General features: G+C 60.8%; 4 protein-coding genes across 26 annotated transcripts in view; 1 reads left to right on the top strand and 3 right to left on the bottom strand.

Annotated features, from left to right (window-relative positions):
- Positions 1-3610: 3610 nt before the first annotated feature.
- Positions 3611-8249, top strand: CHRNE (cholinergic receptor nicotinic epsilon subunit). Of its 9 annotated transcripts, none has more exons than XM_059150175.1 (12): positions 3635-4171; positions 4375-4517; positions 4603-4647; positions 4757-4866; positions 5001-5156; positions 5261-5361; positions 5690-5890; positions 5965-6079; positions 7293-7407; positions 7499-7685; positions 7796-7888; positions 7966-8249. In XM_059150175.1, exons 1-12 carry the CDS (start codon positions 4126-4128, stop codon positions 8232-8234), a joined length of 1581 nt encoding a protein of 526 aa, XP_059006158.1. In that variant the 5' UTR covers positions 3635-4125; the 3' UTR covers positions 8235-8249. The 9 variants fall into 9 exon arrangements, 7 of the variants coding, with proteins under 7 accessions (XP_059006152.1, XP_059006154.1, XP_059006153.1 ...); XM_059150176.1 differs by having other exon boundaries at positions 3657-4171; positions 7782-7888; positions 7987-8249; XM_059150169.1 differs by having other exon boundaries at positions 3629-4171; positions 4603-5156.
- On the bottom strand, positions 4634-7295 carry C15H17orf107 (chromosome 15 C17orf107 homolog). Of its 4 annotated transcripts, XM_059150180.1 has the most exons (4): positions 7108-7295; positions 6814-7014; positions 6420-6698; positions 6206-6327 (listed from the first exon to the last, which is right to left on the bottom strand). In XM_059150180.1, exons 1-4 carry the CDS (start codon positions 7195-7197, stop codon positions 6229-6231), a joined length of 669 nt encoding a protein of 222 aa, XP_059006163.1. In that variant the 5' UTR covers positions 7198-7295; the 3' UTR covers positions 6206-6228. The 4 variants fall into 4 exon arrangements, with proteins under 4 accessions (XP_059006161.1, XP_059006160.1, XP_059006163.1 ...); XM_059150178.1 differs by having other exon boundaries at positions 4634-6698; XM_059150179.1 differs by having other exon boundaries at positions 6814-7295.
- Positions 8250-8633: 384 nt separating the features above from the next.
- On the bottom strand, positions 8634-50265 carry MINK1 (misshapen like kinase 1). Of its 10 annotated transcripts, none has more exons than XM_059150155.1 (34): positions 49966-50265; positions 23263-23328; positions 21717-21773; positions 21505-21630; positions 19947-20057; positions 19599-19689; positions 19073-19203; positions 18778-18832; positions 18561-18639; positions 18174-18349; positions 17910-17979; positions 17489-17702; positions 16107-16220; positions 15577-15663; positions 15192-15380; positions 14884-15057; positions 14226-14486; positions 13738-13823; positions 13468-13578; positions 13225-13334; positions 13005-13093; positions 12777-12800; positions 12496-12656; positions 12120-12222; positions 11900-12037; positions 11694-11802; positions 11200-11367; positions 10958-11101; positions 10646-10780; positions 10431-10531; positions 10199-10348; positions 9956-10115; positions 9727-9866; positions 8634-9461 (listed from the first exon to the last, which is right to left on the bottom strand). In XM_059150155.1, the coding sequence occupies exons 1-34, from the start codon at positions 50020-50022 to the stop codon at positions 9378-9380; spliced, it is 4071 nt and encodes a 1356-aa protein (XP_059006138.1). In that variant the 5' UTR covers positions 50023-50265; the 3' UTR covers positions 8634-9377. The 10 variants fall into 10 exon arrangements, with proteins under 10 accessions (XP_059006138.1, XP_059006140.1, XP_059006139.1 ...); XM_059150157.1 differs by having other exon boundaries at positions 14226-14426; XM_059150156.1 differs by lacking the exon at positions 12777-12800.
- A 5141-nt stretch (positions 50266-55406) lies between these two features.
- PLD2 (phospholipase D2) overlaps positions 55407-55860 on the bottom strand; it is an 11948-nt gene continuing 11494 nt past the window's right edge. For all 3 annotated transcript variants that reach the window (XM_059150168.1, XM_059150167.1, XM_059150166.1), the window contains exon 25: positions 55407-55860. This exon is cut by the window's right edge and continues 360 nt beyond it. The gene's annotated coding sequence lies outside the window, so the exon portion shown is untranslated.

The raw sequence follows: 55860 nt of genomic DNA, 5'->3' as shown, positions 1-55860 counted from the left end.
TTGAGGGTCTGCTGGTTATTTTGATGATGGGTTTTCTAGTTGTTACAACGGGATTTATCTGATTAAGGCTTCTTTTCCATATTAATGTACTATTTTATCTTCGGACTCTCATATACTGAACAGAAGAAACAGCTTGACCCTTTTCCTCAGCACGGGTCCATCCAAGTCAGGAGCCGTGGCTTTCATCTGCGGGTTTGGCAAAAATTTTTCAAGCTCGATGCTCTTCTGTCCTGGGGAGGACGTGAGGACAAGCGTTCTTGTCCTTGGTCCTGCGTGAACGGAGTCCATGCTTTTCTTGGAGAACAGTTTGACAAAAGGCAGCAACTTTGGGTTTTGTTTTCAAACACATGAACTTTTTTTTTTTTTTTAAAGATTTTATTTATTTATTTGACAGAGATCATAAGTAGGTAGAGAGGCAGGCAGAGAGAGAGAGGAGGAAGCAGGCTCCTGCTGAGCAGAGAGCCCTATGCGGGGCTCCATCCCAGGACCCTGAGATCATGACCTGAGCGGAGGCAGCTGGCTCACTGACTGAGCCACGCGCCGCCTGGCGCCCTGTCCAACTGTTCTCTACGCACACCTGTACGGAGACGCACTAACGGTGAGGGAAAGCACCTGTCTCGGGCAGCGACCACACTCAGGTTTCAGGTCGGCTTGACCTGGCCTTGAGCTCACTCACTCACTCTCTCATTTCAGACCTTCCTTCCCACTCCTCAGGTCCTTGCTTTAGGCCTTTTTAGTGTTCCGTGTCCCACCATGTCCCTGACGCCCTCCTACTCTGCTCTCAAGGGCACCCACCCGTGCACCTCCCCCAGTGAGGTCCCTGCTCCATCCTGCAGGGCCGGGAAGTGCTCTATTCTGGGAGTGAGGGGCTTGCACCCACGCGAGAGCAAGTGGGATTGTGAATTCCCGTTTTCTCCGCTCGCTGTGACCGGACCTGCTGTGCCCCTGGGTTCTGGGGGTGGTGGGAGAGCTGCTGGGCGGCCAGAGGGCGCTGCTGGCCAGGGGCCTGGGGAGGGGTCCGCGGGAGAGCCTGTGCCCTCCCTGCATCTAAGGACAGCATGCGTTGCTTGCTTATGGTCAGAAGGATCTTTCCAGGTGCTGGGTTATGGGGCATTTTTGTTTTATGCTAGTTTACTGTTCTTCATGCTACTGTTGTTAAGCCAGAGGGGGACTGACTGGGGAGGTGCCTCATTCAAAGAAGTGCCAGCCAACCAGCCTGCGGGGGACAGCCAGGGCAGCCGGCCAGGGCTGGGGAGGCCAGAGGCCCTCTGTTGTCTGTGTCCCGGTGTGTCATGTCTCTCCCCGTGCAAGTGTGCGGTCCTGTGCCCCCACTCCCAGCAGAGCGCACCCCCTTCCTGAACCGTGGCTGGACATCGTCAGGGATGGACTTCCTCGGGCCGGGCTTGGGTCAGCGTCCCCCCACCCCCGGACCCGTCAACCCTGGCCAGAGGCTGGGAGTCTCTGAATGCCTGGTCAGTCTTCTGGGGTCCCCTGGCTGGAAAAGAAGGGACAGTGCTGGGCAGATGTTCCTTCATGTGCACGACTTACCTGTTCAGTGTTTGTCAAGTGCCTCTGATGTGTGCGGTTCTGGGCTTTGTGCCCCGAACACAGTAAACCAGCAAGCTCTCAGCGACCAGAGAATGTGGGTGCTAGCGAGGGGGATGGTGTAGGAAACGGGGCTGTCTAGACACGGCTCTGGCTGACCCCTCTCTCCCTGTTGACAGAAGGAAGGGGGCTCTTCCTGCTGCGTGCGGGGAAGTCTCATCAGACCGGCCTGGGGTGTCTTGACTGTGAGGGGACCCATGGCTGAGAATCCGGGCCCAGCTGTGGCAGGAGTGGGGGGCGGCCACTGCTCTGAGTTGGCGAAGGGAGTAGCTGCCTATTAGGCTGAGATCTCTGGGTCCAGGCTGGAGGTCAAGGCATCCCCAGGAAGACTGTTTTGTGGGGTGCTCACAAGAGAAACACAAAGCCAGGACACCTGGGTGGCTCAGTCGGTGAGGTGTCTGCCTTCGGCACAGATCGTGGTCTCAGGGTCCTGGGATTGAGCCCCGCATCAGGCTCCCTGCTCAGCGGGGAGCCTGCTTCTCCCTCTCACTCCCCCTCCGTGCTCTCTTTCAAATAAAATCTTAAAAAAATCCAAACACCACAAAAACACAAAGCCCAGATTCAAGTCAGGTGCCTGACCCCACACTGTGCAGGAAGCTTGCTGCCTCTGGCCGTCATCGTCCTGAGCAAACCAGCTCCGCTCTGTGCCCACCCCAGGACAGTCTCAGGCCAACCCCATGCTCCCTCGTGTTCCCTGCTGCACCTGTGGCCCCAGGGCGTCAGGCGCGGGTGGGGTGGGTCAGTGGGATCAAGACCAAACTTCACCCCTGAAGAGAGCGGCTGCCGCCACCAGAAAGCTGAGCCCTTGCCCCAGAGGGTCTTACACAGGAGAGAGAAAAGTCAGGCTGGTCAGGAGCCCAAGCAGCACGGAGCAGAGCTGGGGTGGGAAAGGCGGGAGGGGTGCGTGGGTCCCCAGAGCTGCTTTGGCCTCCGACCTGGGTCCCGTCTGTCCAGCCCTCACGGAAGCCCCCCGCACACCTGGCCTGCAGAGCCGCTTCTGGTAACACACGGAGGCCAAGTGACCCGGCGTCTCAGCGACCCTCTGACGGCACTGCTGTCCCCAAAGGCTGCTCCCTCCCGCTTTATCAGCTCTAGAACCTGAGCAGCCCGGCCAGCTCAGGGACCTTGGAGGGCGCATTCACGTCCGGTAAATCTCTGCATCTGTCACAGCCCTTGCGCAGCCATTGTTGCAAGGCCTTGCCCAGGCCCTGACGCGGGGCCCACAAAACAGGCACCAGCCCCGACCGGAGCCAGGAGACCTGCCAGCATGCACGGAGGTAAGCGGGGCCTAACTGGTCCACTCTGCGGGGCCGGAGGGGAGTGTGTGGAAGGACCGGCTTCAAGGACGCGTGGGAAATGGACAAGCCGCACGGACCCTCTGGCCTTTGGGATCTTGCTTGTGGCCCAGGTGCGAGGATGAGGGACCTCACAGGCCAAGAAAGAACACTCCAAAAGGACAGGTGTTTGGTGCAGTGTAACGGGAACACAGGTGCGCACGGTCGGTGAAACAAATCGCTCTGTCTCCCGCTTCCCCGCCCGCCTGCTTGGGCAGCTGCGGACCTGACCGGGGCCCTGTTTGGCACCTTTGGGACGGCGATGCTGGGCTTCCCGGATTCGTGTGAGGATGCGGCCGGCGCCGGACAGAAGGTGCAGAGCTCAGCACCTCCCACGGCATCAGGGAGTCCGGAGAGCTTCTTAAGCACACAAGATTCCTGGCATCCCCCTAACTCAGGGCTCTTTGGGGATGGAGCTTAGGAATTAGGATTTTAAGCAAGCACCTCAGATGATCAATTAGAGTCCTCTAAGGAGAAGAAATTAGAATTAGAGTCATCTAAGGAGATGAAAACGTCAGTTCAAGGGCGTTGGGGCAGGAAGCCGGCGTTCTCACGCGCGGCCACAAGGCGGCAGCAGGGAGGCCAGAAGCGGGTGTGGGCGCGAGGGGCGGGGAGTGGGCGCACCTAGGATACAGGCTGCAGGAGTGCCGCAGGGTCCCCCTGGTGCCGCAGGGTCCCCCTGCCAGTTAGCCCGCTCCTGCCGAGTGCTCCCCTGAGGGCGCCTGTCTTATTACCAGGTCTTTGTGGGGACTTTGCCAGCCCTGCTGTGACCCTGGCTGGGTGGGGGGTGGGGTGAAAACGTGTGCCACGGGAGTGAGATGCAGCACGGGAGGTCACCTGCACTGGGCAGCTTCTCCAGGTACACCGGCGCTTGTTCAGAGCAGGGCTACCCATCTCCCACTGCCAAGCTTGTGGTTCTAGGTGCTCTGCAAGAACCTGCACCTGCCCCCCCCCCTTGCTCCCCAGCTTAAAAGGGTCCGGTCTGCCGCCAAACAGCAGGCAAAGGATGCTGGGACCAGGCAGCTGCTGGTGGGAGCGGCCAAGAGGTCTCTGGACGGGGGAAGAGGATTAGGTGACAGTCCCCTAACCCAGCCCGGAACTAACACCCCCGCCCGCCATCCCTCCCACACCCCAGCCTGCCCCCTGAAGCCTGTCGGAGCTCAGAATAACCCAAGGACCAGCCGGGATGGCAGGGGCTCTGCTGGGCGCGCTGCTCCTCCTGCGGCTCCTGGGTACGGCTGGGGCTTGGTCCCACGCATGGGGGTAGGGACGCCCAGGGACGGGCCAAGATGAGACACTGAGAAGCGGGCTCGGTGGCAGGCCAAGCACACAGCCTCAGGGGCACACTCGCAGTAGAGCCCCGTGCACACCCTGGGGCAGCAGAGAGCCCCCCAGCCCCTGACGGCAGCGAGCCCACGGCTGGACCCCTCCCCAGGTGCCAGTGAGGGGGAGAACGAGGAGCTGCGTCTTTACCACCATCTCTTCGACAACTATGACCCCGAGTGCCGGCCTGTGAAGGAGCCTGAAGAGACAGTCCCCATCACCCTCAAGGTCACCCTGACCAACCTCATCTCCCTTGTAAGACACCCCACCCCGGAGCCTGGAATTCCACTCCTGGCTCTGGACTCCCACTTCAACCGTCCTGACCCGCTCGTTTCTGCAGAACGAGAAAGAGGAGACCCTGACCACCAGCGTCTGGATCGGAATCGTGAGTCAGCTCTGGGGGGCAGCAGGAGGTCTCGACCCCCTCCCCCAAACTCCTGGCCGGCACAAGGTGGGAAATGCAGGGGACTTGTGCGACCGTCCTCACTCCTTAGGACTGGCAGGATTACCGACTCAACTACAGCAAGGACGATTTTGGGGGCGTGGAGACCCTGCGGGTGCCTTCAGAACTCGTCTGGCTCCCAGAGATTGTGCTGGAAAACAAGTGAGCATCGTTGGGTTGGGTTTGGTGGAAGGCGGTGGGGCCTGGAGCCTGGGGCTGCACCTGGCGGGGGCTGGGCTTGCTGGGAGGGCAGGGGGTGGCAGCCCGGCCGACGCCGGCTCTCTCGGGGTCCCTAGCATTGACGGCCAGTTCGGCGTGGCCTACGACGCCAACGTGCTGATCTACGAGGGCGGCTACGTGAGCTGGCTGCCCCCTGCCATCTACCGCAGCACCTGCGCCGTGGAGGTTACCTACTTCCCTTTCGACTGGCAGAACTGCTCGCTCGTCTTCCGGTGGGGCGAGCCGCTCAGAGGCGGAGGCGGGGGGGGGGGGTGTGTGATGACGGGACGGGGCGGGGGCGGGGAGCGGCACGGACACGCTGGCCCTGGCTCCGCAGCTCGCAGACCTACAATGCGGAAGAGGTGGACTTCGTCTTCGCGGTGGACGACGAGGGCGAAACCATCAGCAAGATCGACATCGACACTGAGGCCTACACAGGTGAGGCCTCCTCCTGCTCCGAAAACCCGCCCCTAGACCGTCTGCGTAGGGGACTCGCTGAGGGGCTGAGGGCGGTGGCCCCAGGCCATGGAGGCCGGGCAGCTGACCTTAACCTTGCCCCTCCACCGAAAGCACTGTCCACGGTGGCGCGGGACCGCCCCTTCCCGCCGGAACCACCTTCGCGCCGATGGCCCAGACCCCCCCCCCCCCCCCCGAAGCCCCACCAGTCGGGGCGGGCCGGCCACACCTCCCCACCGCCCGCAGCCCCAGGTGTCACGGCCAGGTGTGCAGCCCGCGCCGGCTGACCGCGCCCCCGCCCCCTCCGCAGAGAATGGCGAGTGGGCCATCGACTTCTGCCCCGGGCTGATCCGCCGCCTGGACGGCGCCTCCCCAGGCGGCCCGGGGGTGGTCGATGTCATCTACACGCTCATCATCCGCCGGAAGCCGCTCTTCTACGTCATCAACATCATCGTGCCTTGCGTGCTCATCTCGGGCCTGGTGCTGCTCGCCTACTTCCTGCCGGCGCAGGGTAAGGGGCGGCGGGGGCCCGACCCCGGGTGCACGGCTAGCGGCGGGGCCTGCCTCACCGGGCGCTCCCTCCAGCCGGCGGCCAGAAGTGCACGGTGTCCATCAACGTCCTGCTGGCCCAGACAGTCTTCCTGTTCCTGATCGCGCAGAAGATCCCAGAAACGTCGCTGAGCGTCCCGATGCTGGGCAGGTGGCGGCGCGGCGCGGGACCCACGTGTGCGGGTGGGGCCGCGGGAGGGGTGGGGCCGCGGAGCCGCGGGGCAGGGCCAGGCGAGGCTGGGGCGGGGCTACGGCCGCGAGACACCCGGAGCCGCTCGGCCGTCTGGGCCCGCCTGGGCTTTATTCGAGCGTGGGGCGGAGCTGGGGCGGCGGCGGGTTCTCGGGTCCCCCGTCCTCCGCACTGCTGCTGGATGCCACCTTGAGGTCCCCTGAGTATCTCTGCCGGGGGCAGGCCGGCTCAGTGCCCCCCACCAGCCCCGCCGCCCCCGGCCCCCAACTCCTCCCCGCCTCCTTCCCCGTCCTGAACTCACCGGTCCCCCGGCCGCCCCGAGACCCAGCGGGCGCCCCCACGGCGGCAGGAGGGAGGTGGAGCCCTGCAGGCCCCGCCCACACAGGCACAGCCACGCCCCCTGCAGCGCCAGGCGGGCCCCTGCGCCCGCCGCAGCCCCGGCTCTCCGAGCCCCCTTCCCTGCCGCCTGGGCTACCCGGGCCAGCGCTCCGCCCGGGTCCCCGGCGCCTGGGGCCGGGCCCGGGCTTCCGGCGTCGCCGTCCAGTCGCCGCACTTCCTGCTGGAGCCACAGGGCTGAGATCTGCGGTGGGGGTGCGGGAGTTGGCTGGGGCGCAGGGTCCTCTGCCGCCCCTTCCCCGCCGCCTCCCGCCCCTTCCACGCCGCCTCCCCGCCCCTCGGCAGCCCCCGCGCCCCACCTCGAACAAGGTGGCGCCGAAGCTCACGACGCTGGCCGCCGCCTCTTTCAGCACCAGCCCCAGAGTGGGCCTCGGGGCGGGTGGTCCCTGCGGCTCCCGCGGCTGGCGGGACTCGAGCTCCCGGAAACTCTGCTCCAGATACTCGTGGGCTGCGGCCACGGCGAGTTCCAGGGAGGACAGGAGCGGGGGCTGCAGGGCCACCTGGGCAAGGAGCGGGGGCGGCGGCGCCGGCGGGTCACCGGGCGGAGCTCCCAGGGGTGCCCGCCCCGGGCGGGGCCGCCGGCGGAGCCTCACCTCCGTGGAGCTGTGGAAGTGGTAGACCCACAGCAGGGTTTCCAGCGAGCTGGGGGTCCCCTCCATGGCCGCCGGCGGAAAGGGGGGCATCGGGGCCGCGCGCGCGCCGTCTGGCCCCGCTGGGGAAGAGCAGCCTCGCGGGCCGGGAGGGTCGTTTGTGAGGTCAAGCGCGGCGGGCTCCGCAGGTACCTCATCTTCGTCATGGTGGTTGCCACGGTCATCGTCATGAACTGCGTCATCGTGCTCAACGTGTCCCTGCGGACGCCCACCACGCACACCATGTCCCCTCGGCTGCGCCACGTAAACGCCCGGTGGGCAGGGGAGAGGCCCTGGTGGGCGGGGCAGGCGGCCAGGTGGGCGGGACCTAGAGCTCGCCCCGCCCCTCCGCCAGGTCCTGCTGGAGCTGCTGCCCCGCCTCCTGGGTTCGGGCGCGCCCCCCGAGGCTCCCCGGGCCACCTCACCGCCCAGGCGCGCTTCGTCTGTGGGCCTGCTGCTCCGGGCCGAGGAGCTGATACTGAAAAAGCCGCGGAGCGAGCTCGTGTTTGAGGGGCAGAGGCACCGGCACGGGGTCTGGACCGGTGAGCGGAGGGGAGCACGCTGGCGGGCGCGTGTGGCGGGGCGGGCTCCCCAATGACCCTCCCCTCCCCTCCCCTCCCTCCCGGACGCCCCACCAGCTGCCCTCTGCCAGAGCTTGGGCGCCGCCGCCCCCGAGGTCCGCTGCTGCGTGGACGCCGTGAACTTCGTGGCCGAGAGCACGCGGGACCAGGAGGCCTCCGGCGAGGTGGGACAGGCCCCTGGGTGGGAGAGGGCGTGTGGTGGCCTGGAGGACCCAAGTCCCTGGCGCCATGGGAGACGCAGCTCGTGTCCGCCCCTCCCCAGGAGGTGTCCGACTGGGTGCGCATGGGGAAGGCCCTGGACAACGTCTGCTTCTGGGCCGCCCTGGTGCTCTTCGGCGTGGGGTCCAGCCTCATCTTCCTCGGGGGCTACTTGAACCGAGTGCCCGAGCTGCCCTACCCGCCGTGCATGTAGACGGCGCCCCCCCGCACCCGTTTCTGGAGGAAACCGATTTTGAAAGCCGCGCTGCGGGCCCCTGCTGCGGTGCGGTCCTGTGCTCGCTGCGGCAATAAATCTGTGCCAACTTCCCCGGCTGTGCGCGGGCTCGTGTGGCTGAGTACGCGCACCTGTAGAGGTCTGCCCCGCCAGGGTCGGGGGCAGAGCACCGTCCTCCGGAAACCACTCGCCACTCTTGCATCCAGCCTTGCCGACCCCCCAGTGTTTCTGAGAGCGTAGGCCCTCGTGACCCTCTCTCCAGCCCTGGGAGCTGCTGTCTTTATCGGCAGAAAACGGCAGGACGGCCCTGGAAGCAGCTGGAACCTGGAAGCCGTGTGCCTCCCCTGGGGAGGGCGCAGGGCTCAGATGCCCCGAAGGCCCTAGGGCTAAGGGCCCCTGGGCCGCCCGCTCATCCCAGGCCTGCTGGCTTAACCGGGCTGGTTTCCGGGACTGGGAGAGAAGACAGGGGCCCTGGATGGTAGGAGCTGGTTGAATTGTCTTTATTAACAAACGGGATATCCAAGGCCACTACATTGAGGGGGGGCGGGGCAGGGCTACTTGCTGCTCACACTATATACAGAGGCAAGCAAGGGGGTGCAGGGGGGAGCGAGAGCTCCCCACTCCCTCCCTCCACCAGGGAAGGACAGAGGCTAGAAAGAAAAGTGGTTGGAAAGGGGGAAATGTTTTGGCTGGCGGGGGTCCCCCCTCCATTCCCTGGGGTTTGGGGGGAGGGGAATCATTAAAGTGCTTTCAGAAAATGAGGAAATGGTCCCTGCCCCTGGAGTGGCGGGCGACCCCCCTGAAACCTAGGGCCCAGTGACCCCCCCCCAGGGTCTGGTACATTCAAGGGGGGGAGCCGGCTCCCCTGACGTGCAAATGAAGGGGCCCAGGGCCCTGCCCGGTCAGCAGCAGTGGGGTACGGGTGCCCGCCCCGAGCACTCTCCTCGGAAGTGGAGAAAAGGGGGGTGGGGCTCGGCCCTCTGGATTCCTGATAAGGGGAAGCCGTGCCTCTCCCTGGAATTGGGACAGGCACAGTTTTGGGGAGAGAACAAACGGGGGGGGGGGGGAGAAACAGGATGGTCACGTGATCACAAAAGCATCAGGGGTCAGAGGTCACGTTCCCAGCAGGCTCCAGTGAATCAAACCAGTCAAAAGCAAAAGCCCAGGGAGGGGAAAGGAGGGCGGCCTGGGGGGGTCCGGCTGCGGAGGTGGCTGTCCCGTCACCAGTTCATGATGCAGTTCCGGTTCAGTGTCATGAAGTAAACCTGGCTGCTGCCCCCAGAGCGGACTGAGGCGAAGAACACCTGTGGGGTAGGAGAGGTCAGGACGGATGGGGGCCGGGGGGTGGTGGGGACTAACTGCGAGCCGCAGGAGAGGGGGACAGCTGGAAACTGCAGAATTTAGTCTTAGCGTGCCCCCCCACCCCCAGAGGCAGAGCTGCTTGGGAAGAGGGTAGCCCCAGTGATGGTTGGGGGAGGGAAGGAGACTGTGATGCAGGCCCCCAGAAGACCCCACGGCGACACCCCCTGCACCGAGTCCGACGGCAGGGGCTGGACCAGGGGCTCCCACCTTGTCATTCCGCTCGCACAGGAACTTGAGCCTCTGGGCCCGTTTGTGCATGAAGACGCCGTCCAGGTGGCCCGTCTCCACCGAGCGGATCTCAATGGCTTTCTCGCCCCAGCCCATGATCTGGTTGGAGCAGATGTAGGCTGGGGGAGAAGGGCAGGAGGGCCAGTGAGTGGGCTGCAGCAGTGGCTGAGGGCCCGGGGGGCGGCCCAGGGGCAGGCGCCTCGCTCACCCACGGAGGTGGGCATCTCTCCCCACTGCAGCACCACGTCCTTAATGATCCGCCCATAGGTGTTCACGTAGACGCCCTCGTCCTCGTAGCAGAGCAGCATCTCCATGCCGTCGGTGTCGGGGAGGAAGATAATGGCGTGGGGCGTGATCTGGCTCTGGATCTAGGGGCGAGAGGGCTTGCTGCAGGCCACGCCCCGCACCCCCGGGGCCCACTGCTCCCCGCACTAAGCCCCGCCCAGCTTACGTGCACGGGGATGTAGATGTCGTAGCTGTTCCCCGAGTCCACGTCCACCGCATGGAAGCCGGCGCTGGAGCCATAGATGACCTTGAGCCGCTGACCCTCTTCGACGGTCAGGTCGACCAGCAGAGGGCGGTGAGGGAGGTCGGCGAAGGACTGTGGACGGGAGAGGGGCTCAGGGGCTGCGGCTGGGCCGCTGTGGCCCCACTGGGCGGATGGGGGCCGGTGGCGGGGCTACCTTGAAGGCCATGAACTTGTGGTAGGGCTTGGGAGCCCAGGCGTACACCTCCACGGAGCTCTTCAGGGCGATGACCAGGAACTTAATGCGCTCGTATTTCACTGCGGGCAGGGCAGAGGAGGGTTGGGTCCCGCAGGCCTGTCACTGAGTGCCTGGCCCCATCGCCCCGCCATGCCGCCCAGGCCCCCAGGGCCGCCCCGCGGTGACCTCCTCACCCACGCGGTAGTGCCCGCAGCCCTCCATGTCCCCCACGGTGGTCCAGCCCTGCTTCTTCTCCACATCCGGGTCGTTGTGCAGAATCTTGTTCCGGAGCCAAGACAGGTAATAAACCCGCAGTTTGTTCCTTTTCCCTGAGGGCGGACACACAGGCCCTCACCAGCAGTCCAGCGCCGGCCTCCTGCCCACTCCGACCACCGTCAGCCACACCCCACGGCAGCGTCAGGGGAGGCCCCACCTCCTCCCAGGCTGCAGGTGGGACAGCACAGGGGTCCCTGCGCCTGGCCCCAAGAGCGCTGCGCCCCGCGCACCTGAGATGGTGATGAGCAGGTTGAGACCTTCTAGCACGTCCATTTGCTGGAAGCGCCGCCGCCCGATGAGCCCGTACACCTTGCCCTGGCCACTGCGGTCCAGCAGCATCAGGCCGTTCTCCGTGCCCACCAACAGGTTGACACCTGTGACGGGAGCTGGTGAGCGGGTCACCAGCAGCCCGTCCTCCCAGGCTGCGAGCACAGGGGCACGCCGCCCCCCCTCTCCCCTGTCCCCGGCTCACCCCAAAGGGCCGCACAGAGGATCTCTGAATTGAACCGCTTCTTGTACTTCCGAATCTCAGGGGTCTCGCTGTGGGCACGGGTGTTGGTGGGGTTCACGTTGACCACGGACCCTTTCCGGACGTCGTACTGGAGCTGATCCAGCCGGCCACCCTCTCCCCCTACCAGGGCTGCCGGAAAGAGAAGAGAAAGGGGAGGAGGGCTGCAGCCTCCTCCCCCCAACCCTCCCCACCCACCCCTGCATTTGGTGGTGGGGGGCTCCTCTGCATACTCAGCAGGACAGGGGAAGGGTGGAGAAAGAAGGTGCAGGGAGGAGTAGAAAGTGGGCAGAAGGCCCAGCAAAATCCCCATCCTGTCCCTCAGGCTCCCCAGCTGCCTCTGTCCCCGGCAGGCGCTCAGGCCCAAGTGCAGGCCCAGCAGCTCAGGAAAGCCACACCACCAGTGCCCAGCCTGTGCCCTCCCCCTGGCCTCGAGCCACATCTCCTCCCATCCTCACCTGTGATGGGGATGGTGTCCCCACTGCCTCCGGGCTGGTAGACCCCTAGGTCCACAAACATGGTGAATGAGCTCTTGCCAGGGGCCTTTACCAGCCCACGAGACTGGTACTGTGGGGGTGGGGCAGCGGTCAGGCAAACGCTCAAGACCCGGACCCCACACCCCTGCCCACAGCCCCACGCCCCGGGGCTACATCTGCCCACTTACATCGCTGCCTCCGTCCTTCGAGGGGGGGCTTTGGCCTTTGCCACTCTCCGTGGGCGAGTGGCTGGGCTGGACGACGTCGGGAAGGTTGGTGTAGCCATTGCTGTCCGCGTGTAGCAGGCCGCGCTCCTCCTCGGGGGTCTAAGGAACAGAGGGAAGGGAGCCAGTGCCGGGCCGGAGGCAGGGGGCACTGCAGGAGCAGGGAAGAAGGGGGGCCACTCACGCGCTGGACCACCATGGTGCCGCCCCCATAGGGGGTCTGGGTCCCGGCCATCTCCTCCACGTCGTGGACCACCATGGTGCTGACACTGTCGGTGTCTCCGTCGCTGCCGTGGGAGACAGGATGGCCGTCAGCCCCCAGCTCCAGCCTGCCGCGAGGAGCCCGCCAGGGATGGAGGGCCAGCGCCCTCCCCTCCAGTGGACACTGCCCCGTGGGGGTTGGGGGTGCTGGCACCTGGGGGAGGCCCGCCCTCCACTGACAGAGCAGTGGGAGACAAGTGGGTACACCAGCCCAGATCCCCTTCTCCAGAGACCGGAAAACCCAGGATCCCCCAATCTAGGAGATGGGGAGCCTGCCTTCCCCCAGGGTGCCCCCATACCGGGCCCCGGGGGTATCTCTGCTCCCCTCGGAGGGCTCGCCGTTGCTTTCCTCCTCATCTTCACTGCTTTCGACCTCCTCACTGGAGGATGAGTAGTCCATGGCCTTCTTGGGAGGCCGCGGGGCCTCGTCCAGGGCTCGCTCTTTCAACAGCACGAAATCCTGCAGGGGTGGGGGGAGGAGGGACCCATAAGGAAGGGGGGTGGGGAGGGTGGGGGCGGGTAAGAAGAAAGCCAGAGAAGGGGCAGGCACAGGGGCTCCCAAGCAGGCCTCATCACTGACCTCACCGATGGCACGCTTATAGCTCTGGGTGGGGCCGCGGGGGCCGCAGGGCAGCGGGAGGAGCAGAGAGAGGTGGAGAGAGATCAGTAGCCGAGAAGCGCGGCCCATAGTCCCTTGGCACCAGGTGGCAGAGGGCCCAGCCCGGGGCTCCTGGGGGCCCTGAGGCCCCAAGCCCCACCCCACCCCCCACACAAGCAGGCGGGTCTGTGGCCGCTGCCCAGGACTTACTGCTGGCCGGCCTGGCCGGGAGCGGTGGTCGTCGGGCTTGGCTTTGTTCCCGGGGGAGAGCACGGGGGAGCTGTCCAGTTTGGAGGAGGCTGCACAGGGCAGGGCAGGAGAAGGGAGGTCACAGACCCCTGCTCACCCTCAGTGACTCACAGCCAACTGGGCCCGAGGTAGGGTCCCCCCACAGTGTCCGGGTGGGCCCCAGAGCTGGGCCAGGCCATACCTCCCACGCGGTTCCGCTCCAGCGAGCCGGCCTGTGGGAGGTGCCCGTGAGACGGAAGGGCACCTTCCGGTCGCTCCCAGCCAGGGTCGCTCCTCCTGAGGTCGGGGTTGCTGTGGGAGGGCAGAGGCCGGTCAGGGAGCCCTGCCCAGGACTCCAGCGTAGCGCTGCAGTGCAGAGAGCCACCACCAGGGGGCAGCCCGTGGCCGCAGTGAGGGTGAGACTTGGGGGGGGCAACTCCATTACCTACAGGCGTTGGGCGGGCCAGGGGGCTGAGCAGGGGGCCCTGGAGGCTTGGGGGTGCCCCGCTCTGCCCGCCTTTGCAGATAGATTTGCCAGGCGGAGTTGCTGCGAGGTCTGTGGAGGGAGCACAGGGGTGCCCGGGGGGCGGGGCAGGGGGTGCTGAGGTAACTGGGGTGGGGCTGGCCCACCCCTGAGCGGGTGACCTGGCAACCTCCCCTGTGCCCCCCCAGCCCCTCGCCCCAGGGCCACCATGCATCCTCCCCCGGGGGCTACCTGGCGCGGACAGCCTGAGCGGGCCGGGTCCCTCCGGCCCCACTGGTGTTGAGGGCAGCAGCGATGGAGGAGGTCCTCTGAGGCACCTGCAGGGGACCGGGGTGGGGGGTGGTGAGTGCAGTGCATCCTCCACTTGGCCGGTGTTCTCCCTGGCTTTCAGGGACCCGCCAGCCGAGGTCAGGGACGCTCATGGATCTTCCACAGTCGTGAAGCTGGGACTCTAGCCCCGCAAGTCTGCCCCTGCAGCTCCCCGAATGCCACGGGCGTGCTTCGGGTCCCTCACTCAGCCCTAGGAGCAGGGACGTGGTCCCAGAGCAGGCAGGTTGCCTGCCTCCGGCCTGGAGGCTCGCAGGACAGGGTCCAGGGCGGGCGCGTGGCCTTTCTCTTCCCTTCCAGCCCTGAACCCCGTTTCCCCCGGGCCTGCTCCCCAGAGTTCCTCCTTTTCCTTCCCATTTCTCCTCTTTCCTGTCCAGTGGCAGGGCCCTTACCTTGGGTGGGGCCTCAGAATCCGGCCGGACCCAGGCTGGGGGGCTCGGGCTGGGGCCAGGCCCTTCGGAGGTGGGATCTGAGTTCTGGCGGATGACGGCTCCTCGGGCGCTGGGCGTGGCACTGGGCGTGGGGATGGCAGGGTCGGGCTCATGGGCGGCTGGGAAGGCAGCCAGGTTTCGGGTGGGTTGGTCCTGCAGGGACTGGGATCGGGGTACAGGCGCTGCATATGGCTTCAGTGGGACCCGGTGCGCCACCAGGCTCTGCAGGGAAAGACCAGGGAGGGTGGGCTGCCCGCTCTGTGGCGCATCCCCACCCGGGAGCAGGGCCTGGGCTGGGAGGAAGCTGTGAGGAGAGCCTCTGGCTTCCAAGTGTCCACTGGAGGAGAGGGGCTGTGGAAGCCCAAGAACAGGGGACAGGGCCAGACTCATGCAGAGGCAGGCAGGTGGCTGTCTTTGCCCCTGTACCCCGAGATCTGTGACCCCTGGCTGAGAGTGTGCATGTGTGCGCACACGTGTTTGTGTGCGTGCACACATGTGCTTGTATGCGCACGTGTGCCTGTTTGTACGTGCACGTGTGTGTGTGCATGTGTGGGTGCCACAGCTGTGCAGAGGGAGGCACCCATATGTGCGCATGAACACAGACTGGGGCAAGGCTCACCTTGTGCGGTCCCTCCTGGGGCTCCACCGGCCTCTGCATAGGAGGGGTTTGGGAAAGGGGGCCTGGGGGCCCAGGGGCGGCCTGGGGGAGGGGGGTCTCGGGCCCCGTGCTGCCTGGCTTGGTCTTGGCCAAGGGGGAGTTCTGCTGCTTGTTCATCCTCGTTCTCTCCTCCACCTGTGGCGCGAAAGGAGGCCCTGGGGATGCCGGCTTCGCTTCCCAGTCCTTGGAGCACAGGCCCTCTGCCCCCGTCCCACACCCGGTGCCGAGCTCCCTGTTCCCCAAGCCTGCCAGGGCGCCGTGGCCCGTACCTCCCGGGCCCAAGCCGGCTTGTCGGCGGCAGCGACGCCGCGGCCGTAGTGATAGAGCGGCTTCCTGTCCGCGGGCAGGCCCTGCTGCTGCTGCTGCTGGAGGGACTTGAGGTAGGCGTGCTCCTGCTGCAGCTGCCGCTGGAGCCGCTCCGACTGCCGCTGCTCCTCCAGCTGCTTCCGCTTGTACTCCTGGGCCCGAGGGGAGGGAGAGCGGCTCAGCAGCGCGGCCTGGGCCGAGGCAGGCAGGCCCTCTCTCTGGCCAACCGAGACGCGGGGTCTTCCCCCGGCGCCGGGCCGGACCCCCTGCCCTGCGGTGTCCCCATCCCACTCCAGCACAGAGGCTCCGCAGCCGCTGCTTCCCAGAGGAAGCCGGGGACCCCGTTACCAGCAGCAGGGCCTGTTCCTGGAGCAGCTGTTGCTGGAGGATCTCGAGCTGTCGCTGCTCCTCCTCTAGCCTGTGACGGATATACTCCTGGGGGGGCGGGGGGGAGCAAAGGGCAAGGGGGAGAGGCGGGGGGCGGCGGCGTACGAGGACGGGATCGGTGGGGTGAGGATGAGGAGAGCGGGCAGCGTCCGGAGAGAGACAGATGGGGGGGCATGAGCCCCAGGAGGGTGGGCGATGAGGAGGAAGCCGGGGTGGAGGGCCCGTGAGGGGCGGAGGGCAGGCGCAGGGGTGAGGTGTCGAGGACGAGGCAGAGATGGGGAATGAAGGCGCAGAGACAGGAGGAGGGCAGGAGCCAGGGTGGGGGTTGAAGGGTGGGAGAAAACAGAGAGAGAGTGAAGCTGGAAAAGACAGGAATCTAGGGGACGGGAAAGACGGGGCAGGGCATTGTGGTGCAGGGGAGGCAGGCGGCAGGAGCAGAGGGGAGGCGGGCAGGGAAGGGGTGAGTCTGGTGTGCGCTGGGGGCGCTGTACCTGCTCGCGCTCCGCCTGCCGCCGCTCCTCCTCCCGCCGCAGGGCCTGCATGTCCTCCAGCCGCTGCTGCTCCTTCTCCTGCAGCTTCCGCTGCTCCCGCTCCCGCCGCTGTTGCTATGGGCGGGAAGAGGCGCTCTTCAGGCCTGCGCTGGACACCCAGCCTGCTTCTGGCGCCTGCCAGGAAGGGGAACCCTGCCCGACAGTGCAGGGAGGCCTTCTCCCTGGGGCTTGGGCTGCGGCGCTGGGCGACTGACGCCCCTAGGGGCCACCGTGGATGACGCTTTCCCTGTCCACTCGTGCACGAAGCCAGCCACGCAACGGCAGCCAGGTGCCCAGGAGCTAGACGCCCAGACCCTGGCTCCTCACCTGGCTGCCAGCAGCACGTAGTGGGCCGCAGGGACAGCCTCTGGCCACAAGAGGGCGGCAGGTACCCACGCAGAAGCACCAGGTCCAGGCCCGGCAGCCGGGGTGGCCCCTTGTGTCCACACTAGAGAGGAGGCCTCCCGAGAGGTCCCTCCAGCCCCGGAGCTCCCTGTGCCCTGCCTGGCCCCAGCCTGTGCGTCGGCTGCCGGGAACGTGCGCCCCCTACCCCGAGGCCTGCTCCTGCCAGTCCTTAGCTAAGGGGCGGTTTTGGGGGGCAGCCGACCGGTATCGCCTGCGACTTAGACGGTTTTCTTAAGTCTGGCTCTCCGCGAACTTGGAGGTCACATCACCATTTCGACAGAAATGCCGACGCTGAGGCCGCGTTCACACCGTCTTCCTCAGCCCGTCCCTCCGCAGAATAAAGGCATCTGAGCACGAGTACTTACGGATGCCTGCTTTCTAAACCGATCTAAAGTACGCCGCCACTTAAATGCGCCTCTCTAGGGGGCGCCTCGGTGGCTCAGTGGGTTAAAGCCTCTGCCTTTGGCTCAGGTCATGATCTCAGGGTCCTGGGATCCAGCCCTGCATCGAGCCCTGCATCGAGCCCTGCATCGGGCTCTCTGCTCGGCGGGGAGCATGCTTCCCCCCATTCTCTGCATACTTGTGATCTCTCTCTCTGCTAAATAAATAAATAAATAAATAAATAAAATCAAATCTTTTTAAAAAATCTTAAAAAAATTTTTTTTTAAATGCGCCCTTCTATTAACTCAGAGGTCTTTCTCCCACCCACCGCAATAAGTGTTTTCTAGCAAATCTAAGCCAAACAACCGAAAACAAAGGAGGATCTCGGGAAGGGATTTCCAGATCAGAACTGAAAGCTGCTGCGCCAGAAGCCCAGGGCACTGGAGGGCACGCAGGGACAACGGGGACTGGCCTGTCCATGCAGAAGGCGCCCCCTGTGAGGCCGGGGCCTCCCCCACCCGCTGGCCGGCAGGGCACCCCCACCCACCCACCCGCACCTCCTCCACGCGCCGCCGCTCCTCCTTCTGCTCCTCGATGCGGCGCTGGCGCTGGTGCAGCAGGTGCTGGATGTGTGCCTCAGGGTCGCGCTGCTGCTGGAGCTGCTGCTGCTGCAACTGCTGCTTCACGGCCTCCGAGTTGCTCTTGTTCTCCTGCTGCAGCCGCAGGAATTCCCGGCGCAGCGTGGACTCCCCGGGCACATTCATGATGGAGCTGGGGGGTGGGGGGGTCAGGGCATGCACGGGGTGGGGGGTTGGGGAGACTCCACCGCCGCCCCCACCCCCACAATCCTTGTCCCCCTCTCTCAGTCCCCCCACTCCTCCAACATCCAGGCCAGGTTCTCTGTCCCCGACCCCAGACCGGGGCCCCCCCACACCCACAAGTACAGCTGCCCCCCCCTCAGCCGGGGCTGGGGCCCACCTGGGCTCGCCTTCCTCTCCGTGGCTGTCGTCCTCCTCCTCGCTGCCGCTGTACTCATACTCGGTCTCCTCTGCAGGGGGAGGCCACTGCTGTTCCTTGGCCTGGCGCCCCAGACCCCACCCCCGGCTAAGGAACCTTCCGCAGGGGTGAGCAGCACAGGCCGTGAGGGGGTGCACAGGGCTCCTGGGCGTGGCAGGACTGGGCTCCAGGGGGAGTTGGGGTGGGGCGGCTTAGGAGGGCCTCCCCACCGGCCGGCCGGCCTACCCTTCTCGCCTCGCTTCTTCCGGGAGCGGTCTATGTGGTCCTTGAGCTGGATGCGGACCTGGCGTTCGGTGGGCTGGTCGCGGATGAAGGGGAACTTGAGCAGCTGCTCTGTAGGCGGGCGGCTCAGGTACGTCTTGATAAGACATGTGTCGATGAAGTCGGTGAACTTCTTAGACCTGGAAGGTAAGGGGGCTCACGCTGGGAGGGGCCCCCCGGAAGCGAGGGGCAGGTCACAGGCCAGAGAGAGAGATCCTCCATCCAAAAGCCATCTCGGTTTCCCTCGGGTCTTCTCCACATCCCAAGCCTGGTCCGGCCCCCAGCCCTCTGTGGTGCAGACCCTCACCGGGCATAGGGGTGAAGGCAGGGGGGCCTGGTCCAGGGACCTACCATTTCTTGGACTTGAGTCTGGGGGGTGGGTTCCGTGGGATGAGGAAGAGGGCTCGCATGGGGTGCATGTCGCACAGAGCTGGCACATGGGGGGGGGGACACACCATGAGTCTCTCTCGCAGCCCTGCGCAGATCCCCAAGCAGTCCCTCCCACCACGACCTCCGTGACCCCCCCACAGCCCTCTAGGGCTCCCTCCACTCCTGGGTCCACACTTACGGGGGGCCCCCTCTGCCATCTCGATGGCTGTGATTCCTAGAGACCAAATGTCACTCTGCAGAGGGAAGGAGGAACAGGAGCATGTTCCTGATGGCCCTCTGTGCCCACCATCCCGGCCTTGTCAGGGCCACTTCCTGGGCTCCGGCTGACCCCACCCCTCACCACAGGCACAGCACCGCACCTTCACCGTGACACCTGGGCTGTCTGAGCCTCTGCCCCCATCTTCAGTCTGCCCGCCACCCCATCCCCGTCCCGCCATTGGCTGCCTCTGTGCAGCCCGCCCCCTGCTCCATACCCGGTAATCGTAGGTGGCGTCGGGGTTCTCGTCACAGGCGATGACCTCTGGGGCCATCCAGTAGGGGGTCCCGATGAAAGTGTTCCGCCTGCCCACGGTGCGGTCCAGCTGGGCACTCACCCCGAAATCCACTGGGAAGACACAGGGCGGGGGTCGTCCTGGGGGTCTTGGCGCTGGCAGGTGCATGCCCCAGAGGCAGCGGAAGCCCTTGCCCACCCAGACATTCCTGGACACCTCCACTACCCCGTCCACATCCTGAGGAGCCTGACCTAATGTTCTTGCATCTGGGGGGACAACCATTGTGAAAGGGCCAAGGGCCAGGCAGGAGGGGCCAAAGCATCCCATCTCCCGTGAGGAACCTGCACAGCACCTGGGATGCAGATGTCCGGGTGGGGGCAGGGGACACTTCTGCACCAATTCCCAGCAGGGGGAAGGGCCTCACAGGGGAGGAGACAGGACAGGCCCAGAGCAAGACCTGGAGGTCAGAGTGCCCCACCCGCCGCCCGCCGGGAATGAACTGCCGTACCTAGCTTGACCTCGGCATTCTCTGTCAGCAGCACGTTCTGCCCCTTGATGTCCCGATGGATCACCTTGTGAGCGTGGAGATGGGCCAGACCCTGGGGCGGGAGGGAGGGGGAGCTCAACCCCGGCGTCAGAGGGTACGGCCACCGGAGGAGAGGGGCACAGAGGGCTGGGCTGAAGGGGCAGCCCCCACGTGACCCGGGAGCGTCCTCAGAGGAGGGGCCCCTGGAGAAGGCCCAGCAGTTGCAAGGTGGCAGGGACAGTGCCAGGAGGCTGTGCCCCCTGCTGCTGGAGGGTTCTGCAGGGTGGGCTGGGTGTCCCTGCCCCGACCGCCGGGGCCCCGGGTGCTCACCCGCAGGATCTCCCGGCAGATGTAGGCGATGCAGTCTTCCTTCAGGGCGTTCCCCTTCGTGTTCTTTACCAGGTCCGTCACGGAGCCTGCGCCGCAGAACTCCATCACCAGCTGCGGCACCAGGCCGGGGAAGAGCATCCATCAGGAAGGGCCTCCATGCCCCCATCCCCGACCCCTGCAGGAGGGCCAGAGGCCTCGGGGCCACAAGTGGGGTGAGCCGGGGAGATGAGAAGGCCATGCATGTGGGGCTGAGGGAGGCGGTCCAGGCCCCAAGCAGGAGCCCGAGGAACCCCAAAAACTAGACAGAAAGAAGTGACTGTGTGCGTTTTCCTCGGGGACTGCCCTAGGCTTTCGTCTGGATCTTGCGGGGACCCCCAGCCCAAAACCACAGGGGCAGCCCCAGAGCGCGGGCTGGCAAACTTTGGCCTGCCAGCCACGACTGGTTTTCACATTTCTAAACAGTTGGAAAAAATCAAACTAAGAATCCTATAAAATTGGGAGTTGGAATGTCCTAAGTCAAGGCTAATGGGACCCAGTCACACTCCTGTCCCCATTCACATGCACACTGCCCGTGGCTGTTTTGGGGCCCAGAGGCCACTGTGAGCAGCTATCACAGACTGTAGGGTCCACAGAGCCCCAGACACCGGCTGCCTGGCCTTCATGGCCAGCCCAGAGGCATGGCAGGGAATAAGAACGGTTCTCCAGGCCTGCTGGAGAAGTAGCAGCAGGCAGGGCAGGCCAGCAAGCTGCAGGAGGGGTCCTGGGGACACCCCTGCACGGGCCGCGGAGGCCAGGCCGCCTGCACCCTGGGGATCTGGAGGCCGGTCGCCGTGTTCCTCCACACAGCCCATGCAGAAAAAGGCCGCTGGGGACGTGTACACGTGCAAATGCAGCGACAGTAATCTGTGGTCCCGCTTCTGGGCCCCTCCCCCACACAGGCCCAGGATTGGGGGGGGGTGCAGTACGTCCAGCAGGGGGCACCCCGGGTAGGGCCTATGGGGACCATGACGCACACCCGTGTGCAGAGTGCACAGGAGGTGCTTGGGAAGCACATGTCTGTGGCTGGCGGTGGGGGGGAGCCCCTGCTGAGCCCTGGGCCCGCAGCCACAGTCTCTGGCGCGCTCCCTGGGTGCTGGGCTGCGGAGCAGGAAGGGCAAGGCCGGGGAATGGCGGGCCTGGCCGGGAGGGCAGTGACTCTCGGGAGAGAATCTGGGGGAGGCCCAAAGGAGCCACAGCAAGCTCTGGATGAAGGAATCATCCAGAAGGGCTTGTGCTCTCCAGGAGGGTCCGACCTCGGCCTCCACGCAGTTTTTGGGGCTGTGGATCCCCATGGAGCTGGGCAAGGAAGCAGGACAGACGGACTTACCTCCTGCCCCAGCCCCTGTTCAGGGAGGATGCAGGCGAACCCCAGGACCCTGGAGAGGCTGGCAAGAGGCTGCAGCGTGTGTATAGAGAGGCAGGGGGGCAGGGAGGCCATGTGCATGGGAAGAGGGCTGGGGGCCTGCGCTGGTGTGCGGCTGGGCCTGGAGGCAGGGAGGACTGCAGAGGGCCGGCTCACCCAGAGCTGGTCGTCGTTCCCGGGCGGGCTCTTCTTGATGAAGGCCCCGTAGTAGGTGGCAATGTTGCGGTGGTGCGAGTACTTCTTCAGCATGTTGATCTCCTGTTTGATCTCCTCCTCCTCGTCCTGGGAGGACAGGATGGCTGAACCCAAGCCCACCCCCTTGCCCACCTCGGTGTCCCTGCCTGTCCCCCGCCCCCGTCGCTCCCTACCTCCGTGACGTCCATGACCTTGATGGCAGCCAGCTGCCCAGTCTTGACATGCCGACCCTGTGGGGCAGAGAGCCGAACGCGGAGGCTCTGAGTCTATGTCTGGGGACACGTGATTCTGGGACAGGCTGTGCCTTCTGGCTGTTTTTGGTCTTAGAAAGTGTCCCCGTGGTGACGAGACACTCCATCTATGGGTGCGTCACAGAGGCAGGCAGAAGCCCCTCAGAACAACTACGGGGCCCAGACTCCAAGTGCGAAGTTGGATTGAGACGACGGGTCCGCTCTGCCCCCTAAACAGCTCAGGGAGGCGTGTGGGAGTCACCTCTGTCCCAGGCCACCCAGTTTGAAGAGCAGGGGGTGAGACAGGTCCTCCCCCGCCTTGGGGGGGTGGTTGGGGGAGGGGTTCCGCCTCTCTAGCAGCTTCTATGCCAGTCCCACAGCCTCGTGCTTTCAGGAAGCCTTTCCCAGAATCGCCCCCTTCCAAGGCTTTTTATTATTACTGGCAGGAAAGAATAAAGACAAAGCTGGGATTTGAGGGAACTCGTGGAAACCCAGAAAGCGGATCAGCCTGCTGATGCCCCACCGCTAGTGCTAATGGGAAGGAACTTCTAGAATATGTCCCTGCCATTCTCTCTCCTCTCCCCTCATCCCTCTGACATTCCTCCAGGAGCCATCCCAGCCTGGGACAGGGGAGTCCAGGCTTCCTGGGAAAGAGCAGGGAGCTGGGGGAGGGACGGTCAGCCCCTCCCATCATTCTTGTCTTCAGCAGTCATTCAAGACCCCAAGCCCAGAGCAGCAGCAGAACACAGCTACTATTTCCATAGCAACGACCAGGCTGGCAATGGGAAACTGGAGGAGGGGGTGCACCTTTCCCCCAAAGCTCACAAGGTGGTACCGATGACCCAGGAAATGCCCCTGCGATGCAGACTGGTGGAAAGGCCTAGCGTCACATCAGGAGAGGCAGAAGGCGGGCATATGCCCTAGAGGCTCCAGCTCTGTGGACAGCATCCGCCTGGGACATCTGATGTGCCACCTCCTCCTCCCAGTGCGACCTGTGGTCGGGCTGGGTGGGCCAAGCTGAAGCGACAGGCAACGGTCTTGGAACTGCTGCTTTGTGTGGGGGACAGGGACGGCCCCTGAAGCAGAAAGCCAGAGCTCAAGAAAACCACTTCCCCTCTGTGACAGGTCCTGGGGCTCCACCAATGCCAAGGCTGGGCCTCAGTGAGGGAAGAAGCCAGAACTGCCTTGTGGCCTGAACTCTGCTCGGAGTTCCCAGGTGAGCCCCGCCGGACACACACACATAGCCACACACACACACGTGCCACTGCCCTCCTGGGCCCCTGCCCACACCCTGCCCAGCTCCAGACCTCCTCCTGCTGAACCCAGGACTCATGGAGACTCCATGCACAGCCCAGCAAAACACCCCACATGCTGGGCTTCTCTCCCCTACCACATTCACGCTCCTTACCTCTCCCAGCCTCCGTCCCCTCCCACAGCCCCAGAACTAGGGCCTGCTCCCCCCGCACCGAGGGCCCCATTAGAGGCTCACCTTGTACACCTGTCCGTATGTTCCATTGCCGACCACCTCCACCAGCTCAAAGATTCCAGCAGGGTCCTGTGGGGAGGGAGACAGAACAAGGTGTGGGGACTTCAGAACAGAGCGGGAGAGACGTATCCGGTCAGGGGAGTGAGCAAAGGGACAGGATGAAGGGGCTTCAGGGAACCCAGGCCCAGCAGTGTTTTTGGTGGGTTCAGGGTCCGTGTTCTACAGGGAAGTTCAGAAGAAGGGGAGAGATGACAGCAGTGGGAACCCCACTAGCCTTCAGACATGCCTGTGATCACACAGACAGCAACAAACTCTGGGAGGCTGCGGCCGCCTCTGCCAGACGGGGGTGCCCGAGCGTGCACCTCCGGAGCTGGGGTCCCCTGCACACACCTGCGACCATGGCGAAGGGCTTGGGACGGAGCCCGGCACAGAGTGTGTGTGCACAGTACAAGATAATCATCGTTACGATTTTTTTAAAAAAGATTTTATTTATTTGACAGACAGCGAGAGAGGGAACACAAGCAGGGGGAGTGGGAGAGGGAGAAGCAGACTCCACACTGAACAGGGAGCCCAATATGGGGCTCGATCCCAGGACCCCAGGACCATGACCAGAGCCGACTGACTGAGGCCACCAGGTGCCCACTGTTGTGATTTTGTAAAAGCAGGGAGGAGGCAAGCCAGCCGGAAGTCACAAACCCAGCAGCCTCCTCTCTTGTCCTTTTTCCGCTTCTTCCCAGTCCTCCTGATACCCAGCATGGGACAGCAGGTGACAGAAAGGGCCACGGGGAGGGCCCGGGGGCTGGAGTACTTCCAGGCCCCGCTCTCTGGAGCCAGGCGGTGCCAGGAGGAGAGGCTGGAAGGGCTCAGACAAAGCCACCAAAGAGGCTCCCGGCTTGCTGGCCCCAGAGCACGCGGCCAGCCCAGCTGCAGGGACGCCCCCTGCACCCTCTGGCGGGGCCTTCTTTTGGAGACAGGCCAGGAGGTCAGCCTGCCCCTTGGCCCCCTGCAGGTCCAGCAGGGGGGTGACACCCCCGAGAACACTCTCAGGGCAGTGCCCGGACCTCTGGGGAGGATCATTTTAAAAGCCCAGAACCTGAAACTGCTTTCCCCCTGATTCTGAAACCAGGATAGGATTTCTGGAAAACAAAAGAACGCCTGACAGCCCCTCCTCGGCGAGCAGCAGAATCTAACTTGGCAGGGCCGGATAGCAGAGACAGTGGCCCGAGGCTTCCACAGGCATCCGCACCGGACACCGCCTGTGCCCGCTTTCCCAGAGAGGGGACCCGGGGACCCACACACGGTTCCCTCCCCGTCCGTCCCCTCAGAGCGCACACCATTGTGCACCAAAGCCATGTCTTTCCTTTGCATGGAAACTCCTGGAAGAAAGGGGCAGCACCCTCCTTGCTCAGTGGCGTGTCCAGCACCCTGCCCGGGCCCGGCTCGCGGCAGCCAGAGAACACCCGCACCTGCTCCAGGAGACGGTGCGGAGGGGCTGCCTGGCCCAGAGTTCTGCGGTTGCCTGTGCAAGCATTTGGCTCCAGCTGAGGTCACCCCACACAAAAAGAGGCCGACAACAGAACCACCCTGAGCAGGTCTGACAGAACAGTAGGCCCCAAGAAAGGGAGAAAGTGTCACTGTGGGGACAGCTGATGGGAGTGGCCCGGAGCCCGGACCCAGTTCTCCTGTCTGCCTGCAGGCCCCTAGCACCCCCTGGAAGGGCTTGGCCTCTCAAGGGCCTCGAGCTTGGCTTGTTGGGCTGTGCTTTCCTACGTCCACTTTACTCTTTCCAAGGTGGACGGAGGCGGACCTGGGACTCGCGGTCATGAATTCTGGGGCGCTCCTCACCTAACACAGAAGGAGGACGGGCCTGGGTATCCTAACCACGCACGGCTGGTGCCTCAAGTCAGCACAGACCGGTTCAAGTCTGATCTCAGACCTGAACCCACCTCCTCCTCAGAAGTGTGGGAGGCGCTGGGGAAGACAACAGTCCTTGTGGTCAGACGTAATCTCTGGGTTCAGTTTTGCGGCTCCAAGTTGGTTTCCTGACCTGCTAACCAGGATGGCCGCACTTCCTGGGAAGAGCTTTCCAGACAACGGACCCGAGACCAGGCCTTTGACGGGTGTCGCGATGCCCGGCCTCCCTCCATACAGAATGTGGGGGCGGGGCCCTCTCTACCAACAGCAGGACCGATTCCACCCCTGTCGTCTGTCCCTTCTTCCCTCCAGACATCCCTGCTGGTCTTCCTCTCAATCCTGGGGCGTCTCCACTCTCGGCTTGTGCCTTACCATGTCTTGGTCCAGGGCCCAAGGTCACCCTCCTGACCTTCCCCTTGTGCCCAGAGCCGACACCTCCGTCGGGTATCCAGCTGTCCCATCGTTAACCAACCGATAAATATTTTCTGAGTGAGTGTCTACACCCACCCTGGGCCAGCCTAGGCCCTAAGCACGGGGAAATTCGTAGGGTAACTTTCTCTTCTTTTACTTACATCAAACATTTACCGAGCACGAGCTCAGGGACAACTCCTCAGTCAGGCACGAAAGAGCTCAGCGATACGTGAGAAACACGGGAGGAAGGTCCAAGACGGACCTCGCAATTTGCAGGCCGAGGACCCCTATGTGCTCTAGGATTTTATGCCGAAAGAGGGAGCGGAGGCCCTCGGGGCATCGAGAAGCTGCCAGGCAGAGTGGGAGCCCCTGGAAAGCGGCCTTCTAGGAGGTCCTGGGCATCAGTTGTGTCCCGCACGAACATTTAAGTGTTTGGGGCTTTGTCCTGCTCACACAGAGGCTGGGCTGGATGGAAGGTCCATTGTGTGGCTTCGGGGACAGGCTGAAGCAGGCCAGGTGCACCGGGCAGGCTCCTGCAGGCTGGGTGCGTGGTTGGTGGGCGCCAGGAAAGTGAGAGCCAGCAGTGTTGGGCCGGGGACGGCGGCTTGGTTTGGATGTTGCGTTTGCGATGTTTGGGGATGTCAGGCAATTAGGAACGAGGGTCTGGAGACAGACTGAAAATGGACACGGGAGACAGACGTCCAGAGAAGGAAGAATCCAAAAGCCGGCCTCTGGGGAACAGCCCTGGCCCCCATGGCGGACAGCAGGATGGGTGGCGCTGAGGAGAGCACCAGTGGCCACAGACTTAGACTAGCAGTCCCTCTTGGGGGGGCTGCAGCCGGGGGCGGGGCTGGAGGAAGTGGTGCCCTCTGGGGAAGTCGGGCTGAGCGGAAGGGGACTCTGATGATGGGGCAGCAGGGTCACAGGCTTTCCAAAACAGGAAGCTCTCCCCTGTCCATGGGAGGGAAGATGACAAAAAGACAGGAGACCGGGACGCCTGGGTGGCTCAGTGGGTTAAGCGCCTCTGCCTTCAGCTCAGTCATGATCTCGGGGTCCCGAGATCGGGCCCCACATCGGGCTCTCTGCTCAGTGGAAGCCTGCTTCTCTTTCTCTCTCTCTGCCTGCCTCTCTGCCTGCTTGTGATCTCTGTCTGTCAAATAAATAAATAAAATCTTAAAAAAAAAAAAAAAAAAGACAGGAGACCGAGGAAGCCTGCCAAATTGACTTCTCAGCCTGTAGGTGCGCTGCATCCCCCGAGGGGTTCCAGGAGCGATTCGGGCACGTTGGTTCTTCCCCTACATGCATGCAAGGGTCCAGAAGACCCCATTCAAATGCCCGCATTTATTTTTTTTTTAAAGATTTTATTTATTTATTTGACATAGAGAGATTACAAGTAGGCAGAGAGGCAGGCAGAGAGAGAGAGAGAGAAGGAAGCAGGCTCCCTGCTGAGCAGAGAGCCCCATGCGGGACTTGATCCCAGGACCCTGAGATCATGACCCGAGCCGAAGGCAGCGGCTTAACCCACTGAACCACCCAGGCGCTCTAAATGCCCGCATTTATGCTCGACTCCATCAGCGTGCTCGGCGGCTCCGTCTGCTGGGAGTCTGCACGCACCCCTGCAGGCAGTGCCCTGTGCCTGGGAGTGCCAGGCAGCCCAGCTTGCCCTCAGCACGCAGGCCCAGCTCTGGGAGAATGTGCTAGAAACACCCTCCAGCTCTTCCTCTGGCTGCTCAAAATCTCAGCCGCCAGGTTCCTGTCTGGCCAAATGCTGGGAGATGGGAAGGGACGGGGACAAGGCTGTGGATGAGAACCCAAGGGACTGAGAAGAGACACTGGCTAGTCGGTGGGGGCCCGCATTAAGATGAGGGAGCCTCAGGAGCAGCCGGCGGCCTTGACTTCACCGACCACATGGATGGGAAAATCATCTGCTGTGTGGGAGGCGGGCCCAAGCGAGATGGGAAAGCTGGGGAGGAGATGCCTTCAGGATCCACCAGGATCCCTGGGGAAGATACTGCTGGGATCCGGCTCCCGGGCCTCCCTTGCAGCATGTGGATCTGGGGCAAGGGGCCGAATCTATGGGACAGATCGCCCCCCCCCCAATTCTACTGTGGGTCGGTGGACCTGCTCTGTGGAACTCTGCACTTCAAGGGGTACTGACAGGTGGGTGGGGTGCAGGCCTCCCCACAGCAGGACCTGTGTGACAAACTGCCATCCTGTAGCAGCCCCGCAGCTCCTCCATACGCGGGGACTCGCTCACGCCCATTTTTCTGTGCGTTCATGTGCTGAGCCAGCCTGACAATGATCTCTTCCCTCTGCCAAGCCAACTCCTGCCCGTGTCAGGAAGTCTTCCCTGCTACCCCAGCCCATCCCGAGCTGTCCCACCCGTGAGTGTCAACCTCAGTTTCACGTATTAACGGCACAGCAATGGAGTTTCTCAAGAACAGGACCACGTGGAGACGTGCTGTTCTGGGAATGACCTGAGAGCAGACTAGGCTGTCGACCCTCGCCACTTCCAGTCAATGTCATGCTGGGGGTTCCACCCAGTGTGATCAAGAAATAAAAGGCTTCCAGTCTGGGAAAGAAGAAGGGAAACTATCTCCGTGTGCCCATGACATAATCACGCGTACAGAAGATCCTAAGAAATCGGACTAAAAATCTTTGAGAACAAATCAATGAGTTTGGCAAGGTTGCAGAACGTGAGATTAATGAACAAAACCAACCCTTTTTCTATGTTCTACAATGACTAACCCAAAAATGAAATTAAGAAAACAATTCCAGAGGTGCCTGGGTGGCTCAGTGGGTTAAGCCTCTGCCTTCAGCTCGGGTCATGGTCTCAGCGTCCTGGGATCGAGTCCCACATCGGGCTCTCTGCTCGGCGGGGAGCCTGCTTCCTTCCTTCTCTCTGCCTGCCTCTCTGCCGACCTGTGACCTCTGTCTGTCAAATAAATAAATAAAATCTCTAAAAAAAAAAGAAAGAAAGAAAAGAAAACAATTCCATGTACAGTAGCATCCAAAAGAATACATTTAAGCCCAGAAGTGTCAGATGTGGCCACTCAAAATATGAACATTGTTAAAGACCACATACACGAACAGGTTTCCCATGTTCATGGACCGGAAGACTCAATACTGTTAGTAGTCCACAGGTTTGGTGCACTTCTATGAAAACCCCAGCAGGCATTTTTGCTTTATCCTAAACATCGTACAGAAATGCAAAGGATCCAGAGGAGACAAACGATCTTGCCAAAGAAGAACAGAGTTGGAGAACTCCCACTTTCTGATTTCAAACTCACTCAGAGCTACAGGATCCAGACAGTGGTGTGGCGGAATGACAGGCGTCTGGATCAGAGGATCCAAACGCCATCTCTTTGGTTTGCGGTCAGCTGGTATTCGACAAGGGTACCAAGGCAGTCAAGTCTTTTCAACAAACGGTGCCGGGACAGCAGAGTGTCCACGCGCAGGACAATGGAGTCGGACCCCTACCTTGTGCCACACAAAACTTTAACTCAAAGTGGATCCCAGACCTAAATGTAAGGGCTAAAATCACACAAATCTTTTTTTCCCCTGCTCTCTAAAACCATGGAAATCTTAAAAGAAAACACAGGAGTAAATCTTCATTACCTTGGATCAGGCCATGGTTTCTTACAAAGGGCACCCAAAGCGTATACCACAAAAGGAAACAAACCCACATAAGTCCCTGGATCCTGGGATGGAGCCCTGCATCGGGCTCCCTGCTCTGCTGAGAACCTGCTTCTCTCTCTCCCTCCGCCTGCTGCTCTGCCAACCTGTGCGCTCTCTGTCACATAAATAAAATCTTAGGAAAAAGACCAAAATAACAATAAAAAGACAAATAACCCAATTAAAAAATGGGCAAAATTTCTGAACAGACATCTCTCTGAGGATCTACAGTGGACCATAAGCACACGAAAAGGTGGACATTGTTACTCACGAGGGAAATTCGAACCCAAACCACACGAGCTCCTATGTCACGGCCTCTAAGACAGGGACTGTCCTGAGGACAGATAGTGACAAGCACTGGGAGGAGGCGGGGAAACTGGAGCCCTTGTGCACCACTGGGGGGATGTAAAATGGCACAGCCACTTTGGGAAACACTGTGGCGGCTACTCAAAATGTGGGACCGAGAGTTCTCACAGGACGCAGCAGGGAGCTGCCCGGGAGAGCTGAAAACCTATGTATGCACCAAAATCCGGACAAAGCGGGGCTCACAGCAGCATCAACCCTGGCGGCCCAAGGGCAGGGACAACCCCAATGCCTGCCAACTGGCGGACGAGCCCCATGTTGGGTGTAGAGATGACTTAATAAAAAAAAAACAAAAAAATCAAAAAAAGAAAAATGATTCTGAGAATAGCGCTCAGAGCACTCAATAAAGAATTCTGATTAGTGACAGGCTCCATGCTAAGAAAACGGCCCAACGAAAATGGAAGGGAGCCCCCTAAGTGCTTTTGGTCTATTAACACATAAGGTCCTGAGCCAAACACAGAAAATGGTAAAATACAGCCACCTGGGGCATCTGAGTAACTCCGGTCATGATCCTGGAGTCCTGGGATGGAATCCCGGGTCAGCTCCCTACTCAGAGAGAAGTCTGCTTCCTCCTCTAACCCTCTCCCTCCTCGAGCTTTCTCTCTCTCTCTCAAATAAATAAATAAAATCTTAAAAAAAGATACAACCACTTACAGGATTAAGAGTTAGGGAACTCGGTTTCCATTTTTGGCTCTGCTGCTAACAGGCTGTGTATCTGTGGGGAAGTCACCGAACCATCCTCGGTTCCCTTTCAACAAGAAGAGAAAACTTTCTGGCTCCCTGTCTGTGGCTGTAGCGCGCCCGTGCACACCGCACGAAGATGCCCCCTCCGGGCCGTGTCCTCACGTCCTTGCCGGGCGCCAGAAGACAGCAGTGAGCAACAAGGCCTCTCTGTTCCGTAACACACCCAGGATGCGGTCCCGGCGGCTGCTCATGTTCCCGGGGAGACCTCCAGCCCCCAGTAGGCTATCAGTTAGGTTTTCGGGGAGTCAAGAATGACACACGGGTTTCTGTGCAGGGCAGGGGCGCCCCAATGCCGTGGCAGTCAAGGGTCAAGTGCACTTGTGCTGCACGGGGAACATGTAGGGCGACTCCCGAGAGCTTCCGGACCAGAGCGCTTACGGACACTACAACTTCGGGAAGCCTCCCGTGGACAGGAGATGTGGACAAAGATGCGGAGAGCATCCCATAGACGCTGGAATCCCTTACTGATGGGCACGGCTGGGAGACAGGAACCACACCCTCTCGGGGAGGCCTGTCACCGGCAGAGCTGGGTTCCAGGCGGACTGTGCCCTCTGCTGCATGGCGTTCCCTACAGCTCATCACCCTGCGTGCCCGCCCATGAAGCAGCAGCTGTGGGGCTAAGGCCGAGTGTCCCACAGCCAGGCAATGCCGCGGCACACACCCAGGACGTGGCTCACATGGGACAGCGGCCCCTCTGCCTGTCTCCTCCCAGCACCAGCCACATCTCTCAGTGCACAGGAGCTACTCAGGGTCCCCTCAAGTCCCCCTTTAAAGACTTCACGGAGTCAGTGACCCCAGCTACGGCCCCAGGACCCTTCCAGCATCAGGCACAGGTCGGGGCCCAACAAATGTCAGTGAGTGACAGTGAGGCCCGGCACTGGGGTCCTTCCCTTGGTCACTGGCTCTGCTGGCCAGTGGCTCTGGCCTTGGCTCTACGTCCCCTGCTCTGTGGGCCCTTCAGCAGCTCCCAGGCCTCCCACAGCTCCTATCTGCAGGAAGAACAAGGGGGAAATGGTGAGCCGGACTGAAAACCAGCAGGACACCCAGTCCGGGGCCGGACGCCCAGCACCAGTGACACCTTGCTTTCCCCTCCCTGAAGCCCGGGGCCGTTGAACAGTCTGAGCGAGACAGGCTGAGATGAGGTTCGGTATGAAGGCTGGGACCACCTCCCAAGAGAAAACGCACCGCCAGTCAGTGAACGGTCAGGCCCAGACTGCGATGCAATTGGGGGGCGGGGGATGCTAACTGAAACCCGGGCTCTCGGGAGCAGAGGGCCAAGGCCATGGGGCAAGGCACGTACAGACTAGCGTGCAGGGACCTACAAAGGGACAAGAGGACAGGAGGGCTCCAGGTTCCCTGCAGTCTGGGAGGAAAGCGGTGGGTGACAGAATGGGCAAAGGCGGACCAGCACCTTAGGACAGGCGTGACATTTCCGGGAAGTGGCCCCAAGCTGGCAGGGCTGAACCCTGGCGTCTGGTCCTGTTCCACAGACAACGGGCCTGCTCTGGTGGCCAGAGCCCATGGGGGCGCTGCCTGCAGACAGAGCCCCCGGTGGGTAAAGGGCTTTGTGAAGTTCGTCACCAATGCAAACTGTTATTGGTATCAGCCGTAGCTTTTCTACGGTCACACGGAGCCTCCTTAAACCCTGGCTCTACCTTCTAGGAGTTTCTAAGTCAGACACCAGCACAGAGAGGACAGGATGAACGCACTGACGAGTCACGTGTGCCACAGCGGGACAGAGAGGTATGATGGGAAATGGACCCCCCAACTTTTCTGCTGACCCATGGGTCCTTTTTAAAGATTTTATTTTTTAGGGGCGCTTGAGTGGCTCAAAGGGTCAAGCCTCTGCCTTTGGCTCAGTTCATGATCTCAGGGTCCTGGGATCGAACCCCGTATCAGGTTCTCTGCTCAGCAGGGAGCCTGGTTCCCCCTCTCTCTCTACCTGTCTCTCTGCCTACTTGTGATCTCTGTCAGATAAATAAATAAAATCTTTAAAAAAAAAAAAAAAAGATTTTATTTTTTAAAAGTAAGCTCTATGCCCAGCACGGGGTTCCAAGTCACAACCCCAGATCAAGAGACACGTGCTCCTCAGAGGAGCCGGCCAGGAGCCCCTCCCCTTCCCATGGTCTTAGGGTTACAGAATTTCAGAGCAGGAAGGGTCCATCCACTCAGAATTCCCAAGAGATTCTAGGAGGCTCTGGAGTGGCAGGAAGGGGACTCTGTAAGGCCTGGGGAGAGGGGTGGGGGAGGGCGGGTCTGTCCTGTGTTCCAGGGCCCTGTGGCACTTATGCACTGGGATGAGCCCTGACAGGTCCCGCCATTGTACACAGGGCCCAGAGGTGCCACTGTGCCCTGGACAGGAGGCGGGGCTGCAGGGGTGAGGGCAGGGCTTCACAGAAGAACCTGTGGCAGACAGATAGACAACGGACAACAGGAAGGGGCTCTAGGGAAAGAGTGGGGAGCTGTGGTCCACAGAGGGACCCAACAAGAGCAGCACAGTAGGGCCCAGAGCCACGCAGCTCTCGGGCCTAGGGTAGCCTAGGAGAGTCTGGGGGAGTCTGGGGGAGCCTGGGGGAGCCTGGGGGAGCCTGGGGGAGTAGGCTGCCACAGCTCTGATTCTGAGAGTGGGCGGGCGCAGTGGCCCTCTGTGCACCTCCCAGAGGGAGACAATAGGCCTGGCTGCCTGAGCTTGGGCACAGGCAGCTTGGGACCTGCCCTTGGTCCCATCACCAACCACACGACTTCTGGGAAGCCAGGGCCAGGCAGGGATGAGGCTAAGGGGCGAGGCTGACAGCCTCCCCCACAAGTTCAGGTCTTACAGGGACACGGGGACACTACAAGGGGCAGAACCTCGGGGTGGCTGTCTAGCCATCCTCCAATGAGCGGGGAGCAGCTCTAGGCCGAGTGTGCCTGCCAGCCCAGGAGAGAGCTCCGCAGCTGAGTGTGCATTTGTAGGAAAGTGTGCGAGTGCACGAGGCAGAGAGGAGTGGATGCAGCAGGAGAGGCAGGAGTCTCACCTGATCACCTCCTCCTCCCTGCCCTGCAGAGACCGCTGTAGCCTCCCCTGCAGGAGGCAGCTCCCTCAAGGGAGCCGGTCTGGCCCACTTGTGTGGTGCCCCCATGCCCATGACGACCTGGGGGAGCGGGGAGTGTGTCATGGCCCCTTCCTCCCCGAGGAGGCAGGCTCCAAGCCACAGCATGTGAGGACAGGCTCCGGGTGAGGAAGGAAGCCCATCCAGGAGCGGGGCACCCAGCCCCCATCAGCTGCCCCACCCAGGAGTAAATAAAACCTCCAGAAAGTCTCTCCCGGGTTCTCTGTTCTCTGCTCCCCTACGGCCCAGCCCTTCCTCCCATGCAGGGGCGGCATCGGCCCTCCGCTTCCTGGGATTCCAGTTCAGTTCAGGGGTTTGGTTCGGGTTCAGGGAAGGGCTCTCATGGGTAAGGTGGTAACTGGAGGGCAGCGAGGGAGGGAGAAGCAGGCTCTGGGAGCTGAGGGGACAGAAGGAACCCAGAAAGGTTTGTGTGCTGGGGAGACGCAGAGTTTTTGAGCCTCTCCTCCAGAAGGGGACACACACACACACACACACAGACATGCACACACACGTGACCTGGACTCGCACGCACACAGAGGCAGAAACAGGTCCAGACATGACACATGCATGAACACAAATGCCACTCTAACAGGAAGGGAGTCAGAGCAGCGGGCGGGCGGGGGGGGGGTGGTGGCGGTGGTGAGGGGAGTGGCCCCCTGCATACCGGCATGCCCAGCTTCCCCAGGGACAGAGAGCAGTCTCAGACAGGAGCCCAGGCAGGTGGAGCAGCCCGGCCCTCCATCCAGACCAGAGGGGAGGGAACTAGGCAGAGCCTTGTGGGGAACTGGGATGTGCAGGGGGAGTCAGCAGTGGGAGGGAGGGAAGGAGGAGAGGGGCCAGAACACCAGCAGTGGGACGGGTTCTAAAATGGCCACAGGCAAGGCAGGGGACAGATGGTCCCTTGCTGCTGCTGAGCTGGAGAAGTGGGGAAAGGGAAAAGAAAAAATAAATATCACCACAGTCAGGAATTTAAAAATAAATCCCAACCCCTAGAAGATAAACAGCGTGTGTCCGAGGTCCCACCCGCCTCCACTGTGCTCTGGGCAAAGAGGGGGGCAGGCTGCAGAGGACAGCCCGGGCCACGCCCCTGCCCGAGGCCGACCCCCAAGTCTGCCCTGGCCTGGCCTCAGCCTCCTCACAGCTCAGGTGCTGTGCTCCTCAAGGGTCCCAAGTCGTGGAGCGGTCTGATCTCGGCAGAGCCACAGAACCACCCGCGGCCAACCCCTTTTGTCACCGCACGCTTGGGAAGTGCTGCAGCCAACGACCGATCGCCCAGCCCTCCGCATCCCGGTGTGTTTGCACCTCGGACTGGCAAGGGCCAGGCAGGACCTGCCAACCCATTTCACAGATGAGGATCAAGGCTCCCAGCACAGAAACCGCTGCTGCAGCACAGCAGGGACTCTGGCAGGTCCAAGGCGGCGCTGCCCCCACCCCCCAGCCCCACCCACTCCCACCCTGCGCTGCCGCCCCGCCCACTCCCAGAGATCTCACTTGCCATCTGCAGACCTAACGCTATCCTCAGGCTCAGATCCCACCGCCTCCCAGCTGGCCTCCACGCTGACCTCCCAGGCGGGGCTCATCTGGAGTCTGCCAACCCCACCTTGGGGTCACCTGTTTCTTGTGGGGGCGGAGGCCCAGGGCCCTTCACACCCCTGCACTTCCCTGGGCTCTTCTAACTTGCCACGCCCAGGAGGCACGAGGACCAGTGGCTCCCGCACCACAAGCATTTGCAGGCACAAGCACATTGTTGTGACCAAGTCTTTCACTGCCTCCCTGCTAGGCTGCTCTTAGGGGTCAGGAACACCCCAAAACCTGTCTGTTGAACGCATACAGAAATTAAAGAGAGCTGCTGTTCTTCCTTCCTCCCTAGGGCCATCGATGGTTTCTAATGCTAGTTTTGGGTTTATCTCCATTTCTCCCAAATAATCCATGACAGTCACTTAAAAGCAATGCACTATGGCAGCTGCTAGAGTGAACCCCTTTTTGGCCTATATGCCTGGTGAATCTGGGCCTCTAACCCCATAACCTATATATGCCTGGTGAATCTGGGCCTCTAGAAAGTGGACTTTGTTAAAGAAGCAAACTCCTACATAGTTGACAAAACCCAAACAAGAACATGATTCTTTTTTAAGTGGGCTCCAACATGGGGCTTGAACTCACGACCCTGAGATTAAGACCTGCATGTTCACTCCACCAACCGAGTCAGCCAGGCACCCCCAAACCAGACCAGTAATAAGGATCCAGACACTGTGGGAAGCCAACAGGCAAGAAGAGATCCAGGGAAAACGTCCTGGAGGAGAAAGGAGAAAGAAGGCGGCAGAGGCTGGGCTGGGTGAGAGGGGCAGAAAGTCCCACCCCAGAGGCAGCTCCCAGGAGGGGGGGAGGCACAGGAGGGCGGGGACACCGCAGTCCAGCTTGGCTAGCGCGCCGTGTCCCTGAGACCCAGAAGGCCTGGCTCCGGTTCTGAGGCCTCCATGTGATGGGGCAAACCAGCAGGTCATTTCCTCTCTGAGAGCCCCTTTTCCTTGTCTACTCAATCCCATCACAAGAAGTCTTGGATGGGAAAACGTTTTGAAGTCCACCATGTGCTACAAATTCACACAGTCGTTATGAAGAGACTGCCTCCCAGAGAGCAAGGGACAACTGTCAAAAGGTGACTTATGGGGCACCTGGGTGGCTCAGTGGGTTAAGCCGCTGCCTTCGGCTCAGGTCATGATCTCAGGGTCCTGGGATCAAGTCCCGCATGGGGCTCTCTGCTCAGCAGGGAGCCTGCTCCCCCCCCCTCTGCCTGCCTCTCTACCTACTTGTGATGTCTGTCTGTCAAATAAATAAATAAAATCTTAAAAACAAATACTTATTTAAAATGTGACTTATGAACACTGTTGGTGTCCCGGGGATTTAGGGTGAAGACTGGCAACACGCGAGAGGAGAAACCAGTCAAAAGCAGAACCGAGTACAGGACAGGTGAAAGATGGGGTGTGTGTGTGTGTGTGTGTGTGCAGATTGATTGCCCTGGAGGTAGGATTGAGAGGGGCTGGGAGGAGAGAAGAATGTTGTCCCGGTGGAAGGCGCGGAAGGCGGAAGGGGAGGAGGGGGAGGAGGAGGAGAGGTGAAGGAGGAAGAAGGGGAAGAGGAGAAGGAGGAGGAGAGGAGGGGGAGAGGAGGGGAGGAAGGGGAGGAGGGAAGGGGGAGGAAGAGAGAGGGGGAGGGCGGAGGGGAAGAGGAGGACAGAGGGGAGGAGACTGAAGAGGAGGAAGATGAGGGAGAGGGGAGGAGGAGGAGGGGAGGGGGAGGCAGAGGCAGCAGCAGCAGGGTCGGAGGGGGCGGGAGGGGACGGCCAGCCGGCTGAGCCTGCAGACAGGGAGCTCACGGAGGAGGACAGCAGTAATCCGGGGCTGGGTAATGATAAGGCTTCTCACTGACGGGTTTCCACTGTAGCACAAACAAATCATTATGCGCCATTGCCAGCCTCCTCCTTGGGGAGTCAGGTGTCCGCAGATCCGGGGAAGGGACAAGGAGACCTGTGGCCTATCTCCCTCACTGCTTCGGACTCTGGGCATGGGGGTGGCGTCTGGCGGGCTCAGAGGCAGAGCTACTCCTGACTCTTGGGCTCGTGAGTTCGAGCCCCATGCGGAGCAGAAAGACTACTTTTAAAAGATAATAATAAATAAATAATAATGGTAATAAAGTAGATTATGTTACACATAATAATAAATATTTACTACAACTGCTAAGTAATTCCAGATGGGTGGCCATCTAGGTTCTCACCCTCGGGAGAGAACCCCCAAAAGTGACAGGGGCATAGAAGGCGCATGCAGGAAGGGCAGGGAGGGCAGAGGACACAGACCGGAGTCAGGCAGCACAACCGGGGGAGGGCCAGCAGGAAGGGGGAAGGGCTGTCTGAATCACAGACTGAGGAAGGCAAAACCAGGCTATTCTTCAAAGGGTGGGGACCAGATTTGCTGGGCCCCACCAAGGGCCAACTCAGAGTCAGTGACAGCCTCGGGGAGGGAGAGGACACAGGAGAGCTTCCTGACCAGTAGGATGGAGCCAACAGGCTCCCCCAACCCTTCCCTTGCTCTCCTGGGGAAACCTCCCTGGTGGCCCAGTGAACCGGCTCACACATTCTGTCAGCCAACAGCGACGGAGCACCTGCAGGAAACATGACCATGACCATGGTGATGAACGGAGCAGAGCAGCGCCCTCCTTGGCAGAGATTATAGGAAGCAGCATTTCCGGAAGGGCTAAGGCAGGGTCCCGGCAGCATAGGGGGCCAGGAGAGGCCCGCTGGGGCTACAGAAGGTTCCCGGCTCTGGGGCAGGAAAGCCTTCCATCTCTTGCCCAGGGGAGCCCGGCCGCCCCAGCCCCCGGCCTGGCATCCAGAACTGAGCCTTCGGCTACGCACTCTGCAGCTCTCTGTAGCTGAGTCCCAGGTACCACTTCCTCACAAAGCCATGCGTCCCCCTCAGTGCGGCCAGGGTGAAGCTCAGGCTTTGCCCCTGGGCCCAGTACTTCCTCTGGGTGGGCCCGAGCGAGCTCCCAGCAGAGGGCGAGTTCCCAGCAGAGGACACAGCACAGGCCTCCTGACTCAGGGGCAGGACCGACAGGAGTGTCTGGTTCAGACATGAGATTTCGCAGCTGGTGTCTCTTCCAGGGACACGGGAAACCCTTCAGGGCACAGTGGAAGGCTCTAGGGCAGTGAAAAGGAAGCCAGCCATGCTCCCACCTTGGGGGCTCGGTGACTTGCCCACCCATGGCCTAGGCTGGCTACTCTTTCCCGAGCAGCACACCAAGGAGGACAGGCTTGCCCACAGACCCCAGGAGACACCCTGGGGTGCAATCAGGCAACTCCCACCTCCAGCAAGTGGTCACCCACACGTCGTCACCACACCTGTGTAACTGTCACAGCAACCCCGTGACGTGGGCCTGGCCATCTCATTTGACAAAAATGAGGCACAGGGGTAGTAACAGGTCTGGCCAGCGGTCGCCCAGTAAGCGCTGGGAACTCGGATGTGAATGTGACTCTGTCTCCATGGCCTGTGCTCTTAGGGGTGAGCAACAGGGAAGGCCCATGAGTCCGGGCCCCTCCCCGTCCCTCCAGATCAGTCCTCACCTGGTCCGGCTGCTCAGGCCCTGGGCCCTGGGCCCTAGTGGACTCAGGAAGCAGCGCCCGGAGTGCACATGGAGGTCTGTGCTTCAGACAGGCCTGGAGACCTTCTTCTGAGCCTTTCCTTTAGTTCGTGTCCTTCCCAGATGCCCAGCCACAAGCTCACAGCCCAGCTTCACCCCCCCCCCCCCGAGGTCCATACAGAGGTGCGGCCATTCCCCAGACAAGCTGGGACGTCACCCTGGGCGGTCCCATCCTGGCCAGCCCCTGCCCAGGCCCATTTCCCTCAACTTCCTCCAGCCCAGCGTCCCCTGCACACGCGCCCCCCCCCCATAAGTGTGCCTTTCCTCACGCGCAGGACACTGCAAGTCACGCATCTTACTGCTCATGTGTTTGCGGTGCTGAGAACAGACAGTGCACCACCTAGCTGGCCCTCCGAGACTTCCGGGAAGGAAGAGGGGAGGGAAGGGGAAAGCGGGCGAATGGCAACGGCCCCCAAGGCAGGGCTGGTGCAGGCGAAGGGTAAAGAAGCCCGATGAACAGTCACTGCTCTCATCCCTCATTCTGCTAGCAAGGAAGCCAGGTCCCAGAGAGATGACACTCATCCGGGAACCGAGCGATGGGCTGGGAGCTGGAACCGCAGGCCTCCCGAGGCAGCTGTCTGGGGTCGTCACCTTGACCCCATCTGAGGTCACGAGGCAGCCAAGGCAGCAGATCTGCAGAGAATGCCCCTCGGACCCCGGGTGGACCTCACGGGAGCCCTGGGCTGCAGGGGGCTGAGGGTGCGGCAGGGGGTTAGTGTGTGAGCACAGGGAGTCCGATGACCTACTGCAGGCCCCTTTACGAAGGGAAGATGGCCCGCGTGAGCTCTGCCTTCCCCACTGGCCCTTATCCTACTTGTCCGAATGTGGCGGTGACGACCTGACCCAGGCGGTATATGCTGCCAGACCACGAGGTGACACGCAAGCCAGGCAGTGCTTCTGGGGGGCTAAGCGGAACACAGCTTCATTCTAACATTGAGCCCTGGGGTTGGGGAAAGCAGGACATCCAAGAAAAAGCAGCAATCCCCATTCAAACCCCGCTCAAGGTATGGGCACTGCAGGCTCTAGATGGTCGTCCGCGGGGCAGGGGGAGGAGGGCCTGGAAGCCAAGGGGAGCATGGGCAGCCTCCTCTAGGGTGCGCACAGAAGACAGACAAAAAGTCCTCAGGCTTGGGGCCCCAGCACAAAGACTGATCCGGGACAAAGCCCCGAACATGGACCGTAAGTCACCATGACCAAACCACTGGCTCGGAGGCTCCTGTGGCCTGGGCTCCAAATGGTAAGGATGGGCCTCTCTGTGAGGGGGTCCCTGCCCTCCTTGTACCCTGGGCAACTTGAGTCTCCAGCCTGCCTTTCCTGTCTTTTCCCCTCTTTTCCCTTAAAGGGCAATGAAGCAATGGCAAAAGGTGCGGCCAAAGGCAGGCCATCTCACTGGGCACTTCTACACTAAGAAACCCAACCCAACTCCAGGTCCCGCTCTAGGTCTGCCGGGGCTGTGGGCACCCCCCCATGTGGCTGACCCCACGCCAAACCCTACAGGCCTGGAGGCCCAAAAGGGGCCCCCAAAGGGTCCTTCAGGGCTGCCCACGGTTTCCCCAAAACACCTCTAGCAGCTCTCCACCCCCCCCATAAGTATTTAGGCCTTTCCAGCGGCCATTCACCCCACCGGAGACACGTCGGAGTGCGCCACCCATTGCCCTAACAAGAGTTGTCCGTGTCTGAACTCCAACATCTGGACACCCAGAATGGCCCCTACTGATACCCTAGTACACGTCTGCTGAACACTGCTGCCAGCCTGAGCCACACCCCCACCCACCCTGGGGAAGGGGCGTACAGGAAGGACCGGGAGGGGTCAGGAGCGCAGGCTTCCAGCGGCCAGAGCTTTCGCATGGCAGTGGGGAGGGGACTCAGTGCCCCTGCCGGGCACACTTAACTTGGCGAAGATGGTAAAATTTTATGCATATGCAACTGCAGTAAAGAACTTGTTTTTTTTAAACGGAGGAATGAGACAGTCTCCCTCTCTTCCTGTGGAACAACAGGCCTCTTTTCTGAATCATTCAACTCTTTCTTCCAAACGAAATCCTCCGGGTTCTTTTTTTTTTTATGATTTACTTATTTAATATATCTAGAGAGAGCGCGCGCAAAGCGAGCACAGGGTTGGGGTGGGGGCGGAGGGAGAGACGGAGACAATCCCAAGCCGGCTCGACACGGGACACGACATCGCGACCCCAACATCATGACCTGAGCTGAAAAAAACAAGAGTCGGGATGCTCAATTGACGAGACACCCGAGTGCCCTAATCTTCTGGACTCTTTTTTTTTTTTTTTCAAAGATTTTATTTATTTATTTGACAGACAGCACAAGCAGGCAGAGAGAGAGGAGGAAGCAGGCTCCCTGCTGAGCAGAGATTCCAGAGGTGGGGCTCAATCCCAGGACCCTGGGACCATGACCTGAACCGAAGGCAGAGGCTTCAACCCACTGAGCCACCCAGGCGCCCCAATCTTCTGGACTCTTGTGCAGTCTTTCCCTCCTGTCATCAGAGCTCTCTGCCTGGAAGCCCATCCCACCGAAATCTCTATCTGTGCCGGGCACAGGCCCTGTGAAGTTTTGTATTCCTGGCCTGGGGCCCACCAATGCCAACATCCTCAGGAACCCAGGCTAATGTCTCACTCCCTCTTCTCAGAACATGTCCCACGTGTCTGAATAAAGCCTGCCCTCTCCTGAGACCCAGATACGGACCGTGGGTCCCCCAAGGGCAGGAACCACATCTCACATGGGCTGTCCACAAGGCAGGCCACACTCCCAAAGTCCCCAGATGCTGCAAGCCCAGAAACACGGACAGTGGTGCGTCCCTGCGCGAGCCCAAACAGGCTACCCGCGACCAGTCTGCATTCACGACGGGAGCAGGGAGGAGACCACGAGCGCACGGTCCAGGGCGGCAGCCACACTGCGCCCTCACCCCCGCATGGCCCCACTCATGCCCTGCCCCCAGGAGCAGGCCCACGGCTCAGGCGCCAACACGCTCTGGCTGTGCGGTGAGTCAGACCTGAGTCTGACTCGGAGATGTGCCGCGTCCTGGCTGGCCCACCCTAGCCGAGGTCCGGGACTCCCCACCTTCTGCAAGCTTGACAACTCCACCTTGAAAGGGAGGAGATGGCCCGCTGGGAAGGGCCACTGGGAGGGCAGGCGAGCGTCTGTAAGCGCAGGAGCCACCACTAGTGCTCCTCACTGTTCTTATTTGGACCCCAAAACCCCTTCTGTGATTCCGACCCTAAAACCCCTTCTGTTAAAACAGAAATGACAAATCAGAACTGACAGGAGAGAACAGGGGCTCGCTGGGAGTCCGAAGGACAAAGGAACAAACGGCAGAGCCACCTGCTGCCTGTCCCCCTCAACCCAGTGCTGTCCGACACGCGGGCCCAAGGTGGTTTCCAGAGAGAGGGACCTTGCTTGGGTCAGAGGACGGCAGCGTCTCCACGCCCTGGCGACATGAGAACAAGAACCCGCCACGCTCTGCTCTAAGCCAGGTTGAGAGGCAGCGAGAAGCGATGGCAGCCCTGTCCCTGGGCTTCATCCGCTTGTCCCCATCACTGCTCTATCCCCCACCCCTCACCCACCCCCAAAGTGTACCCGCGCAAGCTGCCTTCCTCCCTGTGAGATCTGAGTCATAGTGCTCGCTCACCACACCTCTGCCTTCCAGGAGCCAAGCTGAGAGGGCAAAGACCCGAGCGGAGAGATGCATGTGCTGGCCTCTCCTGCCAGACCCCGGGGCACACCTGCTTCTGCCCGCTGGTGCTTGGCTGCAGGACGCTCCCCCCTGTCTCCCTGAAGACTCCTTCCCCAGCCACTCAGAATTAAAGACCAAGCGCTCTGCACTTCCACCACCTTCTCTGAAGTGTGCCTTGAAAGAAGAGCAGGCGGGTGGTAAGGAGAGAACACGCGAACCGTCTTCCTTCCCGTCTGCCTGGAGCCTGCCCACTTTACCTCGGGAGGCCAGCCGACAGATGCACACGAGCTGTCAGGACAGGCAGGTGCTGGGCGCAGAGCCCATGCACAGCCCGCACTCCCCTCCCCACCCAGACCCCTCCCAGGCGGCCCTGCCAGCAGCCCAGGTGGAAACAGGATTCTCCCCTGTGCTGCCCGCACTCGGGGCATGAACGTCCCCAGTCCCCCTGCACGCATAGTGACCGCTACATGGCCCTGCCCAGCATTTCTGGACAGTCCCCAGAGGGAGGACGGTGCTGCCTTGGCCAAGGACGGCTGCGTAAGGAACCCACTGTGTAAGGGACCCCCCGCATAAGGGAACTGCACAGGACATGCGGGCCATGCTTCACTGCCCGTAGGTCCCATCTAGCGGGAGAGGACAGGCCACAGCAAGGCTCAAAGCCACATCTCCTGCGAAGTGAGTGCTTCCTGGAGCCCTATGTGCTCTATGAGGGATCAGCAGGGAGGAAGGGTCATGGTCGCGGTCCCAATCCCTGAGGAAGCGCTGGAACAGACAAAACCATAAACATTCTGTGCAAGGAGGGAAGTATCCAAATGCTGAATACAGGAGGAGGTGACCTGTGAGGGCCAGCACCGTCAGGAGAGGCTTCTGGGAGGAAGGAGAAACTCCGGTGGCCTGAAGGAGGTGGTCTTCTTGAACTGTGGCCCTGCAGGTCCTCCGTCTGTGCCACACAGCTCGTCGTTCAGAGACAAGTCCTCCAGACCGCTGCTTCCGGGAGCAGCTCAGCAGCACAAGCACCCCTCAGTCCTCGCCTCCAACAGTTCCCACTGGAGGAGCGCGCAAGGACCCCCAGTCTCTCCCAGAAGACCAGCCCCAGGCAGGCCTGCTCCCAGGAGGCCTTCTCGTCCCACAGGCCAGGGGACAGAGTGGCTTCCCTGCAGCCCAGACTCCAGGTGTGGGGGGCTCTGGGTGCCAGGGACTCTGGGTGCTGGGGTGCAGGGGGCTCCGGGATGCCGGGGCTTCAGGATGGGCCCTGAAGACTGTCCTGCTGTGGGGACACTCACTTCCTAGCTGAGTCCAAGGTCTAACCACCTCTGCTGTCCAAGGCCTTCTGATCTCCTTCCTCACCAGCTACCCCGTGTTTCCTGGGCAGAGTCCCCTCCTTGCCATCCTCCATTCATCCCTCTCTGGCCACTACGGCTCCTTCCACAGGCTGTGCCACCATCCAGTCTCCCTACTGCCCCCCTCCCGACACACAGATTCATTCTCCTGGCCTCTGTCTCCTTCAAGAAGGCCAAGACTGTGGCTTCCCCAGCCCTACTTCATTCCAAACGTGCGAAACCAGGAACAGTACCCCTGCACTCACCCTCTACTTGCACACAGTGAGAATGGAGACTCCCGTCCACTTCTACACAGCATCTCCCAAAGCTGTGGGAGGAATCCCACCGCCCACAGATGTGAGAGCAGGAGCCAGGCCCAGGGCTGGGCCGGCCTGTGCTTATTCCTGGGAGACGTGCCGACCTCACAGCCCAGCCGGCGCTCAGGCTCACGGCCACCGGTGACACCCCCACCCCCGCGCAGGTGCCCATGTGAGCAGATGGGAATGTGAATGAGCCGGATGGTAGTAATCATTTCACTGTGTACACGCACGAACAAACACAACCTGCCCTGTGCCTTGGGCGCACACGCCTTTATCACAAACCCGAGATAACCTGCCTAGTGATAACCCTTGTCCCTCATGCCCCTGCTCCAGAATCGAGCACACTCCCCCACCCTCTGCAGCCCGGTTCACGCTGACCCCCAATAAGCACACAGGAGGGCCGCCTGGGTCATGCGCCCTTCCCACGTACACTCCTTTACCCCCCCCAAACTCCTTTACTCCTCCCACAGGAAGGTTCCGAAGAAATCCTTTTGGACATTAAGCCTGGAGTTCCCAACCCAGCCTCAGGCCGGGACACTCGGTTGTTGAGTAAATGCTCTGCCCCAAGCATGGCCTCATTCCAGGGTCTCCCGATTCTGGCCATCACTGAACTCCCGCTGGTCCTCCTCTATCTGGTCTCTCTGTGCCAATGCCAGCTCGGTCTCTGGACATGCAATCTGCTTCTCTCGTTGACCAACCAAATACTTTCGTCTTGTGAAAAGCCGAGTGGTTCTTGCTACAGGCGCTCGTGGGTACTGGTCTTCCGCCGCAGTCTTTTCCACGGGCAGCAATCGGACATGTAACCATACACATGCATGTCCGAGTATTTTGTTAATGTCTCCCCCCATGCCTAGCCTGCAAGAAAACCCAGTCTATCTCGCTCATCAGTGTGCCCTCTGTGCCTAGTTCCAGATCTTTCTGCAACTCAACAGGAAGCCTAGCCACAGTTAACAAGCACGTCCTCAGGCTGTCAGCGGCTGGACTGAAAACCCCTGCGGCCCCCTGGGTCACTGCGATCCCACCCCTTTCCTCTCTCCTCCGTGGACCATTCCCTACCCTTAGAAAGAACGAAAAGTCTCAGTTGGCCTCTCGAGGAGCCTCCTGTGGAGGGGAGAATCCCGGGCTGGCGAGGAGGACAATGGCAGGGAGAACAGGAGAGGAAGAGAATGGGCGAGGGGGTGGCCAGGGCCCACTTCTGCGACCGAGTAAGGCTGTTCTGGAGGCATTCAGGAAACGCTGTGAAAGGAGACTTATGAACCTGACTACTTTTTGTTCTACTTCTGCCACCTAGGAAAGACGGAGGGAGTTGGGGGTGTGAAGTGGGCGCTCAAGGAGGAGAAAGGACCGGGCACCAGATTTCAAGATGACTGAAGACAGGACAACAGAAATCGGTATAATTCATAGGAATCGGATTGAATAAAAACTTCCCAACCTCAAGGATGCCAGGGTGTTGAGGAGCTCAGCAACAGTTAAGAAAGAGGGAGGCTGGCGGGGCACCCAGGTGGCCCCGTCGACTAAGATCCGACTTTCAGTTCTGGCTGAGGTCATGGCGGCATGAGCGGTGGGATGGAGCCCCAGGGCGGACTCCCTGCTCCTCCCCCTCTGCTCCCCAATCTCTCTAAAATATCTAAATAAATCTTAAAAACAAAAAACAAACAAACAGAAGGCAGGCAGGAAGGCAGGGGGCAGCCTGGGCTTGCACACGCACGTCCAGGCAGCTGTGCCGGGGCTCGAAACCACAGCTCGGCGCAGCACCCAGCCCGACAAGACACCCTCCCCACAGCACCCAGAACCTGCCCGCGCTGGGTGCTGATGGGACCTCCGCATTCCTTACTTACAGACCCAGGCCTGGGCACATGCTTGTGAAGAGTGGCTGCGTACTTCCTGCCATCTTGTCCCCAAAATGACAGGGGAGGACACTCCACATCCAAGCAGGCAGCTGCCCCATGTGAGGCACTGAGTCCCCAATCGAAGGAGCGGGGGCCGGCTCTGCCGTCAGTGTTCCACACGGCCAAGTGTTCGCAGGGTCCCACGGCCGGCTCTGACATCAGCGTTCCACACGGAACGCTGTGGAATGTTCCATGTGGACGTTCGGCCAGCTCCCCTGCAGACCCATCTTCCTGCTGTCTTCACTGTCGAAAGCTTGCTTTTCCACACACCGTCCCCATCCGCCCACCTCTGGGGACCAGGGCAATCTGCTCCTTCGGACAGTGGAGAGCTGGGGGATCCCCTGTGCAGGGCGGATGGGTGAACAGCTGGCTTTGCCAGGTTCCCTTGTCCCCTTCTTTCCATCATTCTGCCCAAGCAGCCCTGCACCTCACTGCCCCCAACTCTGCCCCCCATAGTTCTCAGGGGGTCACTCCTGGACACCCCTCCTTCTGCTGAAGGTCAGGCTTCCCACGGCCTACCCGAAGCAGGTGCCATCCGCAGCTGCACGGTGAGCGGCCTGGAGCTGCCGGCCCTCCCAGCGGTGCTGGCCCCACAGTCTCCTGCGGGCGCCAGGGACGGCAAGAGCCTTCTCCAAAGAATAGACACAAGAACACAAAATCATTAGGAAAGGGCGATCCTGTCTGCACGACGACCCAGCAAAAGTCCCTCCTGACTGGGCGCCGCGACGGGATCTCAACACCGTGACCCTGAGCGCGGCTCCACGGTTTCAAGGACACTGCAGCCTGAAACTTCGAGCTGCCCAGACGGCAGAGAGAAGCTGTTTGATTTATGAAGTGGGTCAACCGGGAAGAGCGACGCACAGGGAAAGAGGTCAGCCTGGGGTCTGCTCCCTCCTCGTCCCGTCGGGTTTACGGATGCGCCTCCTTTGCAGGAAGCCAAGAGCCACAGTCGGAAGACTGTTCTGGAACATCACCGAGCTTCGACACAGGGAGGTCTGAAAGAAGAGGCCCACGTTTTCTCTTGGATGGTCCTCAGTTTACTTCAAGGACGTTATAGGCAGATGGAGGCTTCCAGAACTCCGTTTACCACCAGACAAGATCTGATTCCACACACAAGTCAGAAGAGATATTTTCAATCGTGGGTTCATACAAGAGGAGCAGGAGGACGTGGAACCACACATTGACTGAACGCTTTCTGAGCAGGCACCATGCAGAGAGCGTTCCCGTGTCATCACATGCATCTGTTCAACGAACACTGAGCTCGTGTCACGTCCGAAACACTGATGGACAGTGGCAGGCAAAAACGAGCCAAACGGTCCAAATCCTGGCTCCCGCTGACCTCACGTTCCCATCGAGGTGGATAGAAACAAGGGTATCTATCCACCGGTGGTGAACACGACGAAGCAGAAGAAAGCAGCCGGAGGGATGCTAGAGAAAACTTCCGGAGAAACGTGGCAGGGGGACTGGGGCTGCATCAGAGGCTGCTGCGCTGGACGGCGTCTCTGACTGCGGTCTGGTGACAGGAGCAGCACACGGTCGCGTGTACCCCATGCAGGACAGGGAGGTGCAGGGCTCTCTAAGACCCACACCGTGACTCTCGCCCCATGGAGCTGGGGGGAAGGGCTCTCCCCAGACTCTGACAAGGTTCAATCGAGAGCGAGAAAGCTGGGACATGAACTCAGGAGTGCGCAGCCCCGCGCTCCTGGGCTGGGAGAGAAATGGAGCCTCGGAGTTCAAGTGCGCCCGGGGCTCACAAAGTGGCAGGCCCATAGGCCTTTCCATGCAGGGCAAGAGCTGAGTGCCATTCAGTCTGGCCCCCTATGGGACTATTACTCTCATCACCAGCTGAAAACCGAGCCTTCCTCTGAAACGAGGAGAAAGACGATGTGGGCTCTGCAAGGCCAGCTAGTAAGTGAACACGTCCCACTCTTGTCCCTCCCAGCCCCCCAGGCCCCCAACACAAGATGCCATAGGAGAGGGAAACAGGCTTTGCTACTCTTTCTCCTGGCTGTCGGTTCCCAGTGGAGAACAGACAGGCGCAGAACAGGAAGATGAGTGAGCCGCCACTCCCCAGGGCCACAGGGCTCTGGAGGTGGAGCAGAGGGGACAGGCACTGAGAAAAAGTCAGCAGCAAGGAGAAAGGAGACCCTACCTAGCCCCATTTCAAAGAAAGCATAGCCCTCCATCCTAACCTGCAGTCGCTGGGTGGTGGCGGGGTGAGAGGACAGGGAGGGGGGACGTGGAGTGTTTCCTTGAGGAGCAGGGGGCAGGAAAGACAGATGCCCTGGGGGCAGGTCTGAGGCGCTTCTGATGGGAGGGAGAGGAGAAGGAGGCTTCTGCTTCTAGCACAGGAGTCCAGAAAGGAAATACCACAGCCAAGGTCAGAGGGTGTTTGCAGAATTGCTGGAAATCCCAGGCTGGGGAGTCCAGGCGAGAGAGTGGAGGATTCAAGGAAAGGAGAAGCTGGAGCAGAGCTCCACATGATTTCAACTGAAGGTCACGGTTTGCACCCTCCCGTTTTATTGTGCATCAACCCCCACAGCCACAGGGACCCGTGACCAGGGTTAATCAACTACCAAGGTGTTAAGGGAAGATAAGGATTCTAATAGGAGCAGAGCACATTAAGGGGAGCCGGAAATTCCATCATATTATACCCCACCAGACCCTCTGCCCACCAACACACACACACACACACACACAATGAAATTTAACGCTGCATCTCCCTCCCAGCAACTTATCAACTTATCACCTTGTCTCCAGCAAGCCAGGTCTCCTGGCCCAACACAGCACCAAACAAATTATGCTCTGAATGTCAAGAAAAACTGTGTCACCTAGAGAAACCCAATTAACGACATGACTCTGTTCTCCTCAATTCCCCTCTCCCCCTCCAGGCGTATCCGGGGCACCGGTGTGGCTGACCGCCTTTTCCCACTACTGGCCACGTTCCCTGGTTGACTCCAAAGCCAAACGGATGAAACAGGGGCCTCCGGAGAAGCCGACCAAGCGAGGAGCATCGGGGGAATCCTGCTGCCCCCCACACCCTGACCTGTGGCGGAAGCCCCAGGGACACAGCAAGAACACAGCACCTGGGCGGACAGTCCCTGGAGGGTTCACCTTTAAGTCCTACGCTGCTCCTCAAGCGGCACTCTTTTGAGAGCTCCTAAATGGGGGCGGCACGTGCCCCGGGAGGGACAATAAATAGGTGTTTCCAAGAAATCCCTGCCGTGGTTGTTTCCTCCGACCCCCTTTCCTGATGGGCCCCTCCCCCGAGAGACCTCCATCACCTCCCCCCACCCCACCCCCGCTGTTCTCCCAGGCTCCCCAGACCGCCGGCAGCGTGTGTCCCCGCGAGTCCATACACACAAACGTCCTCCCGGCGGTCGTGCCCGGGCCTCGCACGCCGACCAGCCCCCCGCCCCCGCCCCCGCCCCGCAGCGCTGCCGAGGGGGCCGTGCGAGCGGTGGGGACCCTGAGACCGGAAATGCCTGGTTCTGGACGGCTGTGCCGAAACGCAAGAGGAGGCGCGCGGAGAGCTGAGCCCCGGGACCAGGGCGACCGCAGCAGGCGCGGGGTGCAAGGGGAGGGTCGAAATGCCGTCCAGGGGAGAGGGGCATCCAGGGGTGGGCGAGCAGGGGGAGCTGTCAGGGCAGGGGCAAAGTTAAAACCCGAGGGGCCGAGAGCCGGGAGAAGGAGGAGGAGGAGGAGGGAGACACAAGTAAGGGCAAGGCTGGCAAGAGGCCCGGAGGAGGGCCGGGGCCGGGGAGGGGCGCCGGCGGCGAGACTCTGCAGGTGGCGGGGCTGGGGCAGCAGGGTGGGGGAAGGGGGTCCGGGGCCCGCGTGCAGGCAGAGGTGGCCGGGGAGTGTGGGGGCGGGGCAGCACAGGGCGGGGACCGACCCGGCTCCCGGAATCTGCAGCGCGTGCACGGAGAAGGGGGGCCGAGGGAGGGGGCCCCCGCAGCGGCGGGCGCCAGGGCGAGGGGCTGGGGGCGCCGGGGCCGGCGGAGGGGCGCCCGGGGGGCACGTGAGGCGGGCGGCCGCGGCGCTCCCCGGCGGCGGGGGCGGGGGGCCTAAGAACCGGGGCGAGGCTGGGGGCGGCGCGCTCACCCGCAGGGCGGACAGGTCGATGTCGTCCAGGCTGCGGGCGGGGGCTGGGTCGCCCATGGCCTCCGCGGGCAGCCGGGCCCCGGGGCCGCTCAAGCTCCGGCTCGGTTATTCCGCTGCCGCTGTCGCCGCTTCTCCCCCATCGGGGGATCCCGGGGGCGGACTCCGCCGCGCCTCCCCCGGAGGACGCGGAGGGGGAGGGCCGGCGAGAGGACCGACCCACCGACTGACAGGAGCAAGCGCCCGGAGCCCGCAACCCGAGCCTCCCGCCGCTCCTGCGCAAGCGCGGAGTGGCCGCGCGCCGGTAGGGTGGACGAGGGAACGTGACGCGGGCGCGCCGGGTTCCCCTCCCCCTCGGCGCCGACACCTGCGCGCAGGCGCAGGAGAGAGCGCGAGCGCGGAAGGCGCGCGCGAGGGCCGAGCGACCGCGCGAGCCTGGCAGGCAGAAGTGGGCGGTGGCCGGGCGGCCGCGGAGCGCGCCCACCGGCCGGCGCGCGTGCGCACACGCGTTTCCTTCCCTTCCCCTGTTTTGCCCTTTCTCTCCCCCATTTCCTTCTTCGCTCTCCTTTGACGCTTTTCCTTCCCTTTCCTTCCTCTTTCGCGTGCCCCGCTGCCAATCAAGCCACCCACCTCTATTTGCGGGGGCAGGGGGGCGGGGCCCAACCCCCCTATTACTAGGGGGGTTGTTATGGTAACTCCCCACGCGAGGGCTGGGTGGCCTCTAGATAGGATGGGCTGTCCACCCACCTAATTGCCATGGCAACGGTGGAGCCGCCGAGGGAGGGGCCTGGGGCTGAGAATTTGGCTAGAGAAACCACGTGGGAGTTGGGCGGGGGCGCCGGGAGCCTCGGGGGTGCCCTTTACCCCCTTACCTGGCTGGAGTCGGGAGTGTTGCGGGCGGCACCCGAGATCTCAAGACGGGAATCCTCCCGCACACCTTTGTCTCTGCACAATGGCTCTGTTTCAGCAGTTACTCGTTGACCGATCACCGGAGCCGCGCGTGGGGGAAGGGGTGGTCGCGAGAGGCGGAGGAACCATGTCCAGCCCCTCCAGATCTTGCATGGGTCACCTTAGTCTAGTGTGCGCGCAGCACCCCCAGCCGTTAGCCTCACTGGAGCCTGGGTGACGCAATGAGAGGAACCAGGAGTCATGTTCCGCCACTGTCACGCTGTGCACAGTGATTTTTCGAAAACTCAAATCTGTTGTTCAGTGTCCTGTTTGAGACCCTTCACTGCGCCCCTACATTTGAATCAAGTATGGCATCGAAGACCCTTTGATTCTGACTGCTTTTCCTGCATTGTTTTCAACACTCTGCCATCCCATCTCACATGTACCCATAGTGAAATCTACTCACAGCAGCTGGAACCCAGCTCCGGCTCCTTCAGCCTGCACACCGGCTCTTTCTCCCTGGATATTCTGGCCACGCCCACTCTGCCTGCGCCTTGCTTTGCCCTACACATCTAAATCACCGCCTCCGTGAAGCCTTCCTTGATGTGCCAAGGCTCAAACTCTTCTGTTTTAACTGCCTGCTTTAAACCCATGGTGACATTGTAGTCTTTGAATTGTAAATGTCTGTCGCATCTCCTTAAAGGCAGGAATCATGACAGCCTTGTTCAGCACAGGTCTTGGCGCCCATTAGAGGTTCAGTAACATGGTAAGTGAATGAAGGCGTCTGTCCTTTGGGCAGACACTGGGTATATGGTAATGCAAGATCAAGTCCATGGGATAGCAGGAAAAAATAGAATCTGAAGTTAGTCCTTTGGGCAAGTCAATCTCTGAGGTTCAATTCTAGCATCTATGAAATAGAGAAGAGATTAGGATAAAATTAGATATGTATAGCACTTGGCATATACTAGGTCCTCAATACATTTGCTTATGCCTGCTTAATAGGCAGTGTTTAATAGAGACGCTGAGGGGCTCTTCGGTGGCTCAGTCGGTTAAGCATCTGCCTTTGGTTCAGGTCATGATCCCGGGGTCCTGGGATCAAGTTCTGCTTTGGGCTACCTGCTCAGCGGGGAGTCTGCATCTCCCTTCTGTCTGCCTGCTGCTCCCTCTGCTTGTGCGCGCTCTCTCTCTCAAATAAATAAAATCTTTAAAAAAAAATAAAGAGATACTGAATCAATGAGTGAGTTGATGAAGAGAGCAGGGATAGTTTAGACCGCCAGACTTCAGGGGATTGCAGATAGACCGACAAGACAGTTCGAAGCAGAAGCCCTCCTAGCCCCAACCCAGCTCGGGACACCTGCTGTCTCCACCATCCCCCTCCACCACCGTTAATGAGGTAACGGTCCCCTTGGGAAAGAGGTACTTACTGCTGGCAATGAGGCTAATTAGCAGGATGCCAATTAGTACCAGGGGACCGCTGTATGTGGGAGGGGGGATTTCTTTTTTTTTTTAAAGATTTTATTTATTTATTTATTTATTTGTCAGAAAGAGAGAGCACAACACGGGGAGCAGCAGGCAGAAGGAGAGGGAGAAGCAGGCTCCCCAATGAGCAAAGTGCCTGATGCCCATTGATCCCAGGACTCTGGGATCATGACCTGAGCTGAAGGCAGATGCTTAACTGAATGAGCCACCCAGGAGTCTCATGGTGGGGGGGGGGTATTTCTTGTGTGCAAGTGGCTTCTTCAGAGGAAAGCGTGGCTGGGCTCAAAGCATGGGAGCAAGGCAGCGGCATTACCCCTCTCCCCATTGTCATCCACTGCCCACCCCTCTTCGAGGAAGCCTTCCCAAACTCTTACCTCTGCTCCCCTCCATCTCTCCCTGCTCCTGTGGTCAATTCTCAGACTGGGGAGCGAGGCTGAGGGACTGACGGGCAAAAGCCAGGACCTGTGCTAAACTTTTTCCTAATCATGAAATAGTCCAGATACATAAAAAGATATGAACATATGTATAAAAGGCAAGTTCATCTACCCACCACTCAGCTTAAGAAAGAAATGCCAGCAATTCAGGTGAAGAATTCTCTGTTACGTCATTCTGTCAGCCCCTTCCCTCCACTTGCCCTCGGAGGTCACCCTCCTCAGCCCGGTGTGGGTTCCACTCTCTTAACAAACCATACTGTTTACCGGCAGACCTCATTTTTTGGTTGCATATTTTCCAAATGGAAGGTTTGGGCAACCCAGTGTTGGGCAAGTCTGTTGGAACCATTTTTCCAACAGTATCTGCTCACTTCCCTTCTGTGTCACATTTTCCTTAATTCTCCCAATATTTCAAACTTTTTCATCATTGTTATATTTGCTATGGTGATCTGCGGTCAGTGATTATGACTCACCAAAAGCTCAAGCGATGTTTGGCATTTTTTAGCTCTATTTTTTATTTATTTTTATCTTTTTTAAGTTTATTGATTGAACTCCTCTCTATATCCAATGTGGGGCTCGAACTCACAACCCCGAGATCAAGAGTCACATGTTCCTCTGATTGAGCCAGCCAGGTGCCCCAGTAATTATTTAAATAATTAAATGTTATTATAGTATTCATATAATTAATAATTGTCATTATTTATATATCATATTAATATTTATATAATTAATAAGCCATAATTAAAGTATTTTAAAATTAAGGTATATACACTGGGATTTTTTAGACCTAATGCTATTGCATTTAACAGAATACAGTGTAGTGTAACATAACTGTTCTTACAATGCTAGTATTTACATGTATTGGCATGTATGTTTTATTTTATTGGTTTTTAAAATTTTTTAAAAGATTTATTTATTTATTTGAGAGACAGAGAGAGACAGCAGAGAGGAAAGGTCAGAGGGAGAAGTAGACTTCCTTCTGAGCAGGGAGCCTGATGGGGAACTCCATCCCCGGACTCTGGGATCATGACCTGAGCCGAAGGCAGGTGCCCAACCAAGCCACCCAGGTGCCCCTGTTTTTATTTTTTAAATATTTTATTTATTTGGGGGCACCTGGATGACTCAGTGGGTTAAGCATCTGCCTTTGGCACAGGTCATAATCCCAGGGTCCTGGGATCCAGCCCTGCATCACACTCCCTGCTTGGTGGGGAGTTTGTTTCTCCCTTTCCCTCTGCTGCTCCCCCCGCATGTGCTCTCTCTCTCTCTGTGTCAAATAAATAAAATCTTAAAAATTTTTGAGGGGCACCTGGTGGCTCAGTTAAGTGTCTGCCTTCGGCTCAGGTCATGGTCCCAGATTCTAGGATCGAGTCCCACATCGGGCTCTCTGCTCAGTGGGGAGTCTGCTTCTCTCTCTCCTACTCCTCCTGCTTATGTTCCCTCTCTCTCTGTCAAATAAATTAAAAATCTTTAAAAAGTTTTTCCTATAATTTATTTCAGAGAGAGATAGAGAGTACAAATGTGGTGAGGGGAGAGAGAGACAGAGAGAACCCCCAACTGACCCCATGGAACATGTTCCATCTCCAGATCCAGAGATCACGACCTGAGCCAAAATCAAGCCACTCACTTAACCTACTGAGCCTCCCAGGCCCCCTGTATGTCCAATACCGAGCAATGTGTCACAACCAACAGATCAGTTTCTTCTTAGGGGGAGCAGCAGGTCGAGGGAGAAGCAGGCTCCCCGCGGAGCAATGAGCCCAACGTGGGACTCAATCCCAGAACCCTGGGATCATGACCCAGGGAAGGCAGATGCTTAACCAACTGAGCCCCCCAGGTGCCCCCAGGTAACAGCTTCTTAGTGCAGGAAAGTAAACCTGATGAAGGGTGTGACCCTAACAAGCCCTGGGAGGCCAACGACGTCATGCGGGTCACTTTGCTGCCCTGCTGGCTTCCTGGCTCTGGCTCTGCCACCAGACCGGTAGTGTCCCTGGGCCGCGTCTGCCTCCCTCCGGTCCGGAGAGGCACCGGCCTGGAGAGCCGGATGCCAGCATGGAAAGCGTGTGCCTGCTCTGTTCGATATGCAAACAGGCCCCCAGCAGTAAGCGGCTACGGAGCACCCGCTTGTCTTTGGCAGAGAGTAGATGCTCAGTAAATACTTGAATCAATGACTTCATCTTTACAGCAAGCTCCTCTCATTTCCCAGCGGGGAACCCTGAGGCCCAGCGAAGTGCTAGGACCTGACGGGGTCACCTTGGCCACGACAAGCTGGGGATTCGGCCCTGTTCTTCCTGCCCTCAAGGCTATGCCCTTAACCACTCCCAAAGGGGCCTCCCTGAGCTTCTTCCCCTGTTGTCACTCCAGGACCACGAGACACCCCTTCAGCCCTCCAGCGCAGGGAAGCACCATCTCCTGGCTCTCCGGAGGTCCTGGCTTGGCCCCGCCCTTCTTGCTGGCCAGGTGCTGTGTGAGCACCTCCTCTTCCCAGCAGCCGGGTTAGCTGCTAAAAGGACCAACAGGTACAGTAGAGATGAATGTGCAGAAAGGAGCCAGGCGCTGGGTGTGAGCAGGTGCCGGGGGGCCAAAGCTCAGGTGGGCGGGAAGGGGGAGGCAAGCGCCAGGCTCTCGGTTTGGCCAAGGGAGAGGCAGGGACCTCTTCTATGCCTTTATTTATGAAATGCTTCTTGAATGGATACAAAGCTAGTGTCTATCTGTAGGCAGGGGGAGAGAGTTAGTGTGCGCCTCCCACCCCACCCTCCCTGCCGTGGGGGCTGAAGCCGGGAGAGGCTTCATCCTTCCCTCCACCTTGGCTGTGATGAGCCCGGAGAGGCCGTGGGGTGGGAGGGGTTCAAGGGCAGTTGGAGGTAAGGGGGAGCTGGGAAGGCCCAGGACAGAGCCGGCCTCTCCTGCAGGGACAGACTTCCCCAGGCTTGCAGGTGGGCGGGCAGACGGGTGGGAGGTTTGCTTCTCCCCCAGTGCAGTGGTTTCAAGTGGGTAGTGGGGAGGAGGAACTTCTCCGGGACTGTCTCCTGCCTCCCCAATCCAGGGTCTGGAGCATCCTCTTCGGGGTCCTTCTCAAGGGAGGGTCCACTGCGGTGACTTCTCT

The sequence above is a fragment of the Mustela lutreola genome, chromosome 15 (genome assembly GCF_030435805.1).
Source record: "Mustela lutreola isolate mMusLut2 chromosome 15, mMusLut2.pri, whole genome shotgun sequence".
Classification (NCBI taxonomy): domain Eukaryota; kingdom Metazoa; phylum Chordata; class Mammalia; order Carnivora; family Mustelidae; genus Mustela; species Mustela lutreola.
This window is presented reverse-complemented; position numbering and strand designations above follow the sequence as displayed.

Excerpts from the sequence above, each read along its gene's own strand:
- CHRNE (XM_059150169.1), top strand. The coding sequence starts at position 4,126 with ATGGCAGGGGCTCTGCTGGGCGCGCTGCTCCTCCTGCGGCTCCTGG. Across the intron at positions 5,362-5,689 it reads CGACACTGAGGCCTACACAG|AGAATGGCGAGTGGGCCATC; the intron begins GTGAGGCCTCCT and ends CCCCCTCCGCAG. Across the intron at positions 7,889-7,965 it reads ACCAGGAGGCCTCCGGCGAG|CTCGTGTCCGCCCCTCCCCA; the intron begins GTGGGACAGGCC and ends TGGGAGACGCAG.
- C15H17orf107 (XM_059150177.1), bottom strand. The coding sequence starts at position 7,197 with ATGCCCCCCTTTCCGCCGGCGGCCATGGAGGGGACCCCCAGCTCGCTG. Across the intron at positions 6,699-6,813 it reads TCGGCGCCACCTTGTTCGAG|ATCTCAGCCCTGTGGCTCCA; the intron begins GTGGGGCGCGGG and ends CCCCCACCGCAG.
- MINK1 (XM_059150155.1), bottom strand. The coding sequence starts at position 50,022 with ATGGGCGACCCAGCCCCCGCCCGCAGCCTGGACGACATCGACCTGTCC. Across the intron at positions 13,824-14,225 it reads ATTCTGAGGCCCCACCCAAG|GTGCCTCAGAGGACCTCCTC; the intron begins GTAAGGGCCCTG and ends GGTCCCCTGCAG. Across the intron at positions 10,116-10,198 it reads ACATCTACATCCCCGTGCAC|ATCCAGAGCCAGATCACGCC; the intron begins GTAAGCTGGGCG and ends TCTCGCCCCTAG.